The sequence below is a fragment of the Salarias fasciatus genome, chromosome 2 (genome assembly GCF_902148845.1).
Source record: "Salarias fasciatus chromosome 2, fSalaFa1.1, whole genome shotgun sequence".
Lineage (NCBI taxonomy): Eukaryota > Metazoa > Chordata > Actinopteri > Blenniiformes > Blenniidae > Salarias > Salarias fasciatus.
In genome coordinates, this window is record NC_043746.1 from 18,207,995 (window position 1) to 18,268,942 (window position 60,948).

The window sequence follows — 60,948 nt, forward strand, 5'->3', positions numbered from 1 at the left end:
GGTGTGTGAAGTGTTTAGAGAGCATCCTGCTCCCGCTAATTTGCGATGCAGAAAGCTAAACGCATCCAAATACTTTTTAGTCCTCCACCAGAACCGCGCCGTGGAAAAAAGCGATCTCACACACACACACACACACACAACCAAACGGCTGCTGACGGATCGGAGCCGGTATTATACGGCGAAAACGAGACGCCTTTATGCCGCCGAACAATACAGTCGGGAGATGAAGGGCTCCTGTGACACCGTGGGGGTTTTGGCAGTTCGCATCCATTGGTTTTTAACATGACTCACTGCTTCCTCGCTAAGACTGAGCACCAACAGGAGATTGACTCTAAAAATAAAGACCAGGCACCATCAGCATTTCCTCTCATGCTACACGAGTTGCCCCGGCGCTGAAACGGAGGAGAGCGGGCCCATCGCAGTGACAAAACAGGCGTTCGGTGTAATATTCAGCGATGCGAACAGCAATCCTCAAAGTCTACATCAGCGTTTAATATGTTAAGAGCAAAGGCTTACAGCAGCATCTACTGGCGCATACGCAAAGGTCAGCGCGATCGGAGGGAATCCGAAAGGTCACGCCAGGAAAATAGTCAGACATCTGAATCCTTGGAAGTTCGCGCCGGGTTTATCCGACGGCTCTCGGATCTGTTGGAGAGCGGCTCAGAGATAAACTGCCGGCTGGGAGTCGCTGCCTTCAGTTCGCTGACCCGCCGCCCGCCGCCTAAAAGCAGGATTCCTTCCGCGAAGAGACGCCGCGGCGCGGGGCAAAGAGTTCTGCAGTCTGGCAACATTTCACCGAGTGCCGCTCGGGTCTGCATAGCAATAAGTTTGAACTCTTAACACTGCAGTTTCCATAGGAACTAAGTGATGCAGCCATCAGCTCAAAAGACAGATTGATACGACGCTTCAGGAGCAGAAACAAGACTATTAATGTTCAAAACATTGCCAAAAGGCACGGGAAATGATTTGGATATTAATTACAAGGGATTATAAGCCAGCTTTGTGAACCGTATTGAAACAACTTTGGATTTTTCATCATGCAAGTTTTTTTTGTGCGGTTTTTTTTTTTCCTCCACTGCACAAACATCACAAAAATAAACACAGCCTAAGGCGAGGCGCCTAATCTGAGAAGGAAAGTCTTCACCATCACAAAACAGAGCTGCCAAATGAAAATATGCTGTGGTATTTGCTGAGGGGCGAAATCCACAACAAGCGGCTAATTTACTTGACTTTTGTGCGTGAACATTTATTCATGTCAAGTGATTCCTTAACCAGAATAGCCGTCCCTAAAAATGCAGCTTTCCCCCCCCCCCATCCCAGAAACACACAATTACACGACTATTTTAGGTAAAAGCCGAGCGTTATTTCAATCCTTTCATACGTGCCCACACATGGGAAACTAATTTCGTCCTCATCGCGCAGCGGAGAAACGTTCTGACCGTGCTGACGGCTTTGCTCTGGGTGAAATTCACCGAACATTAATAAAGCATGCAGAAAAAAACCCTGAACAAGATATTGGTCCGTCACAGGAGTGACGCTCACACCCATCTCACTGCAACCAACAAAACTGGGGAGCAGATTACGTGGAAAACAAAAACAAAATCACAAGGAGAACATGCAAACTCATGAAAACCTGCAGAATGAGGGATGGATTGACTCCAGACCTCGTCCCGCCACACACCCCTGCAATGCCTCATCACTGAGTGCAAGAACTATTGCACTATTTACACTATTAGATTTAAATATTGAGCCTTCATGAAGTTCTGTAGCCGCTTTATCTCACTGCACCAGCTGTAACATTTAAAGCTTTTTTTATATTTTGGCCAAAACATGATCAGCAAACAAATATTAAACATTGTTTTTTTGATATTTTTGCAAAACAAAGTTGCAGAGTGCTTCAGAGCAAACACAAATACATTAAAAAAAAAAATTAATGAAACAAAGAAAGCCGCATGTTGCAGTTATGTTTGGAGAATGTGAAAACGGCTTGTTTGAATCACTTTCCAAGTGAAGTTGCGTCATCTTTGTGTTTCAGAAAACGTTCACATTTACATGCCAGCACATTGAAAACGGCGTCCATTCACCTGGAAATTGCAGAAAATGCTGTAGTTTTAAAGCCCACCTACACACAAATGTACAGAAAAACCATTTACTACGACCGAACTAACCCTAACCCATTACATAACATTTTTAATGAAAAATTACAACAGAAGTCCTGTTTTTTGTTAATTTTCCACTCCGCAGACTCATCAACAAGCAGCCTCCCGGAGCAGTTACCACGGCCTCAGCCGTCCCTCATCAGACCATTAACTCGCTCTGCGCTTCCTCAAACCAGTATCTGCTGCTGAGCAGTATTAATGACGGCAATCGAAACACTTAACGCTTTCATTTGTCCAGACGGTGGATTTCGACTGGCGGCAGAGCAGACTGTTTGCATTCGGAGGTGATCAGATTCCCACAGCTGCAGCAGCCTCCCAGTCCGCGGCTCGGCCGAGTGTCCGCCGCGTCACACACGCATTCCCGGCCATCACGAACACGCCACCCGGGCGCTCGCCGCGTTGGCCATGTTGGCTTTCTACACGGTGTGAAAACACTCAAAAACAGCAAGTGTAAGTCTGATAATAAGCGAGTTAAGACACTGCGCTGGTCTTCTTCTATCCTCCTTCCCTTCCTCTGCTTTGAACTCCCCGGTGAATTTTGTGGCTGTTGCTTATAAATCGTCAGTTTGTTTTTTTCCCAGATGAGTTTTTGCAAAAAAGTGAAATGAAAGAAGGCAGAAAAGACTTAACGTGAGATTATTTAGACTAATGAAGACCAAAGCGAACTCTGCAGTGACATTTGATTCCCTGTACAAACACATTTCTGGTGAAAGGAGAGAATTTATTGACATTATCAGTCGGTAATCAACCTGTACAAACCTGACACACACAGCAGTGGATAATGAAGCTGCACAGGCATCACAATGATAACAGAGCTCGAAAGAAATGCAGCAAAAGATTTCTGCTGGATGCAAGTTTAGGAAATGCTCTGGAGTTTAGAGAGAACCAGAATGAGACGTTTGTTTTACAGGGAGAAAAACGCAGCGCATCATTCGGCACGGATCAAGAAACAGATAAACAACTCTCCCTTAGACGCATGATAAAAATCTAAGGGAAAAGTATCTTCAATTTCACAGAAGCTTTTCGGCACCAGAGCAAGAAGCTTCCTCGCATGAAGCTATGAAAGGAAACGTCGAGGAGCCATGCTGAGTACAAGGAGGAAGTGTTTTTGATGGTGAAGCCATTTTGGAAAAGCTAACTTTGTGCCTTAAAGCTTTTAGGAAAGCTACAGTGAATTGGATAGAATGACAAAGTAAAGATGATGCTTTATTCCTGGGATTTTAAAACACTGAAGACCTTAAACAAATAAGGCATTATGTGTCTCAGAACAGGAAAGAATGAACTGGAAACCATTCATCAAGAAGCATCTCAATATTGAATGAAGCAAAAACAGTTTCTACATTATAAACCCCGGCACATTATTTACTGTTTGCACTCAAATTACCATAATTAAATTAACTTGTAGAGGTCCAGGGTGGCAATTATAAAAGGCGGTTGCAGCACATTATTTGTAAAGCTGAGATGAATGAAATCCATGAATACGGTGGAATTACAAACAGCAGTTTATGTTTAAAGAGACTTGGACTCTAATCTGTGGGGAAATTGTAACTTTTTGTATTTCAGTGTGTTCATGGGAATGGAGTTAAAAGAATACTCCGAAGATTTTGGACCCCCGCCCTATCCCGATCATTTACAGAGTGAGATAAGCTCATAAATACCTTTTTTGTGTCTGTTCATCCAGTGTCTGGCTAACAGCTGTTAGCATCGTAGTTAGCTTAGCTCCACTACAGCAGGTGAAGAGGAGACAGAGCCAGACTGAGAAAGTGGACAAAATACTCCTTCCAGTGGTCCAGGGGACGGCGTGAAGTAAATCCAAATGGTTATAAAACATTTTAAAAGACGTGTTTTCTTTTCAATCGCTTAAAATAGCGTTTTGATACACACAGACCTGCACGAGCATAGTGCGCTGCGGAAGGATATACCAGGCGCACAGCGGCTGAGTCTATGCTTCTACTGCTGTGCTCCGGTATATCCTTCCACGGAGCACTGCGCATGTGCAGGTCTGTGTGTATCAAAATATTATTTTAACGGATTGCAAAAAAAAAAAACACGTCTTTTAAAATGTTTTATAACCATTCGGATTTACTTCACGTGCTAATACGCCGTCCCCTGGACCACTGGAAGGAGTATTTTGTCCACTTTCTCAGTCTGGCTCTGTCTCCTCTTCACCTGCAGTAGTTGAGCTAAGCTAACTACGATGCTAACAGCTGTTAGCCAGGCACTGGACGAACGGACACAAAAAAGGTATTTATGAGCTTATCTCACTCTGTAAATGATCGGGATAGGGCGTGGGTCCAAAATCTTGGGAGTATTCCTTTAAAGCAATAACTCAAATATGAATCAATTAAAAAAATGATAAGATATTTTGTGGATAACACAGAAGGCACGTGCGGCCATATGTTGTGTTAAAAATGAGATATTCTTCTTTTTATTATCTATTTCTAATAACTGATTGAGAAGGGGTTTTATATTAAAGAATATTCAAACTGCATTCCGTTGTATTTTCCAAATAAATCAAGCCCGTTCTCTCATTCATTTTCCTTGAAGGACTGATTCATTGTGAAAGTGAATCAAAAGGTTGACATGCCGCTTTCTGTGTAGGTGAGATAACCGAGCGTTCATGAGGAACAAGACCCCGTGGAGCCGTCACCGCATAAATACCACCTCTGTCTGCCCGAGACAACCCATGTAATGACATATGTTTCTAATGGAGCGAGCGCTCCTCAGCAGCTCCAAATAAAAGCAGACAGAATTAATTGCGGCGTGCCGGATTGACCTTTTCTGTTTGATAAATCATAAAGCCTCAGAGTGCGCCATTAGCCTCGCAGACGGAAAAACACGCCGCTGTGAGAAATGATGTCTGATCTAAGAATGTTGGAGCCGTATCGACCCGTCCGGTCGGCGCACGCAGCACGGATCCCCCGCTTGGGGTGCCGAATGCGGTACTGCACGATCACGTGCAGAAATCACCTTTTTTCTGCCTGGAATGGGATAACGGCACGCCGGCGCTTTATTTTCTGCGGGAAAGTCAAATTCCCGTTTCATCATTGGGTAAAGAGGAGCGTTCCCTCGGCGCTCAATTAGACTTCGACAGGAGGAAACACACTCGTCTCCGGACTTCGAATGATGTAGAGAGTCACTATTTTCCTTTTATTCAACATTATATTGTTTTTGCGGGTTAATGTCAGAGCTGACTTGTGAACCATGAGATGTTCAAATTTAAATCTTTTACCTCTAAGATTTCAATCTGAGCCTGAAAACACTAAAAAATAATCATGGGGTGAAAGACTTAGAGGGAGGCAATTAATTTCAAGGTGAAAGGTTTGGTTAGAGGGGTTGAAGTGCTTCCATCGTGATAAAATAGTTTGTCTGATAAAGTCTGCGCGCCGCGCCGCCAGAGCAGCTGAAGGCACAAAAGACTCAGCTCAACCAAAATTAATGGCATCCTCACTGTACTCAAAACAATATGTTTATTCATGAATACAGAGACGCACATTAAACCACAGTGAGCAGGCGCCAAATTACAGCTGCGCTGATCCGCGAGCCTGGAAGCGTCATTGAATATTTCAGCGAGGCGTTGACATGGGTTGTGTTTTGAAATGACAAAAACACACACACACACACACACAACCGAAACAGGAATCTGTCTGCTGAAGACGCCACCGAAAGGACTACAAAGGAGAGGAATATGGATTTTTTTTTTTTTTTTTTAGGTTATGTAATTTTTGTTCATCGCTCTGTAAAACACAACCTGTCCTCAGACGGCTCCTGCAGAAAGGGCCGCGTTGTTTACTCGTGTATCAAACTGCTTTTCTTTTTCTATTAACATCCAGCCAAAGAATTGTTTTTCTTTTTCAATTTTCGTCTTCATATCTTTTACCTCAATCTGATTATCTTTGAAAACCAAAGGTCTGGCAGTGAGGACGAGTGCTGCGAGCAGGATCGCTTCTCCATTGTGCGTAAGCGGAGTTTTGGCTGTTTTCCTTTGGGATGAGTGTCTGTGTCACTTTTTCTTTACCTCTAACTGGTCAAACAGCAGTCAGATAAACTCAATCTGTGTCTACCCACGCCACAACATCCACTTTATTTTTAGTCTTTCAGTGTCTGTTAAAATCTTAACTCAAGCTGTCTCATTTCTTGTGGAAAATCCAAAGAAGCATCGTGACGTTTATTAAAGTGAAAACTGTCTGAAAATGTGTGCAACTGAGCGTCATCAATAAACAAATCTATTTAACACTTCGCTCTCCAATTTAACACAGAGCAAACTTCCTCTCCTGTAATAGAACGCACTGCAGAAATCTTAAAGAAGCAGAAAATAGTGTGCAGAAAGGTCTCTAGTTTGTTTTTCAGCCTCATTACACTGATGAGGGACAATTTCAACAAGACACTGAAGACGGAGGCAACGCTGCGTCACAGTAACATTTTCAGTCCAACAATCTGAATGGCCTTGTGATCACATCTGGCAGCTCAAATCGTTTCTGAATTTCACCGCCGCGCTTGAAGCAAACCTGACGATCGGACAAGGCGTCGAAGACCAACCGGTCGTCCAGCCTCAAATCAAAAGCTTCAGTGTACCGATCACGACTTTAAACAACTCCACCAACTGATCTGATCTGGAGGGTTGCAGGTTCGTCTCCATCGTCCACGTGTCGAAGACGCTGAACCCCAAACTGCTCCCGGTGGAGGGGCTGAGCGCCAAGCGCGGCGGCCGCCTCCACTGGTGTGTGTGAGTGAGTGTAATTAGGTGAACGTGATTAACAAATTAAAGCACTCTGAGAGCCGCTAAAGCGAGAGAAAGGCGCCACATAAATGAAATCCACTCACCATTTTAAAATGAGTTAATCCATCATCTAGATGTGTGGCTGCAATACCAACATGAGGGTTCTGGGACCTGGAGCAATGGACAAACAGGAGTGGAATACATACTCCTGACCTTTGACCTAAACTTCCCTACCGCCACTGGAACAAAGCCTCGGTTGAGAACACCCAATGTCAAAATGATTTCTAAAGCCTGATTAAGCTGCCAAGAAATGATGCACAGAAACTGCTCAATCCAAAGGTTTTGAGGAATTGGCATAAAAAAAACTTGATTGAGTGTTTTTCTTGCTTCCACAGCCTGAAGGAGGAGGAAGGACAGCAGGAGTCACTTCCAGTGAGTTCATCAACCTTCTGTGTGGCAAGCAGTGATTTCAAATTGCTGTAAACGTGCCGACATGTCTTCCAAATGACACGAACCGACTGTCACCGGACTCAGCCAGTCCAGTTTCCTGAGTCTATGAATAATATATTTAAAAAAAAGGGAAATAAAAATGTATTTGCTCTGATTGTGATGCAGGACATGCAGAAGACGGTTTCACAAAGGCACAGCAGTCTCCCACTTCACTCACCATTTACACATAGATTCACACATTCTGAGTCGTCTCACATGTTTAAGCAGCGGCTTCCAGTGCTGCACTTCTGCCGAGGAGTTTAAATATTCAATCAAAACACTAGAAAAGGTTGTGTGAAGCTGCATGTTGCAAATGTTGTGAAACAGGATTCTTTCCAGACAGGGTCTCAGCGGGGGAAAGGTTGTACAGCGAGGACCAAACCAGATGTAACCAATACAAATCTATCCCATCCTATGCTGAAGATAAAAACTCTTCATAAATTCACTGCCTGTTCTTCACAAACATCCAACTTCCGAGTTTTGGTGGTCGACTTTCCATCTCCTCAACTCCGTCTTATCTAAAATGAAGGAGCTGTCAGATAATGCGCAGGTGAAAACCACTTAAATCAGGCAATTTAACTTTGCTATCTCGGACGTCTATCAGTAATAATAATATCCTCTATGAATTTTAAGAAGTCATCTCCAATCAGCCAAGATGGCGTTGAGCAGCCGGACAATAGCCAACAGCTCGGCTCGCACCGTCGGCCATGACGCCGCATTGATCGGAACATCAGATCGCGTCGGATTCAATCAGCGGCAGATGAAATGAGGCGAGCGGAGGGCGGACGCCACGTTCCCCCTAACGAGACCTGACATCGGTCCGCTCCAGAATCAAATCCACCGGATCCGGTGTGTGTGAGCGCTTCTGTTCTTCGCTGAGGTTTTGGAGGAAAAAGCTGAAGCCACAGGAACAAGCTCAGCTGCGGCCGCAAGAAGTATGTTGCACTCAGCGCAGGAGCCATTAGGTCCAATTAGCAGGGAGCAGCTGTGAGGGACTGCTGGGTAACGCTATTGACCTGAGAGCGGAGGATCCACACCGAAGAGCCCGATATTCCAGCATATCTGAACAGATTAAATCCGGCTTTGCATTTAAATGACCCGCATTTATTTTATGGAGAAATGGATCATTAAGTCATCGCAATAATCACTGAGCAATGATTTGAAAATTTCATATAAGGACCGAGATGGCTCTTTAGCACTCGGGTGTATTTTCACTGCAATAAGGCGTAAATCGGTCGTCACCCACAGTGATATTTGTCAAACGTCTAATCATTCATCTGTCGCGAGATGCAGCTGTCAGCGGAGGGAATTTAGTGTTATTTAACGTGAAAGCAGAAACGTTCAGGCGGCGCTCGCTTCGTCAGACGCCTGTCCCCACATGCTGATAAACGCAGATAAAAAGCACAACAACCGAAGCCAACATTTCCAGGAGAGCTGATGAGGGGATTAGGATATCGCCTTCACGTCTTTGGCTCGTCGCACCGCGGCCGGAAAGACACACCGGGAAAAACATATTTAGCTCTTTCTGTGAAATTATTCCAAACAACACTTAAAGGTCCACAAAAATGATATTGAGCTGTTCTAAACATCCTCCAAGTGGCAACACTGCTGCTTAAAATCAGTGTGAAGCAGAGTTAAATTAGTCTAGCTGTGCTGAAATAAAGAGAAAAGCGTGCTGATCGCACAAGTTTATACTGACAAAGTAATGATAATAAATAAAATCAGCCTTTAAAACTTCAGATGGCTCCAGCAGACACTACAATAAAAGAAAGAAACAATGTAGTGATTAAAATGTCAGAAAAATGCTGAGTAAACAATATCAACAGCTTCAGCAAACATATTTATGACTAACAGCGTTTTGGTTTGATCAAAGTGAGTAAAAGTCAGTATTTTAAAGTGATCACTGCAGAGGCAGGTGTAGCTGGTAATCCTCAGCTCCCCGTCAATGCTATATTTTATTCATTGTAATCTTCATTTTGAGAAGAAACCATGATACAGATCCCAGCAGGCACAATGAGACCTTCAGGAGGGCTTCACCATTTGTTTCAGAGCTGCTCACAAAAATGTGGAAATTTTTAAATTCAATGGAAAATCTATTCATTCATCTTTTAAAGCCATTTTGTCCAATTTGAGGTCACGAGGTGCGGGAGCCGATCTGAGCGGAGTGTGAGTACAGGCAGAGTGCGCCGCAGACAGGCTGGCAGTCCATCACAGACACAAAGAGCTCAATCCAAAATGAACACAGACAGCTGATCTCAGGGAGCTTCTCACACCGGGACACACACTCTGACGACCTCTGGACGCAGATCAAACCACTGACACAGGGTCATGCAGCGACAACGCCAAGAACTGGAAGAGCACAAAGAAAGAAGAGAATCCGGCTCATTCGTTCAGCCTGCTTCACACACACACACCCCAAAAAACACACACTCGGCTAGTAATAGAGCAAGTTAGAAGCATGATTCTTGTGGTTGGCTGCAAGCAGTTGTGATATAAAATCATCTGAGGATGTCCCGATGCCGTCACTCTCTTTGGTTTCCCACTGTGAACGAGCTGCTAGTGTAAAAGATCATGATCAGATACTTAGATTCAATAATTACCCTCAAATGTGTTGCATTATGGGAGGAAGGCAGATTACTCTGATGAAACCAGGGAAATCAGGGACGTTCTCACCACAGAGACAGCATTAAGCATGTTCATGTTTCCAGTCGCCATCATTTTAATGTGAAAAAACCATCTGCGAATTACTTTTCTGGTATTGAGTTTATGAAATACACTTGTGGGTGTAATATTGGATTGAACCATTCAATATCTTTAAACAACTCCACTGTCAACCACATGGACAACTGTGTCTGCAGCAGTCTGCACCAGACGCTGAGCCGAGGTGGAAAATGAATGAAAAGCTCATTATCCAGGGGAGTTTTTGGAGTAAAAAAATAGATAAACATCGAAGTGGTAAAAAATGTGCTGTAGCTTTGTCCTGTGGAAAAAAATAACCTGTTTTTTTAATAAAAAAAAAACAAATCTCTGAGATTGTGCGTTTCACTTGTGAGAGAAAAGTTTGGAGCATGACATGCCTCAAGAATCAGATTCCGGTGTCTATTGGCCCACTCCAATTCGCTTATAGACAAAACAGGAGTGTGGAGGACGCCACTGCCTTTGCCCTAAACTCTGTTTACAAGCACCTGGACAAGGGGCAGTCCCAGGCTAGAATGCTTTTCCTGGACTGTAGCTCGACCTTCAATTCACTGGTTCCTGCAAGGCTGATTGGAAAACTGAGAACTCTTGGACTGTGTGATGCCATTTGCAAATGGATCTTGAACTTTCTGACTTGTAGGCCCTGGAGGGTAAAGATTAATGATTGTGTATCAGATGAACTTATTGTGAACACTGGCTCTCCACAAGGTTGTATATTGAGTCCATTGTTGTATACTTTGTACACATATGACTGCGTTGCTTCACACCCTAGTAATCTGATCATTAAGTATGCTGATGACACAGCTGTTATTGGTCTCATTCATGCCAATGATGACTCAAATTACAGATCAGAGGTGGATAAAATTGTTCGTTGGAGTGAACAAAACAACATGAAATTGAACACTTAAAACTTGTGAGCTTCTCATTGATTTTGGTAAAAATTCTTACAAGCCCATTTTTATCAATGATACTGAAGTGCAAATTGTGGAAAACTGTAAATTATTGGGCGTGACTCTGTCAGATAATCTTAGTTGGCATTCAAACACAACTGCTATTGCTAAAAAATTTCGCCAGCGTCTTTTCTTTTCACGTAAGTTGAAGGCTTTTACTCCTAACAGGCAGATTTTAACAAACTTTTATCGTTGTGCTATCGAGAGTGTCCTAACAGGTGCTATTACAGTGTGGTTTGGAAACGCCACAGCTAAAGAAAAGCGAGCGCTTCACAGTGTGGTCCGCTCGGCCAGCAGGACTGCTGGTGAGGAGCTCCTGGCTCTGGAGGATATTTACAAAAAGAGACTTCTAACTCAGGCATTATCGATAATTAATGACCCATCTAAACACCCGGCCAGTGATTTTTTTTTTTTAACTTCTTCCTTCTGGTCGGAGGTATCGTGCTGTTAAATGCACAACATCACGTCACAGTAGGAGCTTCTTCCCACAGGCTGTGATGTCCTTAAACAATGCTCTTTAATAAGGCAAAAGCACTTTTAGTACTGGGGGCACATCGCTCATACTGATTACTGTTATTTATTATTTTTGTCTCTGACTCTTGTGGTCTAATGTGGCTTGAGTTTTTATCATGCATTGTATGCATGGATGTCTGATGTGTACTGAGAGCTGTTTGCAACCCCATTCCAATGTGGTGTTTTAAATACTGCAAATGGCAAATAAACTGAACTGCATGGAAATCCTGTAGCTCTCTTAGAGGACACGCTCTGCATATCATACAAACTGATCTACTGGTGGTAGGAGTCAAAAGTCACAGAATCCACTTCTTTTTTTTTTTTTTTTTTTTTGCCAGTTCATCAAATACATCTACCTCTCAGATCAAGTGAATAAACTGACCGGCTGCTTGTGGCGCAACTGAAAAAATGTCAGATATGCAGCAAAGTCAGGAGGCTTTATTCTCCGGCGGCTGTGAATGTCTGCTCTGAAGTTTAGGGCAATCCATCCCGCATTGGTGAAATATTTCACTCTGGAGTGAAGTGGCAGAATGATCAACTGGCATTGCTGCGCCTACAGTGTTGCCACAAGCGTTGCTGGAGCCACAGACTGACATCCGGACCGCAAGACTACAGAGAGAAATTTATATGCCCGCGTGGAAACTGGAATATTCAGCACATTTCAAAAAAAAAAAACAAAAAAAACAGTAAATTAATCCAGCGGTCGGTAATCCATCCCCAAACCGGCCCAGCATTAAGGATGACTTGCCAAACGGGGGCCACACTGCGAGCTGGCCCTCGGAGCAGCTCCCGGAGCGAGGCCTGCGGCGCCCGGCTGTAAATAACCAGCATAAACGCGTCGCGAGAGACAACCTGCAGACGCCGGGCCATTTAATGTTAATAGCGAGGCATCGGTTACCAGATTCGAAATGATACCTCGCAGTCGCCACGGCCGTGGATAGTTACCACAGCCGCCGGGAATTTATGGAGTTAGCAAATTGCTTTTCTATCCCCGTTCTCACGGCGTCCGTCCGGCTGGCCGTGGATGATGGAGAGGCGCGGGGAGATGATGGGACGGTCGCCGGGCCGCTTGACTGAGCACACCTGTCCGACGGCCGCGGAGCCGCAGGTGATGGCGCTCCGAGGTGTACAACCACGACTCGTCCGTCTGGGTCTCAGGAGGGAGACACTCGACAGGCCACCGAGATGTTTTCATCCCAGCGGGGCCGGAGGTGTTTGGGTGTGACTGGTGGCACTTTTTTTTTTTTTTTTTACAGCCAGTGGTGGTTAAAACGAGGTTATCTGGAAGGCCGCAGCAAACCGCTCCCAACTGGAATTTAATCTGGCTTTTTTAATAACTAAAGAGGGCCTGTGGTTTACTTTATGGTGCTCATTTGCAATAAAACTTCAATTTAAAAATGCTGAAATTATATTGTTATTCCTTTACAGTGACCTCCTACTTGGAAACAATACAGCTGGAACTGTAAATTTCTGACGTTAGGTAATATCATCAGTTTAACATGCTTACAGGTGTCAATAAAGAGGAAACATCTGATGTGTTTTGGATTATCTATGAAAATATTCTCATGCAAATGCTGCAGTGTTTGTGTGAAAGTGTAAGAGCTGCTTTATGAAAAGGAAAAATTATGAGGTTAAACTGACTAAACAAATCTAATCGGACCAAATAAGACGTGACAGGATTCACTGTATTCTAGCACCAGATTGTACTGGAATTTTAAGAATCCAGAATAACATGACCAAGGATCACATCTAGATGTGTTCATAAGAGAAGCAAAACAAGAATCAAGCCATTGTTCCAGAAGCATCTAAGTGAAAACTAAAAAAAAAAAAAAAATGGTTGTGAGGTTGAATTTGGATGCGGTCCAACATTCTACCTCCATGGGAATCTGCTAACTGCTGCTGTGCTGCAGCGCGGGCCTCGCTCTGCTGGTCACATCATTTCCTGCTGCATCTTCTAGAGACAGTGGTTGGTAGCGGTGCGGTGGGACAACAGTGGGTCTTCTGACAGTGTTAAAAATGGGCAGTTCAGGCGTTCCGCGGTCGTCTGGGAGCCTGCCGCACTGCTTAATTAACGATTTCAAGCCACAATCAAATATATCAGGAAAAACTCACACAGTGCATCGGCGCCTTTCAAGACAGCCGACTAATTAATTACCCCTTGATTAAATTAACTACAGATATATGATCTAGAACTATTCTCAAATGTGTAATTGTGTTTCAGCTGAAGGCACAGATAAACTCAAACTGTCACAACGGAGGAGCATTTTGAACAATCCACGTCCCTCCATGACACCGACGCTAAGCTGCATCCAACTTTGTCTCGATTCTGCCTCAGTTTTGACTTTTTGACAGGATTAGCCGACGACAGCGGCGACTCACCTGACTGTCAATTACAACAGCCTGCTGAAATACGACGACGTGCACGTAGCAGTTCCATCTGTAATGTGACAGACATTTTCAGAGACTTCCCCTTCAGCAAGTGATTAAGATTAAAGTCCTACAAATAAAGCCGCTGAGTAATCCAGCATGTGCGTCTCTCATACTGTCCCTTCTGTTGTTGGACTACTTTCAACCCAAACACTCTATTCTCATTCACTTCCCTTTCCACTTGTTGGTGGTTAGATGCGTGTCTGCCCGTCTCCGTCCACAACCTTGTAGTGTTTTATTGCATTTGTCTGTTCTCTCAACCAACACCGCTCCGTCGTCCGTCCCGTCCTTGCACAATTACACACAGACAGAAAGAAAAAATAAAAGTGCATTTCCAGTGCTGGCAAGGCTGCAGTCTCGAACCATTACAAAGTCTTTCTACGAAATACAAGAGTTAAATGAATCTGTCATCAAGAGGCAGAGAAGAAACCCTGATAACAAACTGCTCATTACAATCAGGTGAAGCAGGGAGATTAAATTACACAGTACAGAGGCTGCATGGTGAGAAATAAAACCCTGGAACTCAGTGAATGGGCCGAAACTTCGAGCACAATTAAATCTTCACAGGATCCAGACATTCATTTCAATTAAGCCAGAGCTGTTTTTCATCCCCTGCAAGATTCAGAAGCAACACATGCCTTCTTTTTGAAGGACGGAGAAGCGCTGTGACACATGCAGTCATGCAGACTCCTGTGGGAATACAGTACCTTACCGCTAATTACACTTATGTAAAGACGAAGGACGGCCTGGAGAAATGTCACCGACGGAAAGCCGTCTCCTAAATTCAGAGAGGAGTTGAGTCACCAAGGCCGGCCCACGGGGAAATATCCACGCTCGCCCTGTGGAGGAGCGGATCGGCGGGGTCGCCACCCGCCCCGATGGAGAGCAAGGTGACATCAGTAGTGTCACCGATGGGGTCGGCTGTGATTAAATCTCAACAGCAGTTCGACTCTGCGAAGCTTCGCCGGGGTCACGGCCTGGGAATCCATCACTGCTTTCCTCAATTCAGAGGAAAAAAATATATATACATGATCATCCTGATTATCCACGACCGGAGCGCCTGACCTGTGATCACCTTTTCATTGTAAATAAAGAAAAATCTTCCGGGTATGAATATGTAATGTCACTTGAGCAGTTGGTAGGTTGCTAATTCTTAACGCTCTGCTAGAGTTACTGAAGACCCCGGGGAGACTTTAACAGAGGATGACATTTTCAGATCACTCTCCTGAATTAAAAGAAGGAGGGGGTAATAGAAAAAAACACGCCCGAGACGATCTTTAACGCAGTTTGCTCCAAACATAATGAATTCCAAAAAAATACATGTTTTGGGATTTATCAGATGTGATGAAGCAAAGCCAGAAAGCAAACCTTGAAAGTGTAAGTATTGCTCTGTGAGATCAACCTTGATGACTCCTAAAATTGTAAAGAGATGTAAAAATAAAAAATAAAAAAAACATTGAAATATCTCAAACGAATTCATCCCAATGAGGAGAGGCTTGAAGCATGGAATGAGAGTAAAAGCTTGTTTGCGATTGAATTTGCTTCTACAGCTCTCATAAATACAGTATGTAAACCCTACAGTTCCACCTAATTGTTTAAATGACATCTTTACACATGTTTTAAATCAGCATTACCATTATTCAAGCAGAGAAACTCAGATAATACGTGTTGACAAACAGCTTCAGAAGGTTTTTTTTTCCATGATGAATAAGTAATGAAACAGCTTAACATTATCAAAGAGGCTTTATAGGCTAATTAGATGGCTACAATTAATATGTGCTGAAATGGTTGTTATATATGATGAATAAATGGATAAATTATAGCCGTATAGACGGTTGACATGATCTAAAATTAATGGCTAACTCATTGAAGTAGAAGAGAGTAATGGAATATCAACGGAAGTGGTTATCGAGACGCAATTAACAGCTGAAAGAAAAGAAATATATGCATGCTGAGACTTCCAACAAACTGACCTAGATATAGACGTCCAATTGTTTGATTCATGCATTTGAATAAAGAAGCACTTCATCTGACCCAGCTGGGACAACAGACCTCAACAAAAAGTAAAATAAAAATAGAAAGGCTTAGAAGATGCACCTCAACATGATCTGCTACAAGTGGCGACGGCACAGGATGCATAAATGATGCTGAAATGGGTTGATGTTGTTTGATTTAATCTATATTCTGCATAATACAGCTGCAGGGGGAGTGTTGCAAAGGCATAACATGAAAGATCACCAGGAGGCATGTAGACGGAGAGAGGCAGTGACAATAGTGCACGCTCGTAATCCTTTTAGAGTCTTCCACAATTATAGCTCGCCATACTGTGCAGAGGAACACTCATTTCTGCCAAATCTGGTTACAGACCGCATCTCATAACACGTCAGCCGCTATACGGACATCATAACATAAGGAGGTCTGCTCATTATTATCCAATATTAGGCTCCAGATGATTTGCTGCAGTCTTCAAGATCAAAAGATCCGCAAGTCTATCATCACATTAAAATCACCCTGCTTCTGTCCGGGCTCTGACGAAAATGATTTCTCTGTGTGCCCACAGGAAGAAGACTGTCTGAAAAATAGTGGAAGTGGTTTGTAAATGAATGCAGATTGATAATGCTGGAAGGTCCTGTGGAACGGCCGGCAGAGGAGGAGGAATTTCTCCGTCAGACTAAATGTCACTTCCAGCCTCCTTTGGGAAGCTTTTTGTTAAACCAAAATGAGCCATCTGAAACTTCCGGGGACTTTCAATTCCATCACAGGCAGAGCAATGAGCAGGCGTCCGAGCACTTTATTATCAAAGAAGACAAATCCAGCTCGGGTCAGAAAAAGAGGGTGAAATTCTTTTGATGTTCAAAGACTTTCTGTTGATTTTGGTCTGATGAATGAAGGTAAAGTAATATTGCAACAGCAGAGACGTGAAATCGTGGCAATATTAAGGGTCATTAGGTCGCTGGATGGTAATGAAACTGCAAAAAAAAGCTGGGAAGAAATCAGGAGGAAAACTTAAATCACAGCAGGACCGTGTTTTATGTACCCAGGATGCTGTTTGTTTTTGCATTTGTATGCAAATATGTGCCGCCACGTCCAGGGAAGCACAGGGGATTACTCTCCTGCCTCCAAATATTTCCCTAAATTATCCCACACCGCGTTGCATCTCGGGGCCCCTCAAAGGAGTGTCGGGGCTTAAGACGCGCGGCGTGTAATTGTAACCATAATTACTCTCGACATCCACGGTTCGAATCCGGCTCAACACCTCGGTGTGCCATCACGCGTCAGTCTGCAGCCGCGCAAACTGATGAGGCAGGAAAGCCCGAGAAAATCAACCCCCCCCTCCTTCTCCTCCTCCTGCGGGGAAGCGACACTTTGCGGGGCAACTTGCGAATAATGCTCCGTCTGGCTCCGTGCAACAACCTGATCGCACCTGCGAATTTACTTTTCACTCCAACTCTTGTCCGTTGATCAAACAGAGGTTTTTGCGCCCCCCCAGCACCGCTCCGGGGCTGCAGCCACCAGGCAGACCCCCCCACTTCATCCATCATCCCGGATGCCAAACTGTGTCCCAAACTGCAGCGCATCTTCCAGCCTCCATCTCAACACACACCGGAGTGACCGGCCGGAAGGCGCTTGAAGAAGCGTGCCGCTGCCTCACCCCCCCCCCCCCCCCCCCCCGCCCCCCCTTCACGCGCTCCCCGCAGTAATCACTTCAAATAACAAATCATCTTACCTTCTTTTTGTTGTTTATGTATTGTTTTCCTCTAACCCGGGGGGGGGGGGGGGGGGGGGCAGATCTGGCTCAGGTAGGCACTGCCGCTCTCAGCTGCCGTGAGGAGCGAGGAGATGCTGCCGGAGCCGCTACTTCCCGTGAATGAATGCGGAGGAGACACGAGGCTGAAGAAAGTGAGGCGCGCGAGCGGCGCGGACGGAGATTTGAAGCGGCGGAGCGGCGGAGGATCCCAGCGAGTGACGTTCACCCGCAGCGAGCTGCTTTCTTTAAGGTGGCTCCGCTCAGCTCTGCTCAGCTCAGCTCAGCTCGCTCCCAGCAGCAGCAGCAGCAGCAGCAGCAGCAGCCCGCCCGGCCAACTCCATCAAACAGCGGCGGAGGAGGGAAAAACCCGGGAAATCTGAAGTCACAGCTGACAGGAGCTGAAGGTTAAAGGAGCTCAACAGCACGCGCACTCACTAAAAAAGATCCAGCAAGTTGAAGAATACAGTGGAATGTCAAACCCCCCCCCCCCCCCCAAAAAAAAAAAAAAAAAACTCCCTTTGTGGCTGGTCTCATTTCATTCAGTTGCACTCAGAAACACAATAATTCAACCAAATCAGCTGAAACATTTGGAATCTCCTTCAAGGTCAGGTTGATAAAAGCCTGTTGCTTCTGCTTTAGTGTGATTTCTTCAGCCAGATGCACAAATCCATTGACGTCCCTGCTCTAGAACTCTAACAGAAACAAGCTGTGACATCCATGAACGCCTTTCATTGCCAGTTTTTTTTATTGTATCAGTGTATTTGGGTGTTAGGTGGATTAAGTAATTTAAGGTTAACCTCCAAAGAAAAACATAACTGTGACCTGATTGGAGAGGATAATGCAACAGGGACTCCAAACTTGAAAAATAAAAACATTTGTACTATTCAGGTTTTCCTGTGAAGAAAATTTCTTTTTGGCCAAAAACGATGATTCCGAGTTCAACATACACAGTCAGCGCAAAATAAAAGTTAGTTCTATACATATTTATTTTACAACCATGTTTTTATCCATCCGTGTACAAGTGATGTCACTTCTTGAATGTCCGTCCACTGATTTTGAGATCAACTTGTTGACTTGTTGGCAGGTTTTCTTTCACGTCCTCGGTGACCTTTTGGCTGTGGGAAAAACCTCTCGTCGAGTTGTGTGTATGTATGTACAGCGTATGCAACGGAGAATTAACAGCTCAATTGCGTTTGCTTCTAAAGTAAAAGTAAAACACTTTACACTTATTTTTTTCAAACAATGTGCAAGCTGTACTGCAACGTAACACAAGGAGGCAGTATGGTCTGTTACTGATGAGCAGACAAGTTTACTAAAAAAAAAAAAAAGCACTCAGATCAGATCTATGTACATACAAAGCAAATATGGATCATTTGTAAATAGCACACTAAAAAAAACTGAGGAGATGATTTATGTACAAGTCTCTGAAAAAAACCGGGTGGGGTCCAAACGGCTGTTGTCCTTCTGCGCTACTTGTCCGGCCCGTCGCCGGCTCCAGGCGGCAGTGTGAGGTTACACTGCACAAAGTGTTTGAGGCCGTCGTAGCCCTGGTTCATTAGATACTCCACGTACCAGCTCCACGGCTTGGGGTGCTGAAACACACGGAGGCGCACCCAGTCATATCTCAGACATCTGAAGAGCTGTGTGATCACTGGTGTCTCCGCTAATCTGGGAAACATGAGTGATTCACTTCAAAGCGCTTGTCAGGTCGATTGCAAAGCGGGGAATTAAAAGGAAACCTCTGGTACCTTTATGGAGTTAAGGTCCGTGTCCTTCCTGCCCGGCCAGCACTGATAAAGAGAGAACATTAATATTCATTGTCAGCCAGTTCTGGTAAATCTCGCAGGATCGCGACTGGATGTTGCACTTGGGGGAACGCACCAAAAAAGATGGCGTGTATTATTAAACATGATGAAAACGACATCTCACGCAGCAGCCATTAATAATAAAATGTCCTTCTGTATTAATGCATCCTCTATGAAAGATACATTATTACCACATTTGTCACGAGTCGAAATCTATTAGCCGGGCTGCGCGGAGCGGCCTCGGTGGGTGAAAAAAAAAAAAAAAAAAAAAACAACTCTGTGGATTTTGTTTGAAGATACTTGGAGGGTTTGTTTTTCCAGAAAATGAGAGAGACGATGGACACTCACCCTCTGGTGGAAGTTGAAGGCGTAGCCCATGAAGGCCGGGTGGTGGATGAAGCTGAAGCTGGTCCAGGGCTCTGGGACGCCGCTCCTGAGCAGCAGCTCCTCCCCCAGCTGCACCCCCATGCCCGGCTCAAACATTTTGGAGTTCCACAGGCAGTTCACCATGTTGATCAGGTACTGATTGAACTCGTGGAAGGTCTGCCGGCTGACGCGAAAAGACTGCTGAAGGACGGGATGGAAAGGCAGAGAATCAAAAATGTGTGTGGACGAAAATTAATTCACATCAATCTTTTTTTCCCCATAGCAGGAACATAAGAGGTAAACATTTGTCCTTACCTCCCCCAGTTTCTCCTGACTCTTGGCTGATGTCAAGCTCACTTTGTACCTGATCAAAAAAAAAAAGAAAAACAGTAAATTGCCACAGGACTCTGTGTTCATGAATCACAACAAAGCAGCTTGTTCTCTACAGTCTGTAAAACAAATAAAAAAGCAAAGCACGCAATTATTTCTTCCACTATAGTATTTTTACACCTTGCTTCAGGAGAACTATTTCAGATCTCCGGGGTGAAGTCAATTAACCAACACTCTGCTGGGTAATTGTGTTATTAGAGGCGGGAGTCTCTGTCCGGGGTGAACCCTGCCCCGGACACGAGTCAGCCAGGATTGGATCCAGCGCCTCGCGACCCTGCACAGGATGGAGGGACAGACGGACGGACGGCCTCTCTGCGTGTCATTATTATAAATCATACATTAACATGAAGAGCAATGAAGCTGCTTGATTCCAGCTCTGCTCCTACATCACATACGAACATGACATCTGCATTCATGGCGTTGCTCTGAGATGAAGCACCGCCGCCGAGCCCCCCCCCCCCCCCCCCCCCCCCCCCCCCCCCCACCTGTTCATGATGTGGGCCAGTCTGTCCACGCTGACCGGGTCCGTGGCGAACAGCGCCGGGTAAAAAACCCCAGGTGGAGGCAGCACCACGAGGGGGAGGCCATATTTGAGGAACGTGTCACACACCTGCGGGGAGAGAAACGCGGTAAACAACCGTGGGGAGTGGGGAAGAAAAAAAAAAAGTGGAAAAGCAGATCCAGCAACACAAAGCATGAAGCCCCTACTACGGCTGTGCTTTGTTAGGAGTGGATCTGTACAGCTATTCCTGGCATCATAGCGACTTTATGCGATTATGGTGTGTGGCGAAAAGCTGAGAACTACTGTTCATGCTCCTTAAATCATCGCCTATCTGAGAAGATGTGTACCGAGCATTGAAGGAGAGCTTTTGAGAGCTTTCCTTCTGGTTTAAAATATGCTTCAGCCTGACGTAAAAACATTATGAAAGGTTGCCAAGCAACTAGATACTGTTTTTGAGACAATTATTTTATTCGCTTCATTCAACTTGTATCATCCTTTTGTAATTTATCATAAACATGAATGTTATTTTTTTGAAAGTAGTTTTAAAGCGTCACACTAGAAAAATCAGAAAAAGTAAATGTTACTGGGATAGGTTAAATAACATCAGCCAACGAGTCAAAAACATATTTAAATGGCCTCATAATGCTCGACAGTTTTCTTCATATTTTCAGCTCGACCACATTGGCCACTCAACTAAAAAAAACAACCTAATTTAACATCACATTTTGAAGATATCAGCTCTGTGAATGCCAACTCATCGAAAGGCTTCTCTTTCAGCGAGATCTCAAAAACACACTGTCATGTCACTGTAATTTCACACCAGCATCGATGTACAAGGAATACAAGGAAACTGATGACAAGCTGACATAAATAAATCTGCTGCGAAAGAAGCGTTCACCGTTCAGAGAGCAGATTCGATCGTGATCTTCGGCTAATTTACCGTCTCATAAAAGTCCAGGACGAAGCTGAGGAGCAGAGTGTGACTGTTTTCAAGCTGAAGGCCCACGGACGCCAGCCGACCGACAAAGTTAATCAGCTCCATCACCGAATCCTTGAACCCCGTCAGAGTCATGTTCCTGGGACCGAGGGCAGAGAAGACAGTCACACAATACACTCACACACACACACACACACACACACACGAACACACACATACACAGCTTTCTTCTTGAGGAGTCGAAATAAAACATCCAAACTCGCCACTGCAGCAGTCCACAACAATAAAAAGGTAAAACAAAGAATCGAGTGATGCCCGGACAGTGGAGACAAACACAATCTATAATCAATGAGCGCTTCAATGTGTTGTATTCTGGCTAAACAGCAGGGTGACCTTGGAAATGGCAGTGAATGAAAATTGATCCCCACTTAAACTAATGTTTTATTGTGAGTATGGGACAAGCCGCGAAGCCCAGGTGTTTAAACATAATTGACACCGAGTAAAATCACTCCCCTGGCTATTTTTGTTTTCTAAACCTAATTCAATTAAAGGAGTTGATGGAAAAAACAGGCCCAAAACCAAAAGGGAGAGAACATGTCGATACAGAGTTCCACCTGAGCTGCGGATAACAAATGGCCTACGTGCAAACAAAAAGGTTACTGTATGGAGAAGCGTGACGTTTCGCTCAAAGATTAATGTCATTGAGAATGAAGCTGCAGAAGGGCTGCCCTTAAACTGAATGTGATATTAAACAGAATTAATTACTTCTCCTCGTCATGGAACGAGTGGCTGATGATTCATTCGGGACACAAACAGTATATATAGCATGAAGGGCATTTTTTTTATTTTGGCAATAACACATAGTACATAAAATAGCAGCAAAAACCTCAGAGTTTTTATTGCATTATATAAGGAATTCGGAGGCTTTTCTCGGTGCAGAAAATACAACTTCCGAGAGTCGTAACCTTTATGCTCTCTAATAAATTCCTAATGCGTTCCAGGTCTATTGCTTGTTTATGCTCTGGGCGTAAACAAGTGGCGGGAAATGGATGTAAAAACTCACGTGGAGGTGTGACTGTTGAGGCTGATGTCCAGATCGTCCTCCAGAGCGTACACCGAGTGCCAGGTCAACCACTTGGACAGCATGTTGTTTAGGCACTCCATCAGTCCACACTGCAGTCACACACACAAAAAAAAAAAAAAACACCCAGAATGCCGCGGTTAAAGACAGCTTTACACACACAACAGGAATCTGACGGCATCTTTTCTATCCGGGTTTTGATCGGTGTGAGGAACAAGCCAGTGCGAGCCAGTGCGTACCTTGAAAAAGAGGGAGGAGGTGAAGAAGAGCTGCATCAGGGGCTCAAACAGAAGCCTTCCCATTTCTGAACAGGAGGAGACAAAAGGTCACAGTTGGACGGCTTATATAATTCAATGCGCCACGGCTTCTAGTGTATAGAGCAAAATGAAAGGCCCTGCAAGTGTAAGGATCTGGCCTTGTTTTTATTGAGGTGGGCTGCAAGGTCGAGGAGGAAAATAACGGTGTGTAGGTCTGACAGACGCAGAGAGAGAAAAACCGCAGTGCGAGGAGGAAGCGGTCAGTGAAAACGTCCGCAGAGGCAAAAAAACTCACGGGAACTGGGGACGACCGGGATGTTGCTCAGGAGGCTGAGGATCTGCGGACGGAGTAGGGAACCATCCCAGACCTTGAGGAATTTGTAGAGGAACGCTTCTGTGCTGGAAAACCCCTCCTGTTGGAGGAAACGTGACAAATTAACAGCAGAGGGAAATCAATCATGGACTGTAGTTTCTTTTATGAGCACACAGTTGGCATCTGGAGAGCGTGTGGCTTCAGGTTAACGAGAACAGGAACCGACAGAGGACAATCCAGCGATATCAAGGATGTCTACTGTGCTTGAGGGGTTATCGTCACCTGGAGGAAGTGCTGTGCAGACAGCAACTTGTTCAAAAACGGCAAAGCTTCCGCTGAATTCTGAGAGGAACCTCCGTCACCAGCAAACAGGAATTCTTAAAACAAATAAAGAGGTTAAAAGTTAAGAGCAAGGAATAAAACCAGAACAGCAAGAGAATACAGACGCACTGAATGTTTGTCCGGAAAAACCCTTTTCATGTCCCGAATAAATATGATCAAGAGTTTCAACTTTTGAGGTCAGCTTAAATATTAAAGCGTCTTTCTCAGAGAAGCTGTCAGTCTGTTTCTGCACCCCCCCCCCCCCCCCCCCCCCCGGCCCCACGGCTCACCTTCCTGTAAAGCGTAGCCCAGCCAGAAATTGAGGCGTAGGAGGGCAGACTCGTCCTGCACACAGTCCAGGTACTGCAGGGCCAGACTGGAATCCAGCAGCGAGCCCATCTGAGCAGGCAGCTGGACGGGGCAAAGGGAGGAGACAGGATGTTAAACTGAGAGGCTACAGTCGTCAAACAGGCCCGTGGATGCATTACATAAAGAACTGTCCAGTGGGCGTGCTCATGGAGTCACATATGAAATTACAGAGACTCGCAGGGCTCATAACGGAGAGCGACTGTCTCAAATTACTTGAAAATCAATTTGTTTACCTGAAGATTAAGAACCAGCAGAAGCTTATGTCCTTGTAATTTCATTTGCCACAATCCAACTGCGAGCTAATTCTTCAGTTTCCTGTAATATCTATAAGTGGCGATACTGGGACAGGCTGAATGGCTTCCAGAGGCCAGTAGTGTGCACGAGCAGTTGCCTCTCAATATGGATAATTTGTCACTCCAATAAATAAATTCGAATGAGAAGAAGACAGACTGTAAATGGACACAAGTCGGCTCTTCAATAATAATGGAGCAAGTGTATCATTAAACTGAGAAAGCACCGTTCTGCATTTGACAACAGGAGCCGTGCCTGAGAGGGAAATAATCGATGATCTTTTGTCAATGTCTTTGCTGAATGGGTTTATGAGGTAGATCGAAAGCACTCATCTGTCTTTCCCAACACGTGGCGACGCGGAGCTTCCTGCCTGTGTGTGTGTGTAAACACGCGGCGGCCATCGTCCTCCAAAGCCCTGACTGTTCAACGCTAGCCGCGTGTGCAGTGAAACCGGTGAATTTATGTAGCATGGTACATAAAGCCCTGTGAGCCGTTTGAAATGACTTATATCATTTTATCAGGTCACTGAATCTGCAGGACAAATAGACATTTATGGCGAGGCCTCTTTAAATGACCATTTGTTTTGCCAACTGCGTTACCCGGATAGATCTTATCTCAGGTCTCTTGCTTTCATTACTCATGCTGGACAGATAAAGCAGAGATGATGGGAAAATAAAAGAGACAAACGAAATGAAATGCCTAAAAAAATATATTAAAAAAATGCAAGCACTCTGCTCCTGCAACCTATTTGTTCTCTAATCTAATAAATTAAATGGAGTCAGAGGCCACCTCTGCTGTGGATTATCTCGCTACGACACACAAGCAAACAGTACCACAGCGCCATCCAGTGGCTATGAGGACACATCACAAATACGCCAAGATCCATGGGTTGTAACATGACGGCGTGGGTGTGTATTTTTCTATTATACGCCTGAGGATATCTCTCTGAACCTGCTATAGTTAGACAGTAAGTGTTTCCTCACAGACACACAGTAAAGGTCGGCTTCCAACAACTTCTGGACTCATCTGTCTTTACCAACAAGCAGGCTGCATGCTGTTTTCTAAACCTTTTGTGAAAATCATAAAAACCGTATCAGTAAGAGTTCTAACCTCTGTCTCTAAGGTGAGGTCTTAATGTTTTTTAAAACATTTTTTTTCAAGACTTTGATAAGGCAGTGAAACTGTCCGAGCAGCAAAGACCCACTGGTGTGTCACATGTGTGAGATTACCAGTACTGTCAAAAACAAAGACTAATAAAAGAAATTAAATAAAGACAGCATAAGGTTGGTGTTCTGTTCAAGTAAGATATCCAAAGTTGACTCATTTTGTCTTAAACCCACCTTAAGGCCAACATGCCCGTTTTAAAACTAAGAGAAAATGCTCTTGAGCATTTTAACTTCTGCTGCAGTGAACATAACCGTATCCCCACGTCCTCCCAGCTGAGTCAAACTGACACTTATTTGATGTATTTGATCCTACTGCTTAAATGATATATGAGGGATTAAATGTGGAGGCTGAGGGAAGACATGCGAAGAGGAGATTCCAAGAAATATTACCTCGATGCGGTGCATGTTTTCTAACATCTGATCAAAGGAGCGGATCTGCGCCATGGGGACCACCTTTCTGCTGCAGAACAGCTCAGTCTGAGGCTCCCTGTTGACCACCGCGCTCAACGCTGGCAACTCCAGGTGGTCGTGTTTCTGAAAGGCCACCAGGAAACACAAAAAGAAGATGAAACAAAAAAACAATCCTAATGAAGTGATTATGAATTAGCCACTGCATGCAATATTAGAAGAAACATTAAAACAAACTTTTACTAGAACTGAACTGCAAATTAATTCACCATTAACAGGCAGAGTTCAAACAAGAGTGACAGAAGTTGTTATAAGATCACAGAGCAAAAAAAAAAAAAAAAAATCCACAAATCTCGGTCAATTCCAACTACATTTAGTGAAACTACCCTGTATAAAGCTATCACTGCAGGGACAAGTGTCGCTAGGAATCCTGGGCGCTCCATTATGTTCATAAAGAAAACTGCAGAGGGTGAATCACAACAGGAGGGAAAGCAAACACAGACACGTAATCATACCCAGAAGCTGGGACAGACTTCCATACCCTCTTTCTAGAACTGCTCTTCTCCTTATTTGTGAAAGCCAGACTGATGCTCGGAGCGACCTGCACACTGTTCCTCTTCTGGACGGCGATCAATGCTGATTTCCAGGGGGAAATGTGGTTTCTAAATCCAGTCTGAGAAGACAGGAAGCATTCGCTTTTGTTGACAGTTCAGACGCGACGGTGGTGCGCTGTTTAAAACGGCATTAGCGGTCACGATTCGTGCACAAACCCTCATTCTGGACGGGATGGAGAGTGTCACCAGCTCGGGACAAAACACTTTGTAAAGTGACAGCAGGTGCAGGAGGAAAGGCTGCCTTCCCTAGAGAAAGAAAGATAAAAAAAAAAAACAGCAACATATTTACACTGCAACTGCATTCATGATTGATGTTTCCTAATGATGCAGGACACAACGATAAGTACGGAAGGGCGACTGATTATGTGAGTGATGTGCCGCGTGTAAACAACAACTTAGCAAGTTATAAATTTTCATACTTTGGGGGGGGGGACGTCAATATGAGTCCTTTGATTAATGGCTGGAGATGAGATCAAATACGCAGGATGTTTACCAGTTTAGACTGCAGCTCCAGTAGCTTCCTGACTCTGAAGACTCGCACTACAAGGACAAAGTCACTCGGTTAAATAATGTTCCGAAAAAAAATAAAAATAAACAACATCTGAAAAGTGGACAAACAGGAGTGAACCAGAAAAAGAGAAGATAACAGCACGTGGATCTTATCCTAAGTAAAGATACACACACACACAATCTGCATGCTGTCATGTAAATGTACAATGAGTTGGTAAAAGCTGATTTACAATAATAGATTTAGGAATTATATGCTGAATTTTGAGCTCAAAATTGCACAGATTCAAAACAGAAGCTTATGAACATCTTGCTTACCACTTTCCTTTCGGGTCAGAAGGTACAATAGATGGCAGACAAAAGGGCACTGCAAAAAAGCCAGAACACAACTTATTTTACTACAAAGAGACAGAAAGGACCAGTTTGTGGCAGTTTGTGGATACAATGTAAACTATAGCTATTCATGCTTAATTGCAGACATTATGGAATATTTGGTTTTAGCAACACAGAGAGACAAATGCTGTTTTTCTGAAATAGGTCATTGATTCTGAAGGATTTTGCCTCCCAAAAAAAAAAAAAAAATCATCACCCACCATATTTTCATCCATGATGAAGCTGAAGATGAAGCCATAAATAGCTCGAAGCTGGTCCTTTCCATCAATCATGTCAAACATGGTCAAAAACCACTTTAAGAAAAGAACCTATAGAATGCGTCAAGGAAAAAGGAAAAGATTGAAAGACGAGACCAGTAGTTATTCACCTCAAACACTGTGCAAGTGATTGTAAACCACCAGTAGTGTTTACATCACCAAAAAGGCCACTAAAACTTAACATACTTCCTTCCAAGAAGTTATTTATAAAAACAAAATGATTGAAAACAATATCAGCAAAAGTCTCATACACAAAAAATAAAAACTCAGTTGGACAAAATTAGTTATACACAATAAAAACTTATTAAGCCACATTAAACTCAATGTTTATAAGTGAAAACAGATTTTTGTATTCACCCGAGTGCCTGCAGGTATTTTCCCAACAGTCAGCCAAACCACCGCCCTCACAACGGCGTCTTGCGGCACCACAGAAGCCGGGATCAGAAACTTCAGCACCCGCGCACATGGAGTATTCCCTACACGGAGAAGTCACAGAAACAAAACCAAATATCAACTGAACATGAAATTAAAGCATCCACTTGTCCAAGACATTAATGCATCACTCTCAAATTGTGCTGATGCGATCAATTTTAGATCACGGTTCTGACAGTGAAACATGTTCCCGACAACAGAGTTTCATGGAGAGACATTACGCATGGCCGAAGTCATTTTGAACTTGTATCATTTTTTTCCTAAATTTGTGAATTGTTTAGTAGTTTTATTCCAGCTTGCGAGTGTAGTTTCTGCATGTTTTCTCTGGTTACTACAGTTTCCTTCTACAGTGTAAAAACAATAATGGAATTATAAACAACAGTTCTGAATAATGATTTTCTCTCTGTTCACTCTAAACCATCCTGGGTCTATCTACCGTCATCCATAGTCAGGTTTGATCAGCTCCATGAGTTGGATAAAGTGGTAGAGATGATGGATGGTTTGTTCTATGTACCATTAAAAGACAGAGATAAATGTGTTAAATTAACTGAGATGTTCTCTAAAGCTGTCAGCTCTGAAAATAAACCTGCGTTCTGTCAAGAGGATGCATTCAATTGGTGTGAGGAGCACATCAGCAAAGACTATGGTTTCCCAGGTTTCCCCGTCAAGCAGCTCTGGCGCACATTTAGACACAGTAAATGCTGACGCTACAGCTAAATGACAGCCTTACCCATTCGCAGACTCATGGCAAACTCCAGCATGAGAGAAATGGCCTCAGGGGAAAGCCCTCTGCTGTAGGCCTCCTCCTCCACCAGCTCCATGTTCTTCTCAAATTCATCGTTCCCGGCCACCGGAGTCCCGGCCTCAACTGCAGCAGACACAGGCAAAATGTCCGTGTGCTTGTAAAATACTCACAGTTTGAGACGAACAACAAGAAATGCTCAACAACTTTACTGCTGGACAACTGGACAGAAAGATACAGCATTGTCTTGTTTTGTTTTTACCAGATAAAAATATTGTTCACTTTCGCAGTTTTTCTCATGTTAACGGCGACATGATACATCCAGGAGTTTTGGTATTTCTTCACTGAGAAACAGAGATGAGAACTGATGCTGAACTTGAATTTATATTATGTTTAACATTACATCAATATATATGACAAGACTTTCTTAAAAATTAGATTCGTGAATTTGAGATAAGTTGTGCAAAGAGAAGTCAAAACAAAAATCACTGAGCTGTTCCATGTACAATCTAAGCTAGGAATTGAGACCAAAATTGTATTGTATTGACTAAACCGACCCATGCTATGGAAATGACTCAGTCTGCCAGATGAACAGATATACTGTGCAGCCTGTGAACAGGCTTAGAATTTAACATGTATCACAAAAGCCATCACTAACATATCCTAACAATATAGTTCAGCCCTATTTATATTGTCGATTTCATAGTTAAATAGAGGCATAGTTCAGAAAAACCTACCTTATGAAATCAAACTTATTAGCTCTTAAATTTAATCAAACCAATATAAATGCATTAGGGTTTGTAATGTAAGCCTAATTCATGGCAGGGGCTGGAGCCAATCCACACGAACACAGCAACAAACAACAGGCTCACCCTGGGAGAGGCTGCCAGTTCAGTCTTGGTTTATCAACGGTAAATAATCATTGACCATATTATTATTAAAACGTCTAGTCCACATGGCACTGCAGTGGTCAAATTTGTGATTGATATATAAAACTGTCATAATACATGTAACATCACTGCTAGTCTCCCTCTGCTTGCCCTGTGATGAACTAGTGACCTGTCTTGTGCCTTTGGCCACAATCAACTGGGATTGCTCCAACACAAATGGATAATTTTAATAAAGAATTACAGAAGATGGGTAGATGGAAATCTTCCATGTATCACTGGGACTACTAGTGTAGGTATGTTATGAGCTACCTTTAACCAGTGGCATCATCACGATTTAAACTTAATTATATGAGGTCTTATATCTCTGTTTCACATGAATGATTATAGACTGGTCTGACCTTTCTGGCACTGTACTTAACTGGGTATTATCCTACATAAAATACATGATTTTGATTTTTAGTCGAGGCAAAACAAAACTGTTACATCCTCAAAGGTTCTCCTCTAGTCCCACTGCCAGTCAACATCTCAGTGAGACTGTGGATTCCTTCAGACTAAACTTTAGTTGTCATTTCTAATGTTAGTATCTGTAAAATAGCTATAGATTGTGTGGTAATGTTGGTTCTAACAAGCCTTCTAAGAAAAAATGATTTGAAATGGCGTTCTTTTCCACTTCTGTCTCTTTTAAGGGGTTTTGCACGCTAAATAAAGCACGTGACTCCCTCAGAACATGCAAAAAGTCAAGTAAAACGCTTACGCTGGATAAACAGTAACCATTAGCTTGTTTCTTATGTTCTTGGATGTCGATTTTTCTTTCCTTTGCGGTTCTCAGCGTCTCAGCTGGAGAAACAACACCCTCTGCTCCCCACCCGATCCTTACCGTCGGCGAAGTACCTCAGGGCCACAACAAATGGCTCCTCCGCCTCTTTTTTCCTCTTCTGCTTCTCTGCGATCCTCAAACTCCTGTTGCCGCTCCGGCTGGACCCGCTGTGGTCGAGACTCGAATGGTCTGAAGCAGACAGGTTGAGTGTTTCTGCCATCTCTACATTGCTAACAGTGAAAAATAACTCCGGCCCGATTCCACCATTCAAAACGAAAACTCAAAACCTCCGCGCGACCGTTGCCCGGCGCATGCGTGTTACGGTATTTCCGCCCGTTGACATTCTGGGAGTTGTAGTTTTTGGTGTCAGCTCACAGCCGCTCCTCCTCTTTTGTGGTTCCCTGTTGAAAAGTTCACCAAACTATATCAAAATAGACGCTACCATTTCAAAGGTTAACCATGTTTTGTAGCTCTACACAAATTGTAAATGGTGTAAAGTGGCCAAAAAAGAAGTCTTTCACTCACAGAATTGTGTGTAACTCTCACAAAATTATGAAGAAAAATAAATATAACACCGATTTACCTGTAGATTTGTGAGGTGAACAGAAATCAACAATCAGAAAATATACGATGAAAATGACCAAAAAAGTGGGCCAAGAAAATGTTAACAAGGTTGCTGTTTCTAAAACAAAATTAATAAAAAACAAAAAACATTACAACGGTTTGAAATAAAACTGCTAAAAATAACAATACGTCTGACTACGGAGCCCCGGACATGACATGGTAAAAAAAAAAAATTAAATTGTGGCCACGAATTACTAATTCGTTCCCTCGAATTAATAAATCGTTCCCACGAATTACTAATTCGTTCCCTCGAATTAGTTATATCATTCATATACTGAACAGTTCAGTAAAGTTGGCAGCATATTGACAGATACGGACTTTCAGTCTCAATAACTCTTTAACAAAATGTCTGTAACATACAAAGGGCGCCTGCATCCCATCGTTGTGAGGTGGACGATATGCTACAAGTTCATTTTTATTAAAAATATCTGTCTATCAAGCAGCAGAAACAATATTGATTTCAATCAGCACCCGGTAGTGCTGCGGGCTTCAGGGACCGTCTACAATTTACAAGACGCAGCAACAGTGAAGACAAATAGCTCAACAAAAAAACAAACAAAAAAAAAACCCAACAACTAAAACAACAACAACAACAACAAAAAAAAAACGTAATACCACCACTGGGATTTACTACAGTGTCACCATAATCGCTACAACCTTCATTTGTCTCCTATCAAATTTATTGGATATGGTCTTTGTCTTCACTGTTGCAGCGTCTTGTAAGTTGTAGACGGTCCCTGAAGCCCGCAGCACTACCGGGTGCTGATTGAAATCAATATTGTTTCTGCTGCTTGATAGACAGATATTTTTAATAAAAATGAGCTTATAGCATATCGTCCACCTCACAACGATGGGATGCAGCGCCCTTTGTATGCTACTGACATTTTGTTAAAGAGTTATTGAGACTGAAAGTCCGTATCTGTCAATATGCTGCCAACTTTACTGAACTGTTCAGTATATGAATGATATAACTAATTCGTGGGAACGAATTAGTAATTCGTGCGCACGATTTAATTATTTCGAGGGAACGAATTAGTAATTCGTGCGCACGATTTATTAATTCGAGGGAACGAATTAGTAATTCGTGCGCACGATTTATTAATTCGAGGGAACGAATTAGTAATTCGTGCGCACGATTTATTAATTCGTGGGAACGAATTAGTAATTCGTGGCCACAATTTTTTTTTTTTTTTTTTTTTACCATGTCATGTCCGGGGCTCCGTAGTATTGATCTATTTTTTGAACAATGACCTTTCTGTACATTTTACAACAGTTCATAAAAAGGTACCATGGCAGGCAGTCACATTAGAACATGCCAAGTTTCAGCTGGATCCTTTCATCACAGAGTGAACAGCTGAACCACATCACATTAAAAACCTAACTTCTACTCACTAGTCCACGTACAATAACTATAGATGCTTGTTAAATGCTTGATGACATTGTCACATGATTAGGCTGTCTCTAAAGATTTTTGATAAGCATGTCAGTTTTTGAGAATCCTGTTTGTGAAACTGAATTAGTTTCTAATTTTCTCTCTATTTTGACTTTGTTTTCATCTCCACTTTTATGACTTTTTCCCCCTGCAAATCATATTTATTTGTCCTTAATCCCAGTTGGAGCAGACTGAAGCTGGAGCCTATCCTAGAGACACTGAGTGAAGGTCAGCAAAAACCCTGCACAAATTGTCGTTGTAGAGACAAACCTTCGTGAAATATTTATGTAAGTGTTGTACAAAAGGGCACATCAAATGTCAGCCCTCCTTTGCTTTAAAAGTCAGCTCAGTTCAGGAAGTTGTGTTTAGTCAGAAAACTCAGGCTCAGCACAGCTGTTCAGTAGCAAAGCAGAGGCTGAAATTTCCTCTGTAATGTAAGTGACGTGTGGCAGTTTTTATTCATGTGAAGGGTTGTCACTGCAGATCAGTTTTTCTCAGTGCTCTCCATTTCATTAATCACCTCCATGGATCTTTCACTGTTCCTCTTTGATATCAGCTCCATCCTCAGCATCATCATCCCTTCAGATCTATTGGTTGTGGTTCAGTGGGGAGGGCAGTCATCTTGCAATCGGGAGTTTGTTAGTTCGACTCCTGTCTCCCCCTGTCTGCATGTCGAAGTGTTCTTGGGCAAGACACTGAACCCCAAATTGCCCCCAGTGGATGGACTGAGCGCCTTGCACAGCGGCCGCCACCACTGGTGTGTGAATGTGAGTGTGAATGGGTTAGATGTGTAAATGCAGTGTAAAGCGCTTTGGGGTCTGTAAATGCAGAGGAAAAGTGCTATATAAGTGTAGACCATTTACACATACTTGACCAAACCATCTCAACCTGGACTCACTCACACTCACTGTTCCTCCATCTTTTGGCCAGTGTCACCATCTCTAAACTTGAAACAATAACTGATCTTAGTTCTGTCTTGACTTTTTGCCTTCAGTCTAGCTCAGATCCCCGTGAAACTCATCTCTACACAGTCCCCCTGCCTAGATTCTGTCCTTCACCTTCACTCCTGTTTATATTTATCATCAAACATTCCTGCTGTTGTTTCTCCATCACTTTGCTGTTCCAATACTATCTGAATCATGGAACCTTCGATTTTGAGGTCACGATTGTTTGCCCAATTATCCTGTGCCTGTGCTTTTCCACAACCCATCAGTCTCTCGACCTCTGCTCTTTAAATATTATTGTGAGATGGCCCTGCGGTCTTTAAAAACCTGCAGCTTATAGCCCTCCTCCTGAAAATGACCACTGGAACTTCAGTCTGAAAAGGGAGTCTTTTCAATACAGCTGTCAGTTGTCCACTGTCTGCCATCAAGGAGCAGCTGATAGGACATATAATATTAACACCAGGGATTAATTAGTGATCAGAAGAAATAGAACAAAGAGAAATTATGCACACCTAAACACAATTACCAAATAAAACCAATATGGTGGGGGATCTAAAAAGAGGTAAAAGAAGCAACAAGATACACTCGATGAGCACATCACTTCAGTTTGGATAGCAAATTGTTACTGATGTGTCCAATGAAATGTTTTTGGCCACTGATTTAACGCTTTTACACATTACATATTATGATTTCTTAGCTTCTCAGTATACAACCACATTAACCCAATATATTGCATTTAGCTGAGAAAACTGTGTTTTTGTAGAGGTTATACATCAAAATATGTATCGAAGTAGCTGTTCAGCATGTTTGGTTCACATCTTAAGTTCCAATGTTGAAAACACCAGTTTGAGCTCAAAGGGAACCGAATCATGTAGTGCAAGGCTTTTTCTTAAACTTTGCGTACACAGCAGGGAACCAGTCCACACATTTGAAGAAAAAGAAGAGGCATTGCACAAAAAAAAAAGTTATCATAAGTTTTGGAGATCATGTGTCAGTCAAATAAGCCTCACCTCCCTTCACAAAGTCAGTCTCAAGTCAGAAGATTTGGATGATCGTACATCTGCAAAACCAAATTGATTTTTTTTGGTTCTTTTTGCATTTTACAAGTTTCAGTCATTTATGCTAGAAGTTAGAGGCAAATGGGATCAGCATTTTTATCAATATCTATTTTTTAGTGAAAAACCTACAAAATGTAATTTTTACATTTGCAAATAAATTGCGTAGCTGAGTCCTGCAACAAATGCAGTTAGTGGACGGATTAAAAAAACAAAAACAAAACATAAAAAACAAACACCGAACTTCTTTCCACCACAATGTTGGTACCAGCAGCTCAACAGTCGCAGATCCAGCAGGACATCGCTGGATTAATTAATATGTGAAGACGAGACGGTATTAAGTACTGCTGCCACTTCGAGGGCACAAGCAGTTGATCCTGCACACACTGATATGTGATGTGAGCCTTTCACAGTTGCATTCAATTTATATACACTATATAATAGGCAGTTTTCTAAGGACAATCTATAACTTGCATTCTAATCTTAGATATTTAAAAGTCTGAATATATAAAACCCTACTGCACCAAACTGACAATGTCAGACACATCAAGGAAAACGATTCTGCACCACACCCAGAGAGGTAATTACGATGAAAAAAAACTCAAATTTAAACGTATACAGCTGCCTTTTAACTTTTATAGTCACTTCAGAAGACATCTGCTCAGTTTTCCTGCTCCAGAGGAGGAGCAAAGATTGAACCACATCACTTGGCCTGAGGGCAAAACACTGATGCTTTGTCCTATTTTCAGTTTTGCTGTTTGCCCTTTGAACCCCATTGATTGAAAATGGGTCTCATTTCCTGCCCATGTCGGGGTCTAAGCGGGGGGCTTCACTGCGACACACACCAAGCAGCAAACTGTTGACAAGCGCACAACTTAAAGAGTTATTTTGCTTCTGTTCTGATATCCATAAACTGAAATTAAATGAGCCAATGAAAGAAACAATAGTCAGTCTCACCTCCAATTCTTTATTGAAGTATATCATTTACAGAAATATTGTGAATCGCAAAATTGACAGCATTCAAAACTGCAATAGGAATGCTTTTTTTAATCATTTTTATAAAGACAAATTAAAACCAAACCCACAAGTGGAAATTTAAAACCTAACTTGTGAATTACAAATTGTAAAATTTCTCAGTTTGACAGGCAAAAATACTGAACCGCTTTGAATGTGTCGCTGTACGAGCTGGCAGCAGACACCTGAGTCAAACGTCGTCCTTTTCACCTAAGTAGCTCTACTGTGACAACTGAAAAGGGGAAGACAATATTCATCTGGTTTTACTTTGGGGAAAAAAGGATTGGAGAAAGGATGTCATGCGTACTTCTGCAAAAATCTACTGGGGGGAAAGGATGGAAGGAGAATTTAGACAGGTTTCTCTTTTAAAATAGCCTTCTAGTAACGCTGCACCAAAATAAGTCAAGGGTCTGCAATAGAGGTTGATGAAGGACTTATTCACATCCACTCAGTAGTGCTTATTTTGGTTTCAGTTGGATTTTCCTGATGAATTTTAACATGCTTTAAAATGATTTTCAGTTTTCTCCTACCTACAGTAAAAAAATCAAAAATAAAAAAAACAAGCATCAAAGATTCTTCTTGTTCAAAAAAAAACAACAACAGCATTCTCAATCAACTTCCAACATAAGAGAAATTCACATTTCTCAAACACAAACATTTAACACAGTGTAAGACAGGAATAAATAGGAAAACTAGATCAACTAGTGTGACGATGAGCTGATCTCGTCCGTTTCCAGTCCGTGGTTATGCAGAGGATGTACAGGTCAGGAGTTCTCTATTTCACAGTAAGATTTCAGAAGAGTAGGTCAGAGTAATCAGTCAGCCAGCTGGATGGTACAGAGGATGAGTGTGAGGGCTTTTATTACTGGGAGTGACTGTTTTCTTCAAGATATGAATTACAACAATCCATTGAGGCGCACCTGGCTTTCTTTTGCTGTGGCTTCATCCAAAGAGGAAGATCTTTAGGACTGTTTGACCTTGTTCTTTTCCTGATCGTTGATGTGCTGCTCCTCTCTGCTGTCCTCTCTCTCCGGCCGGTCATCGCTCTGGCGGGCGATGAGTAGTCGGCAGGTGAGCAGAATGCCAAAGACTAGAGCGTGGGCGTAACGTTTCAGGGGGTCTCCTACTAGCTGGTGGAAAAACAGCACAGCCAGCATGACTAGCAAGAGCAAAAAGTTGGCCACGTCCTTTGGCCTGCCCGGCACGAGGGTGAGCACCACGCCGCAGCCGACCTCCAGAGAGCCGATGATCTTGCGTAGCAGGACGGAGCTGATCCCGATCTTTTTCAGGCCTGGCAGTGCCTTGGCATAGCTCTTATAGGCTCTTTTCTGCAACAGAAAAATACAGATGTATTAGGAGGCGAAAAGTTTTTAGATGTGACTTTCAGTGAGGTCATTTCAGGACCATTAAAGGTCAACACAACTAAGAATCATCCATCACTGTGGCTGTACACTTAATCTGCCTATTGTCACCTGATCAAGAAAGATAAAAAGTGAAGAAATTATCACAGGAATTGAATATGTAAGCATCACATCTACAGTCTTTCCTCAGCATCAGCACCAGCAGGTGCATCTTGCAGAAATTGCTGGAATGCGCTGCCATTGAACCCTCAAAGTGCTAAGTTGAAACAAGAAGCTCAGCAAATGTAACATATGTACTGAGCATTAAAAAGACAGCAGTCACCTCCAAATCTGCTGACTAACCTGCGAGTGCTCGCATCTTCAGGATAAACATGTTTAAAGACAACGAGACGCATGGAAAGATGTATTTTTCATCCCCGTTTCCACATCCAGTGGCTAATGAGTGAAAGATGTCTTACTGTGTGCAGCATTGCTGATTAATGCATGCAACCTGTGATGATACCGTGATGTCTGACGGGTGATCTCTGAACAAACAGGCCGATTCTGTGATTGCAGCGGGTCTGAACATTTTACATAACCATGCAGGATTCTCCACGGGGGGGAGAACGGCGCTTCACGGAACAGCGAGTCGGGGATCGAAAGCGGTTATTTTTCCGTATCTTTTACTATTCAGGTCAGCGTCTTGGTACATTATTGGAGGCTGTCGCCCGCGCAGCCACCGCAGAACAATGGCCTTTACCCCCTCCTCCGATGCGGACTCGACTCGGGACTCACCATTTCACTGTAGGCGTCTTTGCTCAGCCGCGGCGTCAGCTTGATGGTCCCCATGAAGACGAAGAAGAGACCCAGGGCGAAAGACAGAGCCACGATGGTTATCGTCCTTGGTGAGGCCATGTTTGAGCGTGAAGCCAGCCTGGCGCCTCCTCACCGAGCCGAATGGCAGCGGGACTTTATTTCCCGGTGAAGATGAACCAGGGGGATGGGCTTCAGGAGGAACCACAAAGATGGCGGGCGGCGCGGTGTCTGCCTGCGCCGCATCCAGGACCCGCTCACTGCTCCAGTCCGCACAAACCAACCTGTTATTCAGCCAGCGCTCTGACAGCTGCGACATCTGTAACTCTCAGAGAAAAAAGAATGAAGCCAATTATTGGCTTCATTCTTTTTTTTCTTTTTTACGGCAATGCTAGACCTCTGATGCCTTTCGGTTGCTAAGCAACCAACAATGACAGGTGGAGGACCTGCGCTACCGCTGAAATCCAACCAAAACACACTTTGTGTTTCTAAGCACTGTATTTATTATTTTTATTCTTCTAACTTCCTCTCAGAAATAAGCATTGGAACAAATATATCTATTTCCAACAGGCCTGCATTTTAAAATACAAACAATAACTCAGGAGCCACATACAGGCCAGTGAAATAGTGCCACAATAAGTTTTTCTTTGTTGTAGTGCAGATTATTCGTGATAAAAATTACTTTTTTTTTTTTTATAAATCACAATGTATAAATAAAGTCAATTTAAATTACATATTTTGGTGCAAAAAAGACAAAACCTGTTGCACATATATTTTTTCAAACTAATGCTAAACATTTCTTTTAAATGTGTACTATTTGCTCATGTATGTGCATATACGTATACATGTTTATTTGATGTTCTGTCATTCTCTTATTTTGTTTTTTACACGTTCAAAATGAAACTGAATGTATTGACAGTGATGCTCTCACTTTAAACTCACATTGATCAAATTAGTTGAAATCAGGGATGGAAGGACACTGACAATGGTTGATCAATAAGTGTCATTTTCTCTCAGTACAGCCAATGATGGTGAAAGTCCAAACTATCTCTGCTGAGGTAAGAAACAACAGCAGATCAAATACCCAAATCTCCAGTGTCATCTGGTAGGCTAAGCATTTTGCTCTGAAATGCATGATTAATTACAAAACAACATAAAAATGACCCCCCAAAATGTGAACGCAACCTGTATTATTAATAATTCATTTACTCAACTTGTTGCTAATGTAAGGTCAACTGACAAGACATACCATGACAACATTCTGGTAAAATATTTATTAAACACTGTGTCTGTTCAGCTTTACAACAATGTCAACATTGCTTAAAATGTCCAGACTATCTTTAAAAAAACAAAACATTGTTAAAAATTATGTTTCCACTTACATTTAATCTGCAGTTATTCACATAAACAAATCACCTGTCAACAGCTGTTTGGCCATCTTCATCCATCCTTTGATTCAAAATGTCTGGATTGATCATTTATTTATTACATAACCTTTCAGACCCGCCCCTTCACCACACATGACAATCTGCAGTTTGAGACTCCAAATGTTCAGGGATCAGGAGAAAGTCTACTGTAATGAAGGTGTGAGATAGTTAAGTGATATAAAGTGTATTGTGCACATTTGCCGTGAACCCTTCATTCACACTCTGGCATCAGGACTTGACCAGGATCCATTCTCACTGTCCCTGATCCTGACGATCCTTCAGGGCCTGTATTGCTTTTCTGTACAGATCTATGAAGAGAAAAGAATCGTCTTTTAAAATAAACTCATAATCCTGATATTTCACCGTGCAAAGCATTGAAATTGTGGATGGGGAGGAGTGAATGAGGCTCACCAAAGGTTGCAGAAAGGTCCACAGGCTGAGAATAAGTTCCATTCATCTCTTCTGTGTTGATCTTGTTTTTTCTTTTAACTTTCACAATTTTCTTTTTCTTCTTCTTTCTCTTTTCCCCTTTATCTATACAGAAATGAAACCGTGATTAGATTTTGGTTTAGCACAGATAACAGTCAAAGGATATGTGGTCTGTGAATAACATCCGACAACCTTTCAGTGGCTTCTCGTCGTTGTCCTGCGATTCGTTCATGTCCAGAGTCTCTTCTTTCACCTTGGATTTGCGCTTCAGTTTGCCTTTTTTAGGAGGGATCAGGGCACTGCTGGCTTTATCTCTGTGGCAGGAGTTCTCCTGCTCTCCTTCATTCCCATCAGCCTCCTCTTCCTCCTCCTGGTCATTGACTTGATCTTTTTCTGTTTCGTCTTCCTTAACCTTGACCAGCTTCTTCTTCCTTTTTGTCTTCAGGGTCTTTTTCAGCGTTGTCTCCTGAAAGAAAAAAATTCCTTATTTATTATGACAGATTATGGTCATTTACAGCTGAAAAGAAACTAACACACAAAAAGCAAATCAGTGATGAATAATTTTATGAAAAATAGGCATTTCAGTTGGCCTCTATATCAAAATTGATGTTCAGACCACTTCAGACCACTTAAAGAATTGTAAAATTGTTAATCTATAATGAAACATCAGTAGAATAGCTAGTTTTTTCTTAATTTAAAAGGTTTGATTCATGGCTGTGCTGCTGATTGCATGAATATTTACTGTCAAAACATTAGGATGTGAAATGTGTTTCATACCTTTTGGAGCATGTTCCGAATGGGCTGCAGCTTTCCTTCTCCCTTTTTCTTCTTCTCCTTGTCTTTTGGCCGATGAACCTGACGAAGGTCCGACTTGCTGGTTCGTATCCTGATGTAAGAAGAAAGCTTAAAATCACATCTGTATCCTCAGAAAAGCAGAATTCACCCTGTGTGGTGTCTGGGTTATTGTGTGCATCAATACAAAAGGCTCTTCTCACCGCTCAGCTTTGGTTTTCCTCCGAACTTTCTCTGTTTTCTCGCTCTTGCCCCTCTCCCTTGGCTCTATGGGTCTCCTGCTGTCCTGGGCCACACGCGTACACAGTTCTGGATAATCCAGACAAACGGCCCGCAGCAGCCAGCGAAGCCCCCGCAGAGTCTTTCTGTCAGACCAGCGGCGCAGGTCCATTAAGGCTGAACAAGGCTCCTGAGTGGACACACAAAGAAGTGGAGGTTCTTAAAGCAGTCAGCCAAAACAGAAAAAAAAAAATCTGTTTGGAAAAAGATAATAAAAGCAGAGTTTGCAATCCCTTTACAATATACACTCATATTCTTGTATGACAAAGAAGTTATATCCATGTAAAAGGAAAGACAAAAAATATGGCAACTTCTTTCAGTCACAGTTTGAACATGTAAAGTGTTGAGGTGCAGCTACCAGTAAGAATAAACTAAATGATCAGAGCATGTATTCATTTCTCTCACAATTAATGCACAGTGCTTGACATATGATATATTCTTTTATTGATTCAAGGGTGGACATCAGTTTATTTTTACAGCTTATTTCCACAGTTCCTTACTATTTTCTTAAGCCATTCATATTTCATTGGTATCAGATCAATGGAAGTTATTTTAGTTCATGAACTTATTGAAATGGTGAAAGGTTCATATATTCAAGTTTATTACACATGAACTGAAATAATTACATTTATTTAGTTTTATTACTCATAAAATAAAGTTTCTCAAAATATAATGTTTTATACATCTTTTTTTTTTTTGGTACATTTTCTCTAATTGGACATCAGTTGAAAGTCTAAATGTTTGAAATGTAGGAGTTCATGTTGGGATTTTAGAAATAAGTCCAAAGTTAATTAACTTTCCAATGATATTCATCTTATTTGAGATGTTTCTGTGTGATCGGGCTGCAGGCCTGAGCTTAAAAAGAATACTCACAATATGGCACAGAGAGCGGCTCTGGTTCACCAGCTTCTCAAGAGACAGAATCTCAATCAGCTCACTTCCCAGCAAAGCGTTCATTTTGTCCTGCTTGTTTGCCAGCCTGGAAGCAGAAACAGGAATCTCAGTCATCCTGCGTATGATCACCGTGGGGTTTACATCCTCTGCCACCAGAGGACACTCTTCCCACAGTTTCTGGTCCATTAGTAAAGTTTGATAAGAAACTCCAGCATCATTACACTAGTATGGGTTTTCCTGCCACTCTGGGCTGTTTCAGCAGGTCAGCCAGGACATCCTTGACCTCCCTGATCCTGTGTCTGTCGCTGGAGTCCACCACGAAGATGATCCCGTGAGCCTCTCCCCACAGCTCCTTCCAGATCCCCCGAGACTCTGCCGACCCCCCGACATCCATCAGGGTGACCAGGTAGTTCTCCACTCTCAGCTCATTCCTGATGCACCCATGGGTGGGCCCTGCTTCCACGCCATGGGGAACTGACACAGGGACACGCACGTCAGGCTTTCAATCATAAAAATTCAGTAAACAGCCGGTAAAGTTTCAGATACTTTACCTCTTAACATCCCTCTGATGGAGGATGTTTTTCCTGCTTTGTCAAGACCAACCACAAGAACTGTCACTTTCCTGCCAACAAGAGGCAAAAACATTACAGATAAACCATCAGGATACACATTACATTATAGTCACCTATTAGCTGTGAGTTAATGCTACCTACTCTATTTATTAAAAATATACTTGGTTCTTTTGCAGTAATGTGTGGATAGTAACAAAATAATAATAGTTAAAACTATTATGTAATTGCTCCATTGCATACACAATCAGTCCTGATCATAATATTTAAAAGATACTAACTAATGTTCTTTGAAACCACAAAGTAGTCATTTAGCAAATCATAGAAACTTCAAGCATTTTCTCAGTTATAGCAGTGATAACTGTGAATTAGGTAGTTATTATTTTGTGTTAAACAAATGGCTTATTGGCTGTTTAGTGATGGAGTTATTAGCTATACTACAAAATATGTAATATTTACTGTTTTCATATTTTGCACTAAGGGTGTAAGTTATATGTTTGAACTCTGCAAAATGATATAAATCTGATAATCTTATACAAAAAACCCCTCCACAGATAAAACTAAATCTGAGCTAATTTCTCATTTTAAATCTCTTTCACAGACTGTTTCAGTCAAATAACAGCATAAGTTCCTTTATGATTTTATTTGTTTGTCTGTTTTTATGCAAGAGTAATAAAACAAAAATCTCATCATAGATCCTATCTTTGCAGGAAGGTGTTGTGTGTACCTGATTGGCTCCTGTATTTTGGAGAACCAGGTGCAGCAGTTGCTCATCAGGTTGAACATGTTTACTTGAGGTGAACAAGGTGTGCACAGCGGCCACCATCTTCTCTGGAACCGGTACCTGCAGACAGATGGTAAACCTTACTGTCTTTCTCAGACACACACACACACACACACACACACACACACACACACACACACACACACACACACACACACACACACACACACACACACACACACACACACACACACACACACACACACACAAAGGCCGGTCGGTCCAATTCAAAGATGCTGAGTGGGGAGATGCTTACAGATGGTCTGTCCAAACAACAAACTCACTGCCAAGTGTCCCTCTGGTATCTCCTCCAAACGGAAAATGTGCCGTATTCTTACACTCTGCAGGCGATTCTACACTTTTACTTATATCAGTGATGAGAACCAAGTGTTTGTGTCCAAGAATCTGATAATTTCCTCAACGACTTGCTAAAGCTTTCCTATCTGAATGCAGAATATTCCACCTGAGGCTTGTACCACACACACACGGCAGGTGCGTCTGGTGGTTGAGTCATGTGCTATTAACACACACACACACACACACACACACACACACACACACACACACACACACACACATACACCAGCAGATCTTCCAGGCCTTTGTCCGGTGCATCTGTTCAGTCGCAGTAATCTGCTCAAGCCTGTCCTGATTTTAACAGAGTTGTTAACAAGCTGACCCAAATCAGGTTTGGCTGGAGCAGAGACTGAGGGCATCATCATCTCCTCCACAGTGAAGCCAGGACATAATCCAAGTTTCACATGAGAATTGGGCTACTAAACCCAAAACACTTTGCATATTTCGAACAAGTGAACAGCTTGGAGTGTATTTTACTCAATACAAACAAATCACATGTCCACCAGTTAATGTAAAACATGTGGTTGAAAAAAAAAAGTATACGTAAATGTTTTTTCCACCATGTGGAATTCAGAACATATTGCTAAACATAAAACTTTATTAAAAAAAATATTCAAATGTATTGTACTTTTTCAAATGCACACATACACAAAGTAAAATGCATATGCATGGATGTTGAAATCAAAAAAGTTTGACCATGACCATGAAAAAGTATTAGGAACAGTAAGCACATAAAAAAATGTAAATAAAAACAAACAATGGGACCGTTTGTCTGAAGCAATATAATTATTTCATATTATTTATTCTCAATAATGATTAAAAACAGTTGTTAAGATTAACAAGTAACTTACACAGACCAGCAGATGGGCCTATTTGCATTTATGAATAAATTACAGATACATCAGTATTGCCTGGAAAATTCTGTGTTGAACAACAAACATGAAGCACGTGTAGTAACCTGCAGTGGGTCAGGGGTTAAAACTAAACATCTGACAACCTGCAGGCAATAAACTACAAACAGTCTGTCTGGAACGTCCAGGTGTGTGTGTGTGTGAGTGTGTGTGTTCAAGCATATGCAATTTCAGAAATTTAAAGATTAAAAGAAGAAACTATAGAAGTACTCACAGAAGCAGGTCTATGTCCATGCATTTGTTTGGATGCTGGTCTCTACTAACATCTTGTTCTCAGCAGCCTCTAAACTAATCAGGCTCACACTAAGCCCCTGGTCACCCCATGTGGGAGGTGCAGCCTGGGAAATGTTGTTTGTGCTTCTCCACCAATCTGATTCACCTGCAGACGTCACTGGAGGACAGGTTTCCTCTTTGACCTGTGGAGGTCCAGGCCTGCTATATCTGTCCAGGAAGCCTAAACGAGTCCAGTGGCGTGATCTCTGACACGCCGTGATCTCCTTTTCCTGTCTGAGTCATGACAGTGGACACTCCAGGAGGTTTAGGACGCAGACCTTTGGTACCGCCATCGAGAGAAGCCACACCACCATTTTACTCACTGAGATTATGGCTAAAGTTAGAGCTGAGGTTCATCACAGACCTTTACTCACTTTCATTGTGCAGGTTAAGTGGATAAGATGAAACAGGATGACGCAGTGACGATGAATCTCTCTGTTGTTTTTATTTACCTCAACTCTTTTTAACATTAACAGTTTTTTACATTTTTTTTTTTCCCCAAAGACAAGTGACAGTATAAAGAATGGCTGAAACTGTGGATTCATTAGAGGTGTTTTTGTGTGTATTTTTCCATTTCATTTTATTCACAGAATTGTGATGACATGTCTCCTGTTTGGTATAACAATATGTTTATGAGAAGAACATCCTGAAATAACACAAAAAGTGGGAGAAATAAACAAATTATTTGGTTTGAAATACACATTTGTATCTGGTTCAGATCTGAATTTCAGGGGGCTTTTTTTTACATGTCCTCCCTCTCTCCCTATAAACTATCGTTTGTCAGCATTTTTTTTTAACAAATAGCTGTAAATTGAGGACAATTTAAATTTTGAAGTTCAGCATCCAACAAAATGTGCTGAAACATTAATCACTAGGGGGCTTAGGGGTCAGGAAATACAAGGACAAGTGTCAATTTATGGCGTTTTTTTTTTTTTTTAAAGTTAAACAAAAGAAGAAAATGTAAAGGATTATGCCAATAAGACATGTGGTGGCAGAGGAGAGTTGTGAAGACATTAGTGTATTTATATTTCACTACCTCATTGAGAAATTAATCAGCTCAACACGTTACATAACGTTATTAATGACATTATTATTATTCGGCCTGCTGAACATATTTCATCACATCACTTTGGCCACTAGATGGCCTCACACCCACAGGGTCCTCTAGGTCTGTGAAAAAAAACATTTCTCCAATATAATTATTGACATTTTATGATGACTTTATGTTGTAAATAAACTTATTTTTGTCTTTTGATGAACAAAATTATGAATTTAATTGAGCCATCACATTAACCACTCCAACTGCAAAGATCAATCAATTAATTTCTAAGTGGACAGGCAGGGATAATTGGTCTTAATTTAATTTTAGATATTTTTTTTCAAGCAATGTGAATATTTCTGTAATGATGAACATTTCTTCTTCATGTAATTTATGTATATTAAACAACCAAAAAGACCACTAATCGCAGTTTCATAAGAAATGTGATTGTTTTTGTTTATCAGGGAGGAGCTCTGGGCCTCTCAGCAGCCAAACAGACGTTTACTGACATCTTTCAGAGACTTGGAGCACAGACACAAGACTTTATCTCATTAAGTCATTATACCAGTGACCAATCAGGCACGCCCTGGCTCAGCTGACACACACACACACACACACACACACACACACACACACAAACACACACAAACACACCCTATGTTTTTATGCGTTATGGGAACAGTACATTGGCTTGAACTGTAACTAAACCTAATCCTGACCCTAACGTAATTAAAAACCTCTTCCTAACTCTAGCTCTGGGAATGTAAATAACATTCAAGATTGTTTGTCACCAATGGAACAATTACTATATATGTGTTTTCTTGCTTTTTTATTTCATTGATTTCCTGCACAAATATCCTAAACTCAACCACATCAGTCAGTTCTTTGACCCTAACCTCATCTGTACCTGAGCACAACCTATCCTTAGTACATTTCCTGGTTTTCTCCCCACGAGAATAACCAGTCCCCCCCCCCAAACACACACACACACACACACAAACACACACACACAGCACAATCAGCAGCAATGGCATGCCACACCCCTCCTGCTGTTCACAAAGCCAGACCCCCGACTGCCTCATTTCTTTCACTGTTTTTGTTGCAGTTAAAATAAAAACAGATTAGAATAAAAACCTTCTGGTTTAGACTATTAACATTACAGGGGTCGTTTAAACATTATAGTTGAATATTCACTGTATTTTCTAGAGGTAGATGAAAAAAATAAAAGCTCTCATACCTATGTCATAAAGACAAACTGAAGGGTCTGCCAAGTGGAAGCAAATAACAGATCTCTCAGTACAAATTAGAGACCATACTTTCCTAATTTCCAAATCATACAAGAGAGAAACATGTGGCCGGTGCAGTTTTTGAGCACAGAATTAGAGGCAGACAGACACTGCACCCTTTCTGTGTCCTCGACTCCCCCCTCGGCTCCAGAGCACCCGGCCCGTTCAGCCTGAATTCACTGACCCACACCACTGTTCGCCAAACACATGCATTAGTAATGACAGGCCTTTGTGTGCCGCGTCGACCTCCCTCACATTGCCAGGCTCGTGTCACTGACTTCAGGGAAAATGTGATTAGACAGGAAGAGGTCGTCGTGTTTGGGGTGAACCGTGGGGAGACACTAAAGTCTGCATTTAGCCAAAACCTTTTTTTTTTTTTAACAGGGTTTTAATGAAAAATAGGTCGAGGTTTATTGAGGGTGATTGTGCTGACACAAGCCAGAGTGAAAATAAGAGTTTTGGGGTTGACATGTTGAGTAAACCACTACGGCTCGAGTCCTCTTCATGCACCAAACAGATAACCCTTGTTTACACTGGCAGCTCAATAAACATCCCAACGCCCCCGTTCCACTTGTGCTTTTAACTAACACTCGAGTAATGAGGAAGCAAGTGCAGGCGAGCTGCTGCAGTTCTAAGAGTGCTCTCCAGCGCACGTTTTGACTGCACCTGTTCATGCGGCGGCGACTCCACTCTCGGGCCTGCAGGTCAGCATTACCAGGCTGAGAGCCCGACCGTCCAGCTGGGAGGAGCTAAAAATGGAAGTGCAGAGAATGTGATCTCTCTGCACCCTCCCCTCACGCTGTTTCCATTCGAATAAGACCCGTATGGAATGAAAATGTTTCTTCTTTTTCGAAATGTTTCAAGATCTCGCCACAAAGCAGCTTCCTTTTTTTCATTAATTAATCTATTTTCTGCACCCAGCATCGAGCCTCAGGACGGGTGTGCTGGAGCTGACAGGCTGTAATTCATCACAGAGCCACAGACAGTCACACACACTCACATTCACACCATTAAGTCATTTTAGAGACAGTAAGTAACCATTGTGGTCACTGTGAGGTTAGAGTGTGTGAACCAACTCACTGCACAACACCACAATGCAGCCTGTGTTTCCAAAATCATACATATCAATCAACACTTTGAACATAATGAGAAAATTCCACATGAGCCAGAAACTCAGATATAAAACTTTGCTATTTTTTGGGAAATATTTCATATACGTATTAGTTGCATTTAAGGCAAAAAAAGAATTCTGCTACTTTAAATACAGAACTGATTTTAATTCTGTACTGTAAGTTACACTTGTTTTAGACATATCAGTTAATAATATGTTGCAGACTGTTGTTGGTCATTAATTTCAGAAGCCTCTGACAGAGCGACAGCTTTGACCTCCTGCTCTACTTGTTGAACCCGTAAACACACAGTGGTGCAACATACCAGTGATTTAAGCCTCTGAAAATAGCCCTACCAAGCACTGGATATATTTATACTCTTTTTTAAATATATCCCAGTACTAGTTTCTCGTTTTCTTGAGTTTCTTTCTTACTTTTTTGTTTGGTTCCTCGCTGCTCCAATACATAATTTACTTATAATTATTTATTATTATTTACTTATAATTCACATATTTTATAATATGTGGAAATAATACGTGTTATTTTGTTATGTGTGGACATTTTAATAGGAAATTTAAAACAGTGTGCCAGTTTTATTCATGCTTGCTTATTTTTAATAAGACAATGGAGCAACAAGTATTAAATTGATCATCAAAAGTTGATTGTAATAATTTGACCTTGTGTGTGATTTACTCCCAGGAGCAGTCCAGGCCCATTACTTTGGGAATTTCACTGCTGTCTTGTCCAGAGACCAAAACTATTAAACACCATAAGCTACATATTTCAATAGATTTGCTTCCTGCAGTCCAGGCTATGTAAACAGCATTATTAAACTGTCTTGGCTCTGCCGTGAGACTTAATAATACAGTCACGATAGTTCCGCTCATCCAAACTTCATGGGGACCACTGGAAACTCTGGAGTTTGACGTCTCTTCTCCTTGTTTGAGATGACAGACTTTGCTTGCTTTGCCAACTTAGACTGATGCTACAGTAACTTATGGTCTCTGTATCCTCAATAGATTAAAAGTAGCGTGGATGTGAACTGGTTGCTCTCTCACCTCAGACACAATATCAATAGGTGCAGTCCAGTTTGTGGCCTTTCTGTGAAATATCTGTACAGCAGAGAGTTTTCTTTTTCCAAAGAACTCTATTTTTTTGGCCCCAATCATTGTTGCCACCAATTCCCATTAAATAAAAATTGGACACAAAAATTTAGTTCAACCATCAACACTAAGATAACACACCTTACAGACATTCAAAAATACTGAATTCTATGTCCGCTATACCAACGTTTGTGTTGCATTTATGAAGTCAAATAACTAAAGTCAAGAAATGATGATATTGTGTTACTGTTTCTGGTCATCTTAACTAGATCCCTGTGTAATATGTAACTCTTAAAAGTATTGAAACCTTCTTAAAACCTCAGTGTATAAATTTACCTAAAAGATGATAAATAATCCCTTGCTTACATGTGCAATTCATGGGCTTTAATTCACTTAGAAAATCATGCTGGTGTGGCGTTTAGAGCCATTAGTAGACTGAGAAATTTTGTTCGATCAAGCAGTGTCTTCCTCTGGCCAGTAGAGGGCTCGTTCGCTACACGGTGTGTTCGGGGCTAGGGATAGTCTCGCGTGATTACATTCCGAGAACGAGAACGAGAACATATTTTTGCTCTTTACAGGTAAGAGGGGAGAATAGAACAGTTTAATTGATGGATGAACATGTCATGTTTGAGTTCATGATTTCGGTCGCATGTTTTGTAATATTAATTATGAATGTTTATTGATCGATTGATGTGATGTGCTAAAGACGGCTAATAGCTAGCACTGGTTGCCTAGTTACCACCAGCCGCTGAGAAGCGGGGATGAAGAAACAGGAACTTGCGCTGTTCATTGACAAATAAATGAATAACTTAGAATAGATACATGATTGATTTGGTCATTTTTGACAATTTTTTGTAGACATGATTTATTGTTTAAATCTTGGTGAAGGAGTTCATTTTTTTGTGTTAGAATGTGATTACAGTCCGAGAACAAGAACACACACGGAAGTCACTGAATGTATATGTTGTGAACTGTGGCGTTAAAATACATATTTTTGCTCTTTACAGAACCAAAAAAAAAAGAAAAATTAAAATTAAATGTGTAGTGGAAGCTACACTGGGAATAAAAAATGTTCCTTTGTATTTTCAGCCAGCACCTGTTACCTCATTTATTTCTAATATGAAGTTTCTTATTTTAAATCATCCAGTGTTTCCTACATTGCAGTAATTCCATTTAATTCACAGTAAAATGAAAAATGAAACACATGAAAAATGTGTCGTGAGTCCGCACAAACCTGTCTGTAGTCCTCACATAAAGTCCGATTATTGGATTACTCGCTTTGGTGCAATTTAAATGTTCATCTTTAAGAGAATATTTCTGTTGGGTTAATGATCTTTTAAACTCAGGCTCTCGCTTTGTCTCGCTGTGCTTATTTTGAAGTGTTTCCTCTATTTCCTGTGCGGCTCAGTGTTTATGTGTGACTCGACGCAGCTGTTTCTTAAAAAAAAAAAAAAAAAAAGCAGCGCACGCTGACAGCGGAGGCGCAGCATACGCGCAGAAGGAGACACCCAACCCTCCGGGCCAGAGCCCCCCGCTAAGTTTCTGCGTTTCCACCCCGGAGCAGCTCAGATCAGCCCCGGGTCCGGGACCAGAGTCTTCCTGCCGGAGTTTCTGTTGCTCCGATTCAGTGACGGAGCTCAACTTTTCCGATCCTGCACCCTGAAGGCGGCGTCAGCGCGCAGATCGGTGCCAACTCCGGGGTGGCTTCCCCCGGATTACACCCACCGGGAAATCAGACGAGCCTCTCAGGGGAGGAGGGGGAGGAGGACGGGGGTGGACGGACGGTGGCGTGCAGGGGGAAGCTGTCGACGGCCGGGACACAAATGAGGAGAAAGACGCGATGATCGGCTTGGTGGAAAGTTGGGAGCGACGGCGCGTCGGAGGAAGGAGCGTTCAGCCAAAAGTGTCGACTTCAGATTAAACCCTGCCCGTGTGGATCAGGTGCGGGAGCGGCCATGGAGGAGCAGGACCGGGAGATCTCGGACGTGGAGAGGAGCTCCACGCTGGCGGAGAACGGGGTCCTGCTGGTGGTCAATCACAGCCGGGTGCGCCCCCCGCTCAGCGTCCTGCTGGCCACCGTGCTGTACTGCGCGGAGTTCATCACGGCCGCGGTGCTCTGCAGCATGTACCGCAAGACCGACGACAACATCTGGATGGGCTTCAGCATCACCTTCATGCTGGTGCCCGCCCTGCTCATCCAGCTGACCCTGACGTTCATCCACCGGGACCTGGGTCGGGACCGGCCTCTGGTCCTCTTCCTGCACCTGCTGCTGCTCGGTCCGGTCATCAGGTGGGTCACTGGGGGGCAAACACGCAGAAACTTACCCCCAGACTTACTGTCACACTCTGCAGCACTGCTGCCATGACATGTACATGTATATTCCAAATGTATTTTATTGCAGAAATGAGTGGATTTATTCATCAAAATCACAAAACAATGAATAATTGACATGGATAAATAAGTCCCAGAAGCCTTTCCCTCATGTCATCATTTGCTGTAATTTGTCTCTCTTAATGCACTTAAAGCTTGAGCTTCCTTTCATGCTGTATTTGTCAGATATAGTAGCTGACAGCACAAAAGCTCTGCAGTCCATTATCATTATTGGATGTAAATGGGGAAGAGCTTGTAAATATAAGATCTCACACTGATTTCAGACTAAGTGGTCTTTAAATGTGAATATGATGTGGCATAAGTGTTGTTTGCTGTGTTTGAAGGCTGCTATTCTGCAGAGTGATGCCATTTTCTATTCTGACTGTTTCACTCACTTACTATTTGCATTTTTATTACTGAAGATGAAAGCAGCAACACTTATGTTTGCATATAATGTTGTACCATTTGTAATAATAACCTGATTTCCTCAAAAGTACCTTGGTCTTTGATTTTTGGCCACTTTGTCCAGGCCTACAGATGATTAGGAGATTATTCAGCTCAATCACAGACAATGACAAAAGCTTGAAAACCTTTTTATCTTTAGATTGATGGTTCTAGTGGAGGAAGAGTGTTGTTGGAATCAGTACTCATTAGTCAAGTGTGTTTGAGCGACAGTGGTCTGAATATAAATTGGTCAATTTAGTAACAATCATATTCACAACTAACTTTATTTAGGTATTTTCAGAGATGTCTATAATTGTCTTATAAACACAGTAAACAGGCAATGAGTTTACGATTCTTCTTCTTCAGGACCAGACAGTTATTTGGTGAAATCATCCCGATACAGAAATTGCATGTTTTAGGCTTGTTCACAGTGCTGTGTTGCTAACTGGACAGACAGCAGCCGTTTCCCATCACCAGAGCAGGAGAGCTAATGGGACCTAAATTGAGACTCTCTGGAGAGTGCATTAAAGCCCTGCAGTGATCTTTGCTCACAGACAGTGGTGCTGCAGCGGCTCATCAGAATAGAGGCAAATCACTTATTTATTTATTTATTTATTTATTGTCACTTGGCTGGTCTCAGTTAATGTGATGAATTTTTGCAATTTTATGAAGGTCATGAAGTTGAACTTTGTCAGGATTTGTTCCTCCATCCTGCCAATTCAGCTTCACAGATTCAGTGCTCTTGTAAAAGTTCACAATGGGTTGTAAACCTTTTTATCAAATCAACCTGTGCCCCTGTTTTTAATTAATCAAATCATAAAGTAGACTGCAGATAAAATTAGCTGCAGTCGGAGGCCATCTGCACGGAGATGCACTGAATAAAAATGTAAATGAATCACACGCCAAATGGGAAGTGTGTTCAGTGTGGCGAGCAGCCTGACTGAACATGACAACCTCCCACACGACACGAAAACCTGCTGACTGTTTCAGCCGTCTCATCTTCTACTGAAAAACCAGAGTGAATGTGGTTGAACTCCTGAAACCACTCAGTCAAATGACTCCTGCAGAGCTGGCGTCTGCCTCGGTGACACATCCGTCACATGTATGACCTCTTCTCAGGGTGAAATGGCTTTCAGCGGGGTCAGCCCAGGCTCGGTCTGGGAAGGTGCGTAGTTAGTAGAAGTGAGTGATTTCAAGAGATAAGCTGTCCTCATACGCTGAGTTTTGTAGGCTTTGAAGAGTTTACTTCACTTTATGGGAGGAGTTTTATTTGAGCACTGTCAGCGTGTAACTCGGCGTCGGTTGATCGTATATGAGTCACGGTCTGCCAAACTGGTATCTCTGCTCGAAGATGTAGGTGGAGACTTGCGTGGCATTCAGATCTGTTCTTCCCACCCAGCTTCTGCCTCTCTGAACTTTGATTTGTCAACACCGGCTGACCCGATACGGTGAATTCACAGCTTCGTGAGAGTTAATTTAAAGGGTGTGTGCTTTAACAAGGAAACAAATACAACTTTGTCTTTTGCTGCAGGTCAGGTGCAACAGAAACAAAAAGGCTTGGCAGGAGGAAAGGACGCGTCGGCTGCCTGTCTGTGCAGATATACATCTATTTTTCTATCTATATTTATGCATCTACAGATATTTGTATACATCTATCCAGCCAGCCCTCTGTCATGTCTGTAATGCCATTCAAAGGGCAGATAATGATCATATCTTCAGGCTCCATTATTGCGTCCTAAGAATCTGAGTCCGACATTACCATTTGATCCATGAGGGCTGTGCACATTAGGGGAGTATTTACCTGCACACTGGGCCGCCCTGCAGATTTACAGTTCCCACAATAACTGGCCCAAGGTCAGAGCGTCTGGCCCGACCGCGGCTCTGAAAACATTTGTTAACACGTGAGAGATAAAAACCGCATGGATGAGTCGGCTGGACCACCTGCAGCTGTGGGAGCTGAAGGAGTTGGCAGCAAAAAGCAGGATATTAGTTTGCATGATGGTGATGTGGCCTCGAGCTTAAAATACCTCGATGAAAAATGTAGCACTTCTTTTTTTTTTGCCACATGAAACTTGCAGACTCTGCGTCAGCGGTGGTAGATTTATTTAATTGTTTATTTCTTTGGGACTGCTATGTAGCTTTTGCAAAGTCTGTCCCACAGACACAAAAGGCCCAGCGACAAAACTTTGTAACTGGAGAAGTGGAAAGACGGAGCAGTCAGGTTATTCCTGCAAGAGTGACACTGAAAATGTCCTCCAGCAGTTCCTTTGACTCGCAGTGTTCAGGAGTAAAATGATCTCGTCAGGAATCACATGGACGCGCTGAGCAGGAATAGCTTCCACAGATTCACGCTGCCTCTCCGACTGTTCGCTCCATCAGCTGATCTTCATACAGCCGTCCTCAGCAGCACATGTGTTTTTTGAGAATATTTGAAAAATGTGCATGTTTAAGTGATTTCACAAAAACACATCTTCAGGCCAGTACAGTTACAGTTTCAGAGGGTGAAGTCTGATTTCCAATAACATGAAAGAAAGAACATTTTATTGATCCGCTTAAGGAAATTACTTTTTGGCAAAGATCCCCTCTTACTCATAGATAACTTTTATTATCTATGAGCAGATTGCTGCTGCAGCACATCGTCTGGCTCACGGAACTGCAGTAATAACCTGTCAGCAGTAGGAATCGAACCGGGGAACCTCAGAACGCAAAGCTCACTTCTCAGGGATGACATTGTTTGAGGATCAGGGACTTTGAACGTAAAATGATCCTTGAAATCTGACTCAATGATTGGTTGGGCTGGAGAGAGACGTTGTGCGTTTGTGGAGTTGAAAACGTCCAGATATTAAACGACAGTTCCAGACGCCACAATTCCTCGTTTTATCTGGAAAACGTTGAGTGTTGTGGGACATGCATGGCAACTCCAGATGGATTTTGACCCACATCTTCATGAAGTTCATGCTGCATTCTTGCAGCATTCACACAACATATGCAACGTAACACGTTGTGAAATTTCAAGTGGAAATTGCGTCTAATTGGCGTGTTGTTGCAGCCCAGCGAGACAGAAGGTTGGTGCATGGTACGCTGAGGAACACTCTCTGTAAACACAGTGTAAATGATCAGGAAATGAGCTGAAATGGAAACAAAACAGGAAAACTAAACTGAAGCAGGAAGGAAACTGTCCTGACATGCATCGCAGAAATGGTTTACAATGTAGAGACGCAGACGACGCTTTAGACGCTATTGAGTTCAAAATGTTCTATCAAATCATGGTTCGCATTTTCACATCTCTGTCTGAAAATACCGGCCTCTGATAGTTTCTGTGGAGACAGTGAAAATATATATTAGACACATCAAAGGAAAGACAAACTATCTGAAATATGTGAGAAACCAGAAGCAGCTGCGTTTCACGGTTTCCACCCTGCACTCGTCTCGTCTCCGCCCGAGAAGGCCTCGCCGGGGCCAGTGATGTGAAACAGCTTTCAGCGTGTGCAGCGGTGCCTGCCGCATCTCTAATGCAGTTATCATCTGCAACACTGCAGCTTTTACATCCCCGACGCTCCAATGTAATGAGGCGGAGAGGCCGGGACAGGAAACGGCAACAGGACTGTTAATCCGCTGCAGTTCATCCGCTTCTGCGCCGTTCCTCCTTCATTTCCAGCCCGCTGTGCTCAGATGGGAGGTTTCCTGTGTGACCTGGGGAGGCTGTAATTGCTGATCTCATGAATCTGTTATCAGAGGAATTTCAGCTCATGTTTGGAAAGCTGCAGTTGCATATTTTCATGGAGCAGGCCTGCTATGTTTTGATCACACAAAGGAGACCTCTTCTCTAAATTAAAGTTAATGATTAACAGGAAGAAGTCACATTAAATTCAAAATCTTTGATTTTTTTTTCTACCAGTTTAGATATTTTCTTTCTTTTTTTTTTAATTCTCAGAATCAGGGGTCGTAGTGACCGTGGTCAATGCAAACAAACTGTCTCAAAACTGAGACTTTTTTACTTATTCGTTCAATAAGGTTTGACTCAAAGTGCTCCATAGATTATCATTAAAACATTAAGGGAATTATATTCACAAGCATTCACACCTGCACATACATGCAGTATATGCATATGCACACATCACATGCATGCATGCAAAACACACTAAAATCCAGAAGGGGATCAGTACATGCCTGAAAAGTCATGTTATATCATTCACCAATTCAAAGGTTTGTTATTTGTGTATTCTATCCAGTTGTTTTGGTCTCCCAGTTTAGTTTTATGGAAGTAAAACATTTAAATAAGAAAGCAGGATGAGGTAAATTCACAGACATGTTATTAAAAGATCAGATAAATTACAGAGTGCTGAAGTAAAAGAAAGACTGAAGAGACGTTTCTAATGAATGTTCTCAGCCTGCCTCACGTTTGCTTGTTCCAGCGGTGTTGTTTTAGTCGTTAGAGTCTGATATCATCTTCTGATATCAGCTCCAGAGTAAATATAGAGAATCTGAAAAATTTCCAGGGTGTCGTCAGCAGAGTGGACACTGTCTCAACACGTCTCCTTGATCCTGCTTCCGAAGCAGCGACCAAAACTACATAATCACCCCATGTGTTCAGGCTAGTCTTGACATGCAGGCTTCTTGTGGTGTGTGTCTGTTTGTGTTGCCACAGCCTGTTGGGCCTCACACGGAGCCGGGGGCGGGGTAACGTCGAGCCGCCACAAACAAGATAATGTTGCTAAAGCGCTGTTGTGAAAATCTCCTGAATACTCAGTGAGGAATATCATTTCCCCCCCCAAGTCTCTCAACTTCCCCTTTGTCGGCCGTTCCTCTTCTTTTGTGTTATTTGTCACACCATGTTGCTGTGTTCCTGCACGCGGGGAGCAGATTGCATGTTTAGACTGCAAATACGGAGCAGCCGCCCGGGTTTCCTTTGATAAATCCGCGAGAAGCCGCCTTGGAAGTCGGATTATTGATTCTCCCGGCTAATGCATTCATCTGTCTAGCTGTTTTTTCCTCTCTAAGTGAAATTCAGTCTGCCTCTCAGTCATTTTAAAGATTCTTAAGTGCACGCTGGCTCCAGATCAGTGTCATCATATATACAGTGTCCTGACTTCCAGGCAAAGGAACATCAGTAAATCAGGTGTTTGTGTCTTCTCCATTAAAACGGTGCAGATTCGTTTGGGTGCAAACGGAACCCAAATGACCTTCATCTGCTGATGGCCGTACGAGAGAGGAGGGCGTTTGTGATTGATGAGATTTCCTGCCGTCAGCCTCCAACATGTGGTTCAGACACAGTTCAGGAAGCAGTGCGGAGGCTTGGCTCGCTGCTGCGCTGTAAGTAAAGACTAGGGTTTTCCTACCGGCTGCAGCTGAAGCTGCACGGCCTGAAAACACATTCCAGCACAGTGATGTGAGATTTAGTGCAGTGCTGGGACCCTCAGAGGGCACGAGGGGGGGCTGCCTGCTGAATACAGATGCTCTGCACTTTGTGTTTCGGGTCATTTTAATTGAATTCTGGTGATATTTTGTGAAAACCAACTTGAATCTTGCGGGACGTGGCTCCACTGTTTCAGCTTGTCGTCATTCGTTATACTTGTGACCTTTATTTTGTAGCACAGGAGCCCCTTTGAATGTAAACCCAGTTTCCATCTTCATGAATAGTGTGTGTGTGTGTGTGTGTGTTTCCCTGTGACTGAACACCAGAGAGCATTTACCTTGCAAACATGAAGGGAACCACACCCTGAGATTTCCAGCTGATCCATCCAGTCCTGAAAGGAGCTGTGTTTCCTCTCTTTCCTCTGACTGCCCTCTGCTGGAGCCGCTTCACTCTGCCTCTGTTTGTTCAGCTGTGATTCACAAACTAAAGATCTGTAACTTCACATGACATTTCTTGGATTAGCGTGCGATCAGGGTCAAACTCACGTCCCATTTTAGGCTCCTAAACTCAAAACTACATTTTTGTTGCCTGGAGACCCCTAAGACCCTTTATTTGCTTTTATTAGTTTACCCTGTATTGGTGAGAACAGTTTTCGTGTGGCTGTCTCTATATAAATGTAGCGTCACACTGCCCTCTATTGGTGTGAAGATAACTCTGCCTCTCCTGTCTCTTCAGGTGTTTCGAGGCCCTCGTGGTCTATTTCAAGGCTGGTAAGAAGGAGGAGCCTTACGTCACCATCTCCAGAAAGATCAACTTGAAGAAGGGCCAGGGCACGCCCATGGAGTGGGAAATCGGCCAGACGGAGCGCATCCTGGCCACGCACCGGAACGCCTTCAAACGCACGGCGGTCATCCAAGCTTTTCTGGGCTCCACGCCGCAGCTGACCCTGCAGCTGTACGCCACCATCCAGGAGAAGTACATCCTCCCCATCAGATGTAAGGGTCACCAGCGGCATCCTCAAAAAGCCACTGCGGCTTCAGAAAGACGATCATCTGTTGATTAACAGCTCAGATTGTCAGTTTGAATAAAGCAAATTCAATAAACTGGTCGTAAAGTTTTCAGAACTTTTACATAAAACAGAGGAGCAGTTTCACTACAAACTCAAACACCAGGAAAACTACGACAGACACTGACAATAGAACAATGGCTGGAAGTGTGGGCCGCTTGAATGAAACCGATAAGTATTATCTAAATCTGATCATCTCCAAGAAAAACATACCTTCTGCTGAGATAAGGCTGCTCAGGTCGAATGTGAAATTCTGCTGCTGTGTTTTCATATTCTTGTTAAAATGTCAGACTTTATAATCATGTGCAGGTTTCACATGGAAATACGACGGATTTTTGTTGTGATTTTCAACATATCAGCTTCACAAATAGCTCTGCTGTGCTATATTTATTTGTGTGTGTGTGTGTTCACAGTGGCCCTGATGATCATCACCCTCATTTCCATCACGTACGGCGCCCTCGTGTGCAGCGTCCTGGCCATCCAGATCCGATACGACGACTACAAGGTGCGGCTGCGGCCGGCGGCCTACCTGTGCATGATCGTGTGGCGAGGTCTGGAGATCGCCACCCGGGTCACGGCGCTGGTCCTCTTCAGCACGGCGCTCACCCACTGGGTGATCCTGGTCGGCATGTCCAACCTGCTCTTCTTCTTCTTCCTGCCCTGGGGCGAGTTCTGGGCCAAGAAGGGCTCGCTGACCGAGAACGTGGAGAAGAACTTCTCCAAGCTGGGCACCACGGTGGTGCTGTGCATGTTCACGCTGCTCTACGCCTGCATCAACGTCTTCTGCTGGTCGGCGGTGCAGCTGGACCTCACCCACGGGGAGCTCATCGAGAAGAAGCAGCGCTGGGACCGCCTGGCCATGTACTACTCCGCCCGCTTCGTGGAGAACTTCCTCCTCATCACCCTCTGGTACTTCTTCAAGTCGGACTTCTATGAGTATGTGTGCGCGCCGCTGCTGGTGGTCCAGCTGCTGATCTGCTACAGCCTGGCCGTGCTCTTCATGCTGCTCTTCTACCAGTTCTGCCACCCCTGCAGGCGCCTCTTCAAGTACAACGTCCACGACTGCCTGCACTGCGTGTGCTGCCACGGGGGGCGCCGCCGCGCGGCGGGCCAGAGGGCGGCCAAGCCGGCCTCCTACTCCACGGCGGGCACCATGGTGCTGGCGCCGGAGGAGCCGCTGGAGCTGCTCGACCCCCAAAACTCACAACCTCCTGACCTCACCAGAGAGCTGGGAGAGCGAGAGACGCCGATCGTGGAGGACATCATGGAGGCAGCCTGAGGAGGGTCACGGTTTAATTTACAAACTCAAATCTAGAAATGCATCCTGGGAATAGTGAGGGAGGATGCAGGTGCGCTGAGTTGGAGAGAAGTCATGTGCCTTTTTCTCTCCGAAGTGCATGAAGCTTAAATCGTCGCCCATTTAGGATTTGAGGATGGTCTTGCAGACTCGGAGCGTCGCGAAAGCCCCGGTGAACCAAAGAATGTAGATCGTCCAGGTATGCGGCAGCGACGCACAAAGCCCACTGCTGACAGCGGACGGGACTGAACCAGGTGTGAGGGAAATGTGCCAAGTGGGCTCGAAGTGCCCAAAAACACTAAACCAGCACGTCCCCCGTGCACACGTCCTTCTGGGCTTTCATACCATAGAAGCCCCTTTGCACACCTTTGTTTCTGCACTAAACACACACAGTAAGTGGGCAGGAAAAGGTAAGAGGGAGATCCGTTTATCTTCCTCATACCCGACTGCTGTGATGAATGCCTTTTGTTGTTCAGTGTCTGCTCTGCCAGTTGCCTAATTCTCCAAAAGAAGAAAAAAAAATGAAAACAACAGATTTTCTTGTTGGGAAGGGGAAAAAAATTCAGTACAAGTCAAAAGTCGATGTTAGAAAGGCCTCAGTGGATATGATTGTGTCCTCCTGACACAGAGGTCATTAAAGCTTTCGTTCGATGCTGCATTAAAAGACTGACACTGAATTGAAGTGCTTTTTTAAAAATACTTTGCCTTGTCTGTTGATATTGTGCCTTGACTACTATTAATGTACTTGAACCTTAAATAAAATATTGTGGGAATACTGTCCTTTCATTTTGTATAAATAAGAGGTATGTCTTCAGTTTCCTTCCACACCCAAAAAACTGATTCAAGCCCCTCTTAGAATTGACACATTAACATTTTGTTTTCCTAATTAAACCATATTATATCTAACAAAGCCTAGATGTGTTTAACGAATGTGACCTAATAGTAATTCATTGGGCTCTCTGTAGCACTCTTCAACCCAAAATTAATATGTTTGAATAGAGGTTTTGTAGTGGTGGTCACGATGATGGTAGTGCCGCAATGCATCCTGGGAGTTTGGGATGAGATATTCAAGATTTAACATTGTATTTGTGGTTTATTTCAATGTCCTGCTGTTAATATTGTTATTGGTAGTTGTGTTTTGTTGTGTTCTTGTTGTTCAGTTAATCTAAATAGTTTAGTCACTTTTCATTTCAAACCTGGAATGAAAAATATGGATTTAATCTGGTCCTGCTACCACTCCCTATTTGCAGATTTATTCATAAACACTTCCAATATGTCAGGTGCCAAAGGCTTACTGTGGAGCACCAGTCCTCATGAGCTCCTGGGAGTTGTGTGCTCTCAAGTAATTACAATGTTAATCAACCGAAAGTAACATTTAA

At 42.9% G+C, this 60,948-nt stretch overlaps 4 protein-coding genes across 5 annotated transcripts; 1 reads left to right on the top strand and 3 right to left on the bottom strand.

Annotated features, from left to right (window-relative positions):
* Nucleotides 1–18,680: 18,680 nt before the first annotated feature.
* Nucleotides 18,681–30,845, bottom strand: cenpi (centromere protein I). 2 transcript variants are annotated; one of them, XM_030108585.1, is made up of 20 exons: nucleotides 30,622–30,845; nucleotides 28,843–28,980; nucleotides 28,038–28,156; nucleotides 27,624–27,731; nucleotides 27,349–27,397; nucleotides 27,017–27,063; nucleotides 26,680–26,769; nucleotides 26,451–26,582; nucleotides 25,892–26,035; nucleotides 23,966–24,086; nucleotides 23,637–23,731; nucleotides 23,337–23,454; nucleotides 23,024–23,088; nucleotides 22,767–22,876; nucleotides 21,707–21,842; nucleotides 20,750–20,874; nucleotides 20,190–20,238; nucleotides 19,857–20,072; nucleotides 19,452–19,493; nucleotides 18,681–19,295 (listed from the first exon to the last, which is right to left on the bottom strand). In XM_030108585.1, exons 1-20 carry the CDS (start codon nucleotides 30,779–30,781, stop codon nucleotides 19,173–19,175), a joined length of 2,187 nt encoding a protein of 728 aa, XP_029964445.1. In that variant the 5' UTR covers nucleotides 30,782–30,845; the 3' UTR covers nucleotides 18,681–19,172. The 2 variants fall into 2 exon arrangements, with proteins under 2 accessions (XP_029964445.1, XP_029964435.1); XM_030108575.1 differs by having other exon boundaries at nucleotides 19,857–20,075.
* Nucleotides 30,846–35,563: 4,718 nt separating this feature from the next.
* Nucleotides 35,564–38,067, bottom strand: tmem35 (transmembrane protein 35). Its single transcript, XM_030115554.1, has 2 exons — nucleotides 37,766–38,067; nucleotides 35,564–36,958 (listed from the first exon to the last, which is right to left on the bottom strand). The coding sequence occupies exons 1-2, from the start codon at nucleotides 37,883–37,885 to the stop codon at nucleotides 36,593–36,595; spliced, it is 486 nt and encodes a 161-aa protein (XP_029971414.1). The 5' UTR covers nucleotides 37,886–38,067; the 3' UTR covers nucleotides 35,564–36,592.
* A 1,357-nt stretch (nucleotides 38,068–39,424) lies between these two features.
* On the bottom strand, nucleotides 39,425–44,510 carry arl13a (ADP-ribosylation factor-like 13A). Its single transcript, XM_030105829.1, has 10 exons — nucleotides 44,440–44,510; nucleotides 42,901–43,017; nucleotides 42,156–42,226; nucleotides 41,826–42,078; nucleotides 41,584–41,689; nucleotides 40,635–40,840; nucleotides 40,417–40,525; nucleotides 39,832–40,105; nucleotides 39,622–39,744; nucleotides 39,425–39,518 (listed from the first exon to the last, which is right to left on the bottom strand). Exons 1-10 carry the CDS (start codon nucleotides 44,457–44,459, stop codon nucleotides 39,463–39,465), a joined length of 1,335 nt encoding a protein of 444 aa, XP_029961689.1. The 5' UTR covers nucleotides 44,460–44,510; the 3' UTR covers nucleotides 39,425–39,462.
* A 5,985-nt stretch (nucleotides 44,511–50,495) lies between these two features.
* xkrx (XK related X-linked) lies at nucleotides 50,496–60,342 on the top strand. Its single transcript, XM_030105814.1, has 3 exons — nucleotides 50,496–51,325; nucleotides 57,942–58,201; nucleotides 58,686–60,342. The coding sequence occupies exons 1-3, from the start codon at nucleotides 50,991–50,993 to the stop codon at nucleotides 59,549–59,551; spliced, it is 1,461 nt and encodes a 486-aa protein (XP_029961674.1). The 5' UTR covers nucleotides 50,496–50,990; the 3' UTR covers nucleotides 59,552–60,342.
* The last annotated feature ends 606 nt before the right edge of the window (nucleotides 60,343–60,948 follow it).

Coding starts and splice junctions, on each gene's coding strand:
- cenpi (XM_030108575.1), bottom strand. CDS start 30,781: ATGGCAGAAACACTCAACCTGTCTGCTTCAGACCATTCGAGTCTCGAC. Junction 27,064..27,348: donor TCTGACCCGAAAGGAAAGTG/GTAAGCAAGATG, acceptor TTGTCCTTGTAG/TGCGAGTCTTCAGAGTCAGG. Junction 24,087..25,891: donor AAAACATGCACCGCATCGAG/GTAATATTTCTT, acceptor TGCCCCGTCCAG/CTGCCTGCTCAGATGGGCTC.
- tmem35 (XM_030115554.1), bottom strand. CDS start 37,885: ATGGCCTCACCAAGGACGATAACCATCGTGGCTCTGTCTTTCGCCCTG. Junction 36,959..37,765: donor AAGACGCCTACAGTGAAATG/GTGAGTCCCGAG, acceptor TTTCTGTTGCAG/AAAAGAGCCTATAAGAGCTA.
- arl13a (XM_030105829.1), bottom strand. CDS start 44,459: ATGGACATAGACCTGCTTCT. Junction 43,018..44,439: donor ATGGACATAGACCTGCTTCT/GTGAGTACTTCT, acceptor ATCTGTCTGCAG/GTACCGGTTCCAGAGAAGAT. Junction 40,526..40,634: donor AGGAAAACCAAAGCTGAGCG/GTGAGAAGAGCC, acceptor TTCTTACATCAG/GATACGAACCAGCAAGTCGG.
- xkrx (XM_030105814.1), top strand. CDS start 50,991: ATGGAGGAGCAGGACCGGGAGATCTCGGACGTGGAGAGGAGCTCCACG. Junction 51,326..57,941: donor CTGCTCGGTCCGGTCATCAG/GTGGGTCACTGG, acceptor CTGTCTCTTCAG/GTGTTTCGAGGCCCTCGTGG. Junction 58,202..58,685: donor GTACATCCTCCCCATCAGAT/GTAAGGGTCACC, acceptor GTGTGTTCACAG/TGGCCCTGATGATCATCACC.